General features: G+C 41.8%; 2 protein-coding genes across 3 annotated transcripts; both read right to left on the reverse strand.

Moving 5' to 3' along the window:
• Positions 1 to 5769: 5769 nt before the first annotated feature.
• ASMT (acetylserotonin O-methyltransferase) lies at positions 5770 to 14042 on the reverse strand. Its single transcript, XM_059466441.1, has 8 exons — positions 13969 to 14042; positions 12457 to 12631; positions 10404 to 10533; positions 9652 to 9720; positions 9012 to 9130; positions 8087 to 8227; positions 6764 to 6886; positions 5770 to 6354 (listed from the first exon to the last, which is right to left on the reverse strand). The coding sequence occupies exons 1-8, from the start codon at positions 14038 to 14040 to the stop codon at positions 6143 to 6145; spliced, it is 1041 nt and encodes a 346-aa protein (XP_059322424.1). The 5' UTR covers positions 14041 to 14042; the 3' UTR covers positions 5770 to 6142.
• A 6074-nt stretch (positions 14043 to 20116) lies between these two features.
• On the reverse strand, positions 20117 to 28007 carry AKAP17A (A-kinase anchoring protein 17A). Of its 2 annotated transcripts, XM_059466498.1 has the most exons (6): positions 27850 to 28007; positions 27600 to 27731; positions 26516 to 27258; positions 24324 to 24472; positions 23463 to 23703; positions 20117 to 22080 (listed from the first exon to the last, which is right to left on the reverse strand). In XM_059466498.1, the coding sequence occupies exons 3-6, from the start codon at positions 27188 to 27190 to the stop codon at positions 21184 to 21186; spliced, it is 1962 nt and encodes a 653-aa protein (XP_059322481.1). In that variant the 5' UTR covers positions 27191 to 27258; positions 27600 to 27731; positions 27850 to 28007; the 3' UTR covers positions 20117 to 21183. The 2 variants fall into 2 exon arrangements, with proteins under 2 accessions (XP_059322481.1, XP_059322480.1); XM_059466497.1 differs by having other exon boundaries at positions 26516 to 27731.
• Between the last annotated feature and the right edge of the window lie 23590 nt (positions 28008 to 51597).

Here is a 51597-nt window from a genome sequence, read left to right on the forward strand (position 1 = left end):
TCATACCCATCATATATTATAGGAGTTATTTTTTTCTTTTCATAGTTTGAGAAAGACAGTTCAGAGGCTTGTTAAGGAAGATCTATTGTCAGTCACATCCCAAGCCACAGACCTGCTTGAAAGGGAAAAGGTACAACGCAGCAAGAACATCTCTACCACATTTACTCCACAGAGTTCTGGCCAGTCATGAATTTCAGCATTTCCATTCAGCATTAGTTTAATTGGAAAACGGTTGTTTGAGTGTAGTGGGCCAACCACTTTTTTTCCACAGCTCAGTTACACTGTGCTTCATACACCCAATGAGGCAGTTATCCATTTTGGCCATCACTGCAAACTGGTGGTTCCTATTGAGTTTAAAATCAATCAAAACCCCCAGATCCCTTCCTGCAGAGCTACACTCAAGCCCCAGTACCCCAGGCAGGATGTACTGCATCCAGAATTACACCATCCCACGTGCAGAATTTGTCCTTCTAAAATGTCATATGGTTGGTGATTGTGCAGTGGTCTAATCTATCAAGATAACTCTGTATCTCCTCTCTGCCCTCAATGCTTCCTCCTAACTTAGCAACACAAGCTACCTAGGTTAGCATCATTGCCAAACAACTTGGTAACATCCATCAGAGGGAAGGCTCTTTTATCTTCAGTTAGAACATGGCTGAGAATACGTCTCAAAAACATGACAAGAATGTGGATTTTGAAATCACTATAGATTGTTAATGAGGAACATTCAAACCAAAATTGAATAGAGGAATTTTATGCAAATGCACATACACACAGGAAAACAGCATCAGCAAACAGTAAGGAAATTGAAACTGCTCCCGGTCTGCCTTAATGATATGCTGTCTGGGAGAGAGTCATTATAAGACACTCTGTATTCACAGCCCCTTCCATCTGAAGGGACATAATATACAAATGTTATCAAACTTAGCCATCTGCATGGCAAATGAGGAAAGGGAAGAAAATAGGCGAAAAATCTTGTTCTTTGCATGGTATAACAGAGGGGAGAAAAGGCAATTAAAGTTAGCCCTTTGTTTCTCAAACTTCAAAAACTAAAAGTGGGAAGAAATCCCACCATAGAAGAAACCTTCCACATTTAAAGCAGTCAGACAACAAGCCCTCATGTATGAACCAATATATTTTTAAACCTTCAGGCAGAAACAAGGTCTACTTAGCCAAGCCTCCAAAGGTGAGTGGGGTCTCAATAAATGTTAGGTCCATCCTGAGGGCCAGATCTGCCTTAGTTGTTTGCTGGGGGTTTTTTTTCTCTAGACTTCTATCATGCTTGTTCAAGTTCAAAGTCAGTTTACATTATGATGCTTTATTATGAACTATTTTATTCTCAGAGAAGAATGTCCCTGAGCATTTCAGTCTTAGACATCTATATAAGACTGAGTTATATTTCTTACCTTGGGGACTAAAAATCCACTGATGTATTGCACAATGATTTGAGAATAGTCAAGGTCTTCTGTCAAATTCATCTTTCTGGACTGAGACACAGATTTCCTGGCTCTCTTAATTTAAATAAGCTCCTTTCTACCAGACACAGAGTACAGCATCTGATCCACATAATCTTATTGCTTCTGAGAAACACACTGGTTACAAAACATGTTATTTGGCTTTGATGTGTTCTTCTATCAGGTTCAGCTTTTTCCTTCCATCATCAAGTATAAGGCTAAAGAAGCAGTGAGGATTAAAGCTTGTATAGTCAGTTCATCAGTCAGCAACACACTGGCACCTCAGAAGCACTTGAAAGCTTGTAACAAGCAAAACAGGAATCAGTACAGAAGAATAGCAAGAACCTGAACTCAGCATGATGAACCAGAGTTCATAAACCAAAGCAGAATATTACTTTAGGCTTTTTCAAAAGCATAGATCCTCCACTGAACTGGCTTTTGGTGTGGGAAGGCTTCACAAAAAGAAACAAAATATAGCAAGGGATAGAATGTAATATGAAGAAAACCTAATTGATCTGGCATGCAGCTCAGCCAGACAGGTGTGGGGAACAGCAGCTTGCAAAATATGATCAGTACATTTTCCCTCACCTTTTCTCTATTTCACTAGGCTGGTTCCTCCCCTGCCCACCTTGATTCCTCCATTTCCTGCCTTTGGCCCTTTCTCTAAACATTCCAAGTTTCCCTCAAGTTCCACAGTAATTAACCACAAGCCCACTTTAACTTCCCATGATGTTTTCACTCTGATAATCTCTTTGATAATTTTGTTTCTGCCCTTCTTCTCAGCTGAAAATATTTGGCTGAACTTCTTCATGGCTTTTAGGGCATCCTCCACTAAGGGGCCAGGGAATTCTAATATTTGTCCCTGTGCTTCTCATTGCCTGTTTGCTAGCTTTTGTACCTAGATGTGGTTGATTACTGCTTTTGTCTCTTGCCTTTGTGAGGCTGAAGAGCCCTTAACAATCTGTCTCAAAACTCAGGTACCCTCACATTATAGATTTCTTAATATTCTTAAATTCAAAATGTCATAATATATACAACTGAGAAACAGTATCTGTTTCCCAGCTTTTAATACAACAAGGTCTCCTGTGTTACCAAAATACTAGGCCTAAACATACAAAAGTCAGAGCAAATTCCAAACTCTAGAAAAATGTACAACTCCTCATTCTGGGCAACATAGGCCAGAATCTGTGAAGCTTGTATTTAACAAGACATCATTTTTAATTTTTGCATGTTTTTAATAAGAATTGAGAGGTGAACAGTTTTGTCAAGCCATAGCATCCTTAGTATTCCTATCAGAGCCTGGAACTGCAGTCTTCCTTTTGTACTATAAATGCTGAAAGAAGAAACCAGCAAGGCATAACACAGGCACTGCTTTATTCATCACACAGAAAGTTTATGGGTTTAAGACAGTATTCCATTTCAACAAAGCATTACCTATTTTAAAGGTACAAGACACAGCACTGAACAAAGACTTAATACATATCCTTCTAACAGCATGAGTTCTAAGTAATTCTCAAGCCCCATACTGAGCTGTTGGAAAAAAACCAACAAATTTTATGTGCTTTAAGTCAGCCCCTGACAGCCTGATTGCACCAATATGTAACATAAAGACCTATTTCCTATTTAAAGGGATCTGTTTAACCCTGTAACAATTAAATTACTTTTAGCAAGCCTGGACATGTATGCTGCACCCTTTCAGAAGCTGCATGTTGTGAGAACTCCCAGTTCTGAAAAGGCCACTCTACTGGCAGCCTTTCAGAAGACATTGTGCTCAGGGAGTCAGCGCCTTGGACAGGCCACGTCTGCTCTGAGGGCTTGAGAAGCTCATGTGTTATTAAGGTAATCTGTAATCCAAAAAATATTTGGGAAAGGTAAGCTGCAGGTGGACCAAGGAGTGGAAAGCACTGATCCTGAGCAGGAGCTTTTTGTACATGCAGGAGTCAGTGCTGCCCATGGCAGCTGCCATGCTGCATGCCCAGCATGGCCTCAGGCCTGTCCTGTGCCCCAAACACCCCTCAGCTCAGAGGGCCTCAGGCAGCTCCCACTCCCACACCACCATCACAGCCTTGCCTTTAACAATGCAGCAACAAGCTCTTGTGAGAACAGCCTCTTTCTTGTAAGAAAATTATCACCCAAACAACCCAAAATGAGACGTTTCCTTCCATGGACAGCATCTGTACAACTTACTGGGGGAAAATCCAACAGGGCTCCATGCTGTGCTGGATGGAGCATGGACAGATGTGCCTGGCATCTGAAGAAACATCAGGATTTACTTGCTATCTATCTGCCTCCTCTTTCTCATTAACACAGTTGTTATAAGAAGCCATTTGTTGTAGGCCTTGCTTACTTAGTTCCAGAAAGCAGCCTGCCTTCAGTGTAGAGCATTCTGCATAACCCTGAGAGAGCTTCACTCAAAATGTTGCATTCATTCAAAATGTTGAAGCGACACTAAGCTTAGCTACACTAAGCTAGTCTGCAATAAGGCTTTTTTGAACGGCTAAAGCATTAGAAGGGAGAACACTGTGGAGAATCTTGGGGGGAAACCCCACACATTTATAGAAGCACACAGAGCTCAGGAGAGCCTGTGGACAGGTCCCCAGTGCCTCAAGGGCTCTCTAGAGCAGGTGAGTGGAAGAAGGGAGAGCTGAACCTTGGAGCCAGCAGGGAACCTGGAGTGTGGGTCCCACCGTCCCACAGTGGTTCTACAGCCACAGATCCTGTGGGACAGTTTCCCACCCTTCTGCCCTCCATTTGAAGTCTCCTTTGGCAGGATGTTTCTAGGCAGCATTCAGCCCCCAGACTGTGCCTGATCCTGCTGCAGTGGGGCTGTTTGTCTTTCTAAGCAGGGGTCCCTTACTCTGCACCTCTCCTGCTTTTTTCTTGCTTAGTTACTGTTTCTTTTGTTATATTTGAAGCAGCATTTTCCTAGTGCTCAAGGCTGTGCTTCTTCAATGACCCACAACTATCAGCAAGTTCTGAAAAGCAGCAGCCACCAGCTTCCAGTTAGCACATTAAGATGGCAAATTTCCTGGCTTTTCCTGTCCTCTGCTGTTTCCTGTAACTCCCAAGCCATCAGGCCAAGGCCCTGCTGGAAGTTTCTGTCCTCTCACAGCAGCCTGGGGAGCAGCTGACTTCACTCAGCCAAGTCAAGCATAGCCAGTCTCAGTGTTTCCTGCTGTTCCCTGCCCTGGGCATTCTTCTGCTCTGGGCTGATTCCCTCCAGCTGTGGCCAGCTTTCATTCATTACTCCTAAGCCATACTGGAGCTAGAAAATGTATCTCAGTCAATATGGCAAAAAACTCTGTGAAATGGGGAAAGAACTCTATTGGCAGAGCCATCTGCTTCAAACAGAAAACCTCTCACTGCAGCACCATGAAAGGGCATGAACCTGAGAACAGCTTTCATTATCAAAAATGGGTAACTTGGAAACCTCCACCTTCCTTCCTTTCTTCTGGCATAAGCTTTTTGAAAGCTTTTTAACATATTCAAGAACAAGCAAAAAAAAAAAAAGGACAAGAGACTTTATATATAGCAAGGTGTCATCAGAAATGTCTGTTGGAACACAGAAACTGTAGAACAAACAGGGTTTTAATTTGCCTGCATGTAGCAAAGCACTTATTTCAGGCTCTCTTCACAGTATTTTTCATTTAGAAGAAAAAACAAAACCCTCCCCAAAATCCAACATTCCAATCATGCAAGCTGTCCCAGCATGTCTCTGTAACTGCAATATTAGAGCCTTATGTCTCCTGTGTGTACTGAGGCTACTTTCTCCCTGTCCTTCTCCTATAGTCACATGAGTGAGAGGCTCCTGCAGATGGCTACTGAGTCAACTATATCAAGCTCCTCTAGTATCCAGCTTAATGGGGAAATGCAATTGCTGTTCCAGAAAAAGCTGCAGAGTGATTTTTAGTGCCTTATCCAAATGTTTCTCACTTCAGTAATATATTATTCTGCTTCCAAGAACTGCATGGCTAATGGCAGACTGTGTTTGATCTAATGATTTAAAGAAATGGCAGGAGGCATGCAGTAAGGACAACCCAAGTATATAACAAAATTACTTCACAGCATCATCTTCCTACCTGTCTTGTAATAAGAATCCCTGGGTTTCAACCAGTCACTAAAGTACAATACTTTTTCATAATTTAAATCAAAATCTAAAGAAAATAAAAAATTAATATGTTTTTTCATGCAAAACTCCCCAAGGCTCAGACACGACTTCTCCTGGAACTCTGAAAAGACCATAAGGAGACATAATTTGGTCTGGTTTTATTATATCAATATTTCAGGAATAAAAATGCAGGCACAAAAGCTCAGTACAGGGATTAGTTTTGTTTTGCAGGAAATCAAGTACAAATTCAGCTCTGCTTTTGTCAGATACAGTGTCAAAAATCAGAAAGACTGATACAAGCTGAAGAAAACACACTACACTTTTCTTTTGTGGATTGTTTCTTGTGGAACATGTGCTGAGCTCTTTCTTTTTCTCACAGATCCAAAGGCAAGCCAAGCCAGGCTTCCAGATTTGTAACACATGCATGTTGAAGATCTGTTATTAGTGAGTCTTTTGACAATGTAGCAGCTTACAAAAAGTTGGCTGCCTTAACTAAAAGCTAGGCTGATCATTGCCCACTAAGAAGAATAGCATATTTCTCAACCTCTTCTGTTTTGTTACATACATAAAACACATACTACTATTTCCTTCCTAAAACAGCATCATAGAGTTTTCCAGTCCTCTTTACTTGAATCACTCCAAAGCCAGCTGCCTCCAGGAGCTTGCTGTACTCTGCTGCTGTTCTCTCTTTCCCTTCTGTCTGCACCAACATATTCATGGAATACAGCTGGGTTTCTATAGGCCCACTTTTATCTTCATTCAGAAGGGATTCAACCAGGAGCACTCCCCCACCTGGTGGAGAGTAGAGAAAGAAAACACAAGCTGAGCAATGAAAAGGTGAGCTATTTTTGAGCTGTTACAAGGACAGATCCTAACCTTACTTTCAGGAAGAGGCAGTCTCTACATTAAGTCACATTTCAGCATCACAGAAGACAATGAAAGAGCCAAAGCATCAGAGGATATCCTTGCTCAGCTATGTTGGTACTGACATCCTAGAGCTGAAGGAGGTGCTATGGCTGGGCTGGAAATTTCCCATTTTCCCCAGCTGAAATTAACAGGACCTTACTAATTTTGTTTTGTAGGCAGTGCTTTTGAAACTCTGAGGCTTCATTGTGATGCTTAATGGGATTTTTTGCTGTGCTGTATACACCTATCTAAACAATAGTAAGAGTCCCTCTGCTCTTCAAGAATTCACACCTACCAGGTTTGCAAGCTTTGTAGACTTTTGCCAGCAGTTGTTTGCATTTGTCATCATCCCAATCATGCAGTATCTTGGATAAAATATACAGTTCAGCTTCAGGTATTGAATCATTAAAGAAGTCTCCTGTGAAGCAAGAATACATGCATTATACAAATCCCCACAACACTGAGAGCTGAGTTATGCAAATATTTTCAGTTCTGTTCAATTCCAGGCTTGCAATGACCTTTAGACATATCAGATGGCAATGGAGGTACCAGGTCAAAGTCCTCTGCTGCACTGCATAGGGAATTTTGCTCTTGATCAGTCTCAAGAAGATCTGAAACATTTAAAGGCAATAACTCATCCTGAAACAGACTGATGTACAGGAAAGAATTTGAGTTTTGGCTTTCTCCAATGACAGAAATTCAAATTCATACTGCACTAAGGACATAGGTTCACACAGTTCCTGTCATGAGAAAGAAGGAAAGAATATTGCCTTCTCTAAGAAAGTTTTCAAAGATCTTCTGTAATCACAGAATTACTCCATAAATCCGTAGGTAAAAATACACATCTCTCACCTCCATCACTAGCTTGTTATTCCTTTTGTTCAGCACCTGCTGTACTGCATTCAGATTTTTTTCTCAGCACTTTACTTTGTCGTTTCTTCTCCCATTTTGTTGCATCTTTGTTTTTATACACTCCCTTCCCTCCTCAAGTCTCCTTTTCTCTCTCTCAGATCTGAGCAATTTTAAGCACTTCCAGCACTTTGAAGACTTTTGTAAACAATAAAAATGAGATCTCCCTATATTAATTTTCCTCATACATTGTACAAAGACTATGCAGGATCAGTGGTCTGGGCAAGAGGAATAAGAGCTAGCTCACCCACTTTTATGTTCCAAAATATCTTAGGACTTGAAGATCAATCAGCTGTGACCAGAGAAGGAAAAACCCATGTTCAGAGCAGACCTGGCGTCCCTCACATCTGCCAGGAGGTTTGCACAGGAGAAAAGGGGAGTGTTAGGAAAATTTATAGCAAAGCATAGCAGATTTCAAAATTGCATGATGCTTTTTCTTTTTTTTTTTTTTTTGCTAATGTACCATTGTTCTTAAGAAATGAAATAGCTCTCTTCAGGAATTACTGTTGCTGAATAACTGACTTGTGTCTCTGACAGCTGCTGGAGGACAGCTGGAACAGCTGCAGAGGTGGGTTGGGGAGGCTGCAGCCTGAGACCCTGTCCCCATAAGGGGCAGCTGGAGACCTGAGCCTCCAGTATGACACCTCTGAGCAGAGCCAGAGCTCTGGAGCCACAGCTGTGACAACTCCACACCGCTGTCCCCACCTACCTTCATGGAAAGTGATCTGATGCTCCTCAGGGGAAACAAACTGTTCTTTGGCCACCTGCACAACTTTGGGCAGGTCATAAATTGTGACAGTAGAATTTGGATACAAAGAAACACACTCTTGGGCCAAAGCTCCTCCACCTCCTTTGGGGACAGGAAAAGAAGGTCAGTACTGACACAAACCCAACCTGTTCAGTGACATCCCCATGAAAGTATACAGGCAATGGTACATTCAGCCTCATGGAAGCTGGCAATGTATATTTGACCCCTTGAGACACTTCTTCCCATGTGCTGCTGGGAGGGAAGAGGAGGGGCAGGAGAAGTCACTGTCTCCATGTGCTCTGCAGGAAGGCCTGGGGGCAGCGGCACCCAGGCATGTGGGGTCAGCCCCTGCCCTTACCACTCCTACACTCCCTCCTTGCCAGACCAGCTGCAGGTGTTGGAAGGTGAAAAGTGAAAAACAGTCACTAAGCCAGGCTCTGGGGAAGAAGTGAGGGAGGCCAGGAGGGAGCCTGCCTTGTCCTGTGAAACCTGGCAGCACTAAGCAGTGCTGGGACAGCAGGGTGCTGCAGGATAAGAGGCTGTAGGCAGTATCTCAACAACAGTGACTGTAAAGGAAGAAGGAGAGAGTCTGGCACTGGAAGAATGCATCAAACAAGGCATGAAAAATGCTAAAGCTGCCACATCCACGAGGGGATGAGTGACTGCTTACATAAATCAGACTGTAAAGAAAAACATTCAGCTTTCTAATGCTCTCATCACTTTCACGTTTCTGTTTTTAACCAACCAAAACAGTAAAATTCTCCTTATATTGTTATGTCCTACTTTCCACTGTTTTGCCCATCATATAACATAGGAGTTGTTTTCCTCTGCAGAGCTTATAAAAGACAGTTCAGATGCTTGTTAAAGAAGATCTCCTGACACTCACCTCCCAGGTCATAGATCTGCCTGAAAGGGGAAAGGTCAAATGCAGCAAGGACATCTCTGCCACATATACTCCATATTGAGTTCTGGCCAGCCATGAATTTTAGCATTTCTTCATCTGATCTAGCAAGGCAAACAGAGACAGCACAGAGAGAGGGTTCCTTACCACATCCTCAGAGATTCCTATCATATAACTGCTGCTACATGTTTTAGCTTAAACAAAAATCTCTGGCTTTATTGACACAGAATATGTCCTCTTTGCATATAAACCTACCTTGAATATACTGTATCAGGAGTGTACAGCTATGAATTCATGCATTTAAATAGGGAATTAAGACTCGTGAAATCCAACAGTGTATTATGCTGCTCATTCTCAGAATTTCCAAGGGACTTCTTTTTCCTTCAACTATCATTGCCTCTGTCAGAGATCTGTGATGTTTTTCAGGTTAGAAAATTACATACTTCTATTCAAAATATCAGACAGCATCGCAGTAATTGATATTGTTGAGAAGTAAAAACATTGCATGATGCTGATGAGAGGAATTCTCACCTTATCATATTTAATTGTCCTGAGTCATAGTTAAAAACATTAGTTTTATCCACAACAAGAAGAATAAAACTTCTGTAAATATTTTAATGGTTACCTGTACATTGCTCCAAAAGGGTCTTTAGATGAAACACCAAAAGCTCTTTCATATTGGTTTCTTCCTTCTCTAAAATAGTAATTGAAAAAGCCTATGAGAGTGCTGATATATTTCTCAACCTCTCACAAGAATGACTGGTTCTTTTCAAGATCAGGGTGGGATGGCACTTTGAGCAATCTGATGTAGTGAGTGGTAGGAAGGTTGGAACTAGATGATCTTTAGAGCCTCTTCCAACCCAAACCATTCCAGGATTCTGTCATTTACGGGAGCACATCTGAGGTAAAGGTACAAGACTGATACAATCATCACCGTCATCTACACCATGTTTGGTCATCATGTTTGACATGGACTGGAACAAGTGAGACTCCAGACCCATACTTAACTGCCCCTATAAACCTTTGCAACAGAAGGACCCTTAGCCACCACTACTCATTATTTACTTTGTTGATGCCACATCCAGTAAGATCCACTGTAATGATAAAGTGCTTTACTGAAGGTGACACATAAAGAAATCTGATTTCTAGATCATCTCTACAATGACAGGGAAAAGGAAAACAAGAACATACACAAATGGAAAACAAGGAGGGGGGGGAAAGCACACATATGGCCACGTTAACAGCTGAATTATCTGTTGCTTTTAATTTCTGAGAATGAGTCAGCATCTTTACTGAGCTCTTCCCCAGAAACACAACACTCAGAGCTTTGACACAGATGCTGCAAAGCACCAGACAGCACACAGCACTCCTCCTTACCTCACAGCATCAGCCAGGTACTGCCAGCACAAGTAGACTGTGTTGGAATAATACATCATAATGTGATACTGAGACTTTGGACTTGATTTTGTGAGGTAGACATTGGAAATTTCTGTGTTTCTGTAGAGGGCTAAAGCATAAAATAAATATATTTACTAACATATATGATATATCACCTTGCCAAGTCTGTTGTACAGCTTGGTGTTTATCACCAGAAGATGTCTATACAGCCAAAAACACAGCCACATTACTTCTACAACCAAAGCCTTCCACTGCAATGAGCAGTGGGTGAGAGCTGCTGAAATCTGTGTTGCCTCATTCCATCTAGGTAAACACCATCTCCCTATGCTTAACTCCAGCCCCAACTATTTCTTTCAAGAAAAGCAAAAAAAATGCCTTTTAAGAGATGTCATTTATGTTGGGGAGGATGAAACAAGAAAGCCTTATAAATATGACTGCCTGGCAAAAGATTTTGAGAATATAGAAACTATAAGTGAGATTGAAATGAAAGCAACCTTTGAGATCCCTTAGTTGCTGAACAATGGGAAAACAATGATGTGACCAGCTGAATGTAATCTCCCCTGGAGGAAACAATTCCCTCTGCAAGCAGGCAGGCCTAAGTGTCAGAGCAGACCCTGCAGCTTGGCAGATGGGGCCCAAAGAGTAAGATTTAGGGTTTAAAATGTAAACATAGTATGGTAATATAGTGATTCTTATAGGTTGTATGGAAATGTTATAGGATATGCATGCTGTAGTAGATTGGTTAATGAGAATCTGAATATTCAACACAGAAGATGATTTATTGTATTGTAACGGGAACTTCGCGCTCTTTTCACTCTCTGTCTCGCTCTATCTTTCTGCACTCTTCTTCACGCCCTTTTCTCTCTTTGTCTCTTTGTCTTCTCCTCTGCACTTCTTCACCCCCTCCTTTCTACATACTCTCCACTCTTAAACCTTTGTCTTTAACTCTCTTACACTTTGGGCCTCTCTTCTCTCGGGCCTGCTCCGAGCTGCGGCTGGCAGCTCCCAGCAGGGCCCTGCACCCACGCCCTTTGCAATAAACTGCAAGTTACACGACTTGGCTTCAAAGAGATCTCATCTCCGTCCGTCCCAACCGTGCGACCCCCCTGCAGCTCTTACAATTTACATACAGGCTTCTCCTCTCAGAGGAAGCTTTCAGTGTGCTCTAAGTGAGAACTCTTTGCAGACAAGTCTTCTTTCTGATCAACAAGGTCAGCAGGTGGGGAGAAAGTCCCCAAAACAGTAGGCCAGCCACACATACACTCCCTCAGTTCACTAGGACAGGACCTTCTGCAAACAGAAGAATGCCTAAAGGACTCCCAGAAATCTCCCCACTCCCTCCAATGCATCTGCTGTGGCATCACTCACCCACAGGACTTGCATACCAAAGGAATATAAAAGATAGATCCTGCTCTCCCCAAACCCTTTTGGCAACAACCATAATCCCTAAAGCAGAGTATACCAACACAAGGCAGGGCAAGGGACACAATTTGTGAGACTCTAGCTGGTCCTGACCAGCTGTCTGATGGCTACAGATCCTTTCTGTCCAAGTGCATTCCATGTTTCTGACATAAGGAAAAACTTTTATCACCTCTCAGTTCTGATCAACAAAATAGTTCACATAATGGTAAAAACCCTAAGAAGAACAAAACCTGTTTTAAATCATGCTGTTACCATCCACCCTGGCATTTTGTTTTAAGTTTAAAATCCTGTCCATACCACAGAGATTTCTTGAGACAAGCTCCACAGAGCTTTTGGAGTTATCCTAAATATCTTCTCCAAAGTCACATGTACAAAGACATTTAGGAATATAGAGCCCTGTGCCTGTGTTTCATTTTATACTTGTGATCATGCTGACATTTGCCTCCTCTTCCAGCTGAAGAGTAAATCCTAAGAGTGATTCTCTCCTTCTTCCAGCTACATTAACTGACTTAACATTTGGTATCACCTTTGCCCACACATCTTACCTCACTTTCAAAACCATCAGAGGTTTAAATCTTGCAATTTATTTCCATTCCTCTGCCTTTATTACCTCCTTCTTGTGTCATCTCTACTGCCAAGAGCTTCAATCCCACACAGGCATCCAGCAGTCTTCTCATCCCCATGGTGCTGGCACCCAGACCTGCAGCAATGGCATCTGAAGACAGAGGCTGTCCTGACTCCAGAAGAAGATCAAACACCCCCAGCTCACAGGCAGTGAACATAACCTGGGAGTAGGGAAAGATGGGAGTGAGGGATTAGGTGAAAGCACAAAGCCTACTGCATTTCACAAGCTGCTTAAGCAGGGAAAATATAAATTTAATAATATTTATTTCAGATAAACTTGTATTTCATATAAACAAGTCCAATTATTAAATTGTAATTTATCTGAGCACCGATATTAACATACTATGCATGTAATGCACTCATTAGTCTTATTCTTTTTTCTGTTCCAGTGAAGCCAGCCAATGCTTTTTGGCTTCCAAAAGTCCACATTTAGAGACCAGATTTTGTGTGTAAATGTCCTTGCCTCTTTCTTAGTTTAGAAACAGATTCTCACAATCTCCTAGAAAGAACAAAGGCAAGTCTGGGTGGGTGTCTGTTTATGTTTCTGTTCTTTAACTAGGATCTAGCACATGCTTCAGTGAACCCTGGAGACTCTCTCATGGCTTGCAATAGGGTGAATATCCCATTCTATGTACCTTGCTTTCAGGCACTGATGAGAAGGACTACAGTGATCTTCCAAAAGCAGGGAGGTTCCTCTCATCCAGAAGAACAGTTTCATTTAACTGCACAAAACTGTCCAGTCTTTCCCTAGAGTTGTTTAATTTCTCCAGCAACATTCATCAACCTTCGGACAAACACAGCTAACCATACATTAAAAAAAAAAGAACCAACCATCTTTCTTTAGCTATACACAGTCAATTTTACAAGTATGAGCCTATTACTCTGGTCACATAAACACTCCTGAAACAGTAACAAAGACATCAATTTAACAGACTGCCTGTATCTAAAATGATTTGAGCTACAGTTATTCCTGCACAATGAAGCTCCTTTTACCCTAAGAACATGGCTTAACATGGCCAAAGTTGAAATTGTTTCTCTAAAACATAGTACTAACAGTGTTAATTTGGAAAGCACTGGGCCCCTCTTTTTCTCACAACGGGATTTTTCATTATCTGTTTTTCCTCTCTTTATTGTCAGCTGTGCCTTTCAGGAGCTTAAGGTGCAGCGGTTTTTGCACAACCAAAGAGCATTCCTTCCGTTACCATGTTGGCCAGGGGATCAGCAAGGGACAATAGGAAAGTTAAGTAGTAAATGAGGAAAAAATCATCCACTGCACTGGATATTATAATTTTATGCCCATGTGCTTAAGCAAATAACATCAGGAAACAATAAGAAGAGTAGAATTACTTAATTTTGCCTTTGGGCCTTAAAAATATCTTTGGAAAAAACAGTCATTATAGCAGTGCTTTCACCTCTTCCAAAGACTTACATTCAGGATCTAAAGAGAAATCCCTAATATTTCTTTCTGCATACTCTTTCTAAGAGTTATATTTCTTACCTTTGAGATTAAAAATCCATTGCTGTATTGCACGATGATTTGAGGATAGTCAAGGTCTTCTGTGGAACCCATCTTCCTTCTGGACTGAGACAGAGATTTCCTGGCTCTCTTAATTTAAATAAGCTTCTTTTAACCAAACACAAAGCACACCAGCTGATCCACATAATCTTATTGCTTCTGAGAAATACACTGGTTACAAAACATGTTAGCTGAATTATTTGGCTTTGATGGGTCTTTCTACCTGGTTCAGCTGTTTCTTTGGATCTTCCATCACCAAGTATAAGGCACTGTGGATTAAAGCTTGTATTGTCAGCTCATCAGTCAGCAACACAGTGGTACCTCAGAAGCCTTGAAAGCTTGTAACAAGCAAAACAGGAATCAGTACAGAAGAATACCAAGAACCTGAACTCAGTGCAATGCACCAGCATTCATAAACCAAAGCAGAATCTTACTTGAGACTTGAAACTTGCTGTGGGGACAGTCTGGGGGACCCTGGGCTGGCAGTAGTGTATCCCTCATCCCTAAGTGCAGAAGCAGCAAGTCCAAAGAGAAGCTGTAAGAATCTGTTGCTGTTTTCTTACTGTGATCAGTTTGCTCTGAAGATGATCACTCAGATGAAGCCTACAAGGATGTAATCTACATTTTTTACTTTTCTGTATTTTGCAGGTCCTCCCAGTCAGCCTGATACCAGCTTAGAAAGGAATACTTGGAGCACTTCACTAGGAGTGTCCTACTTGCACTTTGCCAAGTTTTGACAGATCAGGGTGCTGAGGCGTGACAACATGTTTTCATTTTCCAGCTGGTTACTACAGTTTTCCTCCCCTTCTCTGCAAAAAAAATAATGGGCAGCAGAAGGCCCTTGGGAAGAAACAATGAAATGACTGCAAAGTGCAAGATGGGGCATGGATTTCAACTTCACACAGGACATACCTCATAGGTTTTCATCAGAAAATTAAACCCCTGGATTACTTTCCTGAAATCTTGTTGCCCCATTTCTCTGTCTCTGTCTGACATCTTGCCCATCTCACCTCCGGGAAGATGCGGCAACATTCAGGTGAGGAAGATCCTTTCCATCAAGGAAAAGACTCAGATTTTATATCACACATTTAGTGACCCTTCAGGAAACAATGTTAAATTAAACCTTATTTAGGTAGTACACTGAAGGCAAAATGTGACAAACCAACATTTTTTCAGTGGCAGCTTTCTCCATGCTTCAGATTCCACTGTATAATTCTCTGCATCTGTACTTTCTAACTAAATTGTACATAATTGCACATCACCAGCCAAAGGTAACTATTGTTATCCAAAAAAAAAAAAAAGTTGTATGAAAATAAAAAAAGAAATTCTCTTCTAAAGGCCAATTCTACGTGCTTCTGAGAAACTGGTGCAATTTCATGCAAGATTAAGGATTTCCCACTCCTGGGAACATAACAGCTATTCAGCCCCATAAATGCACTTCACTTAAGGCAAAGTTATATGGTACGTGAGTCTCCACTAATAAAATGACCACACATTGATTAAATACACTTGAAGTTCTTTTTCAATTATAACTAAATCTGTCTGTTGAGGATACCAGTTGTAATCATCTAATGGGATTACCACTAGTAGTGAGATGTAGCGGAGGAGGCTTGCAGATAACCCACACCAGATTGAAAAAAGCCACATGCAGAAGCTGTTTCCAAGTAAATTGTTAGTGAGGCTTAGAGTTTAAGCTCCTTTTAAGCTAGAAATGCATTCATGAAGATGAAATTGCAATGGCTTGCTTTCTATGAAAACCCTATCAAGATTTCTCTCATAGGGCTTAGACCACATGCAGGCTAAAGCCCTTATTTTACCACCACAGCTCTATTTCAGTGATGCATTTTTCTTTGCCTAAATGACTCACTAGAGTCAAATGCTACACAAAAACCAATTATGTCATTTTTGCATAACATTTGAAAGTAAGAAATTATCTATGAACAAAGGAGATTTAGTTAAATGAATGTGCCTGCCAGTGAGAAATCTTCTCACACAAAACCTTCCTTATAAGCAAAAACTAAAAATCCCAGGGATGTGACCACGATGAGTTTCGATAATTCCAGTAGGGAGCAACTCTGCCTTGCTATCATGACCAAGTCTCTAAGTATACCCAGTTTATAACACATGCCCTGGAAGGGCCCTGAGGTATTATTTTGTGGTCTTTTTTAAGCAATCCTAAAAAAACAAGATACTTAATATCATACTTTTTCTTTGAAATAGAATATCAAGTTTAAAATGCTCTTTTCTTCTTTGTAGCTTCTAATTATTCTCATATTTCACAACAGACGCATTTTCCTAGTAACATAACTATTATTTCCATCACTTTTGACACACACCAATTTTAGTTTTTTCCTATTTTCATCACATATACTAATAGCAAATATTTGGAGTGGGCACAAAAACCTGTATCTCCAGCTCATTTTCTAAGCAAACCCTCCCTTCTCTTTAAATTTACTTACAGTAAAATCTCTCAGAATATCTTTTAAAGTGCATCTCAGGCAATCCAAAGTTGTTCTTGGTTTAACTTGTGGACTGCAGATAATCTCTCAACATATAATTCAACTACGTAATACTTGAGATTTCTATCAGTGGAAAGTCCCAGCAGATTAGAGTCATAGTCTTTGTGAGGATAGCCAGCTACACCAGCCTCAAGGGGTGGATGCAGAAACTTTAGAGAGAGAGACAGATGCAAACGGAAAACCAAGATAGATAGCAGCTGAGGCAGGCTCAGAATTTGCTTGTGTTATGCCACAAAGAACACAAAGGAAAACCATGGGTACACAACTGCCTTAAACAGGCCATTTCAGAGGCTTGGCTTTGTTGGACACGGCAGGAACACCTTCCTGCCCAAGGGAGGTGGTGAATAAATTCCTCATTTTGCCTTGCTTGTGCATGCAGCTTTGGCTTTACCTTTATATTGTGTTTATCTCAATCCATGAGTTTTTTCACTTTTACCCTCACAATTCCCTATCCCATCCCTAGGGGTGTGTAAACACCTGCATGGAGCCAGCTGCTATAAATCACAGCAGCAAGACATGCAATGAACAGAAAAGATTTTTTTCCAACTCTTCCCTTTTACAGGGAAGGTAGAAAGTAACAGACACCACTAGGCAATTCCTCAGAGTGTTGACATGTCTGGGATCATGTGCAGAATTGCAGGGAAAATCTAAGTGAAGGTGATCAGTTCTTGTTCGGACACTTTGCTGGCAGTGCCTGGGAGTGACATCCCTTCATATTGTCCTACAAATAGTCCAATATCATGGACAGCACACCTGAACATCCCATGCAGAGCAGGTAGAGCTCACCTGGCAGGTGCCACAGTGCAAATGCAGTTAGATTAGTTATCAATTAGAGAGTAATTCCAATCAGCCTTAGCCCTTCAAAAATTTTATAATATATGCTATGGCAAAGCATTAGCCTGAGCTAATCAATGAATTTAATTTTTTTGTCAGGCAGCAGGAGATTCAGGAGTTGCAGCATGTGACAGGGTACCAGACCAAATTGATTTTCTGTGCTGCCACTAAAGAAGAAAGGATGGTGGTGCACATCCCTTCAAGAGCCCAGTATTAGATTAATATAGGACACTTGATTCATTCTGTGCATTCATTCGGTTCTGAAGAATCAACGGCAACTAGATTGCTGCTTTATACAAACACTAGAGACAACTGCAAATTTACTGCAAAGCAGCAGAAGATACTTTCTGCAAATAATATGCTCATTAGACTTGGGAAAGGCCAGATCAACAGCATGTAATGTAAGCTTACTAAAATGTGTGTTGTATTCAGAATAGCCAAACCTCAGAAGCAGGATATCAGAGCAAGACACTGGCAATGCATAATAAACACAAGTTTGATCTGTATTGTAATACAAGACATCAGTGGCCAAATTTTCCCACAAATTTATAAATTAAGATATTTGCCAAACTAGTTGGTTTAATTGCTGTCTTATATAGAATGTAAAATGTCTAGCTCTGCTATCAAACCTGAGTGGCCACAATAGTCTGTTATATATTCCTATACAAGAACTGACCTAAAGCTGACATTGGTGCCAAATTCAGGTAGTCCTGATCACCAGTTGACTCTCACTAGTTTGTCTTTATAGCTTGTGGCACTGATAGAATCTTGTGTTCACAATTTTGGGAGCAACTGCAAAAATTCCCCTTTTCTCTGTCAGCCTTAAAGACGATGCTTCCAGTTAACATATTTTTATACACATACCTAATTATGCCTATGTCTTTGTTTTAGGACACTGAATAGATTACTCTGCAAAGGTAGAGCCAATTAGAAACAGGATTTGGATATGGTTACAGCTTTGGTAATAATTTTTACTAATATAAATTACTGCTGCGAATTTGACTCACACATTATCAGAATTTCTTTACCACATCAGGTAGTAATCAGATGGAAAATATCACACTAATCATATTGAAGGGCTTTGGCCTTGCTGTTGTACCAAAGCTGTCGTTTGACTAAGCTGCTTCCCAAGCCACCTAGTGCAGGCTGAGGCTAGGAGATAAAAAGAAAATTGCAGGTCAAAGGGCTGGTATGTGCAGAGGCTCATCAGCCCTCAGACAGATACAAGAGGAGACATTTCTTAAGGATAAATCAGGACTATGCAGCAACACTGTTCATAGCAACAAGAACTTAGATTTCTTACCCCTTTGAGACTCCTGTTCTTCTTTGTTTCACAAGGGCCGCAGAAAAAACATTCCTGGTTGCCACTGCCAACAGCTGTGACAAGTCAGCAGCACATGCAGAGAACACATGCACCAGATCCTGCCCAGAAAAGAGAGCTCAAGAGCTTTGGCCCACGAACTTCCCACCCTCTTCAGCTCAGACCTTGCTGAAAGCAGTCTGTGATTAGCAGGGTTCACACCTCCAACAGGAAGAGGTCACATGCTCCTTGTATCACTAGATGATCAGTACACTTTAAAACTATGCATCCTCAAGAGCAAATAGGGTTCCCACTTGATCCTGTCCTTCTGGCAAGGACATAGAGGAGACATTGTGGTGTCAGATGTGAAATCTCTCCTGAAGCCATGTGCAACAATTGAGGTTCATTCTCATAACCAAGAAAACTCTCCTCCCACTTCATCATGTGAGTTAAGAATGATCAAGAACGACAGCAGAACACTGGAATGAACACTGGGCATTTCTTGGGACTCAGTACATGAAATAGGGCTCGGAGGTCTCTTTCCCTGATGCCTAGACTTTCCAGCAGGCATGAACACAGGGCTGTAGCATGAAGTTGCCCAAACCATGGTTCAACAGGATTTACACCCTGTATTTATACAACACCAATCATGCTAAATGTGGAAATTTTTTCACTAGTGAAGGAAATAACCTACCAGTTAAGAGTGAACCTGACCTTTCCTCAGCAACAAAGCATGCTGATTTTAAACTAAGCTTGAATTGACAGATATGGCTGCTTGACACAAGGCAAGAAGCTGGGTCAGCTCTTGGCAAGGGAAGATTTTGGAATGACACAGAAGAAACAATGCCCTCCCTTGACCAGATGGCAACACAGTAAGTGATGTGCCCCAGGACACAGCTGGCCCTCCTGGCTACACTGAAACCCATGTTCAATCTGCCATCCACCACAACCCCCAGTCCCTTTCTGCAGGGCTGCTCTCTGTTGTCTTGTTCCCCAGTGTGTGTGTATCCCCAGAGCTGCCCCATTCCAGGTGTGGATCCAGCATTTGCCCCTCATATGGCTGGTGACTGCCCAGCCCTCTGATGTGTCTATGCCTCTCTGCCTTTGAGGGACACAACAGCTCCTCACAATTTAGTGTTGTCAATGTCTTACCGTTTCTGTCCACAGCTAGTACCTACAAAGATTTCAGCAGCATGGTCTAGTAAGAAACAAACCCACATGGATTCTGAAAGCAAAGCAGACAAACTCATTCAGCCAAGGATCCAGCTGAGCTGAGCACTAAGGTGCTTCTGAGACACTCCAGGAAATGGATGCACTTTGATTTCATGCATCAGGGTGAAGATAATGGCATCTGAAGGCTGTAGTTAAAGAGCACACATCCTGCTGAATTAAGAATTGGGGCAGCTGTAACATAACAGGACCATCAAGAAGAGAAGCTTAGCTTCAAATATGCTGAGTGATGCTTTCAACAAACAAGTTCTTAACACAACACTTCTGCAGATTTTAATATACTGACACATGAAAACAGCAACTTCAGTTCACTGGAAACAGTTTTCTTTTTAATTTTACCATAAAAATGCAAAATAAACTCTTTCACTGTAACATTATAGCTTTTAATATTCCTGAGCTGCATTTTAAAAGCAAAAGTATTCTTAAACAGATTTAACAAGAGACACTGCAGCCTTACTTTTCAACAACACAAGTAAAAATAATTTAGCAAGAAGGCCCCTTTTTCAAGACAATGTTTAGCTCTTTATGTACCTGAAAAAATGTTTCAAGTAGCCCTATGCCACCTGAAATTACAAAGCCAAATATGTCAACAAAATACCAGAACAACTTTCAACCATTTTACCACTGCTTGTTACTTCCTACACCAGGTGTGCCTCTCTTACACAGAAAGTATTATACAAAGGCATTACACACCAGAATAATGTGGGCCACAAAGCTTGGCATCATACAGACATATGAAGGAATCAAAGCAGTTTAAAAGGTATCCTGCATAAATTCATCGTCAGTTTTAGGAAAAAATATGAAAGTCCTGCTATCCATCTCAATCAATAAAAACTCTACTTTGTTAAACGTGATTTCATTGAACGCATCAGGAAACACTTTAAATCAAATCTGTATGTAATAGCTTGTCACCTCTGAAGTTCCTATAGCTGGCACCCATGTATTTTTTAAGCCAAATTAGGTGATAAAAACTAAATACACTAAAATTAAGGTTTAGAAAACTGAAACTGAAGAAAACAGGTTGGCTTTTAGCACTTTAGGAACTTCAGTACAAGCACAAGTGATTATACCTACATTGTGGCAGAAACCTAGAAAGAGACAACAAAGGAAGGAAAGTCAAAATCAGGCATCTCTTTTCTTGATTTCAAGGACAAGATGCACGCTTAGAATTGGTTGAAACAATTGTGTTTCCTATAGCAGTCACACGGATGAGGTCTGGTGTCCAATTCTGTGGCCCTTTGGTCCTACCAGAGCCTTTCAAAGGAGCCAAGGCCTCCACTACCCACTCAAAGAACTCCTTTGCTTACTGAGTGATCACCTTCGGTGCCTTCGTCTCCTGCTGGCACTTCTGCGACTGCGGCTCCTTTCCCTCCTGTCCCGCCTGCGCTCCCTGCTGCGCGTTCTTCTGTAGCGGGAGCGTCTGGGGCTCGCGCTCCTTCGCCGAGGGCTGCGGCTGCGGCGAGGGCTGTAGCTCCTGCTGGAGCGTCTGTAATACCTCCTGTCCTTCCTATGCTTCTCATCCCGGGAGCTCACATCTCTTCTGTGCCTGCTGCTCTCCCGTCTACCCTTGCTCTCATCACTGTTTATGCTGCTACATGAATGGCTCTTTCTTCTCCTTGGCTCTGTTCCACGTTTGTCCTGCTCACGGGGCAAGTCCTTCTTGCAAGTGTTCTGGTCACAGTTAGAGAGGCTCTTCTGGTCCTGGTTATCGGCAGGCACACATGAAAGTACCCCCGAATCCTTTTTGTCAGAACACCTCTCAGAATTTGTAGTATGAAGATTCTGACCTTCTTTGACACGAACTTTGTCATGAATGTTGCCATTTAAGTACTTGCATTGAGTGTTTACACTTTCAGGGGATGCTACTTCTGTTTGAGAGCCATGAGCAAGTTTGGCTGTAACGGCCTGTCCTGAGGTAGAAGTGATGAAGCTGGATGACACAGTGTGGGGAACAGCACTAGGGCTTTTCAGCATGTCAGTCTGAGATGCTTCGGTTTCTTCTTTGTTTTGATTAACTGCATCCATTTTCTTGCTCAGAAGATTGTTCAGTAGTTTCTCCCTCAGCTCCTTTTCTTTCCTCTGCAACCCCAGTGCTCTCTCCTTTTCCTCTTCCACACGTTTAAGCTCAGCCTCCTGGAGCCTCCGTCTCTCCTCTAGCTGTTGAAGACAAATCTTTTCTTCATTCTGTTCTTGCTCCAAAAGCTTTACTGTCTGAAAAACAATCAAAGGGAAGAGTAAACAAAAAATACCTCCTCCTGTTTCCAAGTTACAACATAATACAAAGGCAGCAAAGTGGCAAGAAAATAAAATCTAACCAACAGAACTTAACCATCCCAAAATAAAATGGTGTTTCCTTTTTAAAGGGAAAAAAAATCAAAACCAATCAACCAACAAAACCCACTAATCCAGAACTGCTGTAAGTTGAAACATTATTTGTCCACAGTTCTTGAAGAGAAGTTTTGTCTTTGTGGCTCCTCAATATAAAAAAGTAATAACATGTGAAATCTGCACAATTGAAATACATTTATCAGGGTCAAAACTTGAAGGTTTCAGTCAAATTTAAAATTTCAAAATTCAGTCAAATTGAAAATACTTTAAATTTTATTGAAAATTACTTCTTTTAGATGATTGCCATCTATGGCTCATAAATGACTTTACAATAAGTCCACAAAACCAGCATGTAATTAAATGGACAATTATAATGTAGAAACTGATTGTCATGTTGTCAACCATTCTAAAAACTCACGATACTGGAAAAGGTTCAAACCTTTTTCTATTCTGATCTAGTCAAGGGCTTTAGTATAGACCTCAGAATTTTCTAAATGAAAGAAACACACTCTCTGCTTCATCAGATAACCCTCCTGTTCCACAGCTACAAAGTTAAAAGACCTGCAAAAGGCATTTCTCCCTTCTTCTAGTATGTAACTGATCTGTGAGTTCAAAAACACTCCTGAAATGCACTGGCATCAAGAAAAAAACCTGTGCTTTTCCATACAGATTTTCATTTCTACAGACAGTATTTCACATTCAGTACACCCTAATACGGTTTTATCCAAGTCTTAAGGTTCAGTGTTTCAGTGAAAAAAATAACAGTACTGTTAGAGACCTCTGCTGACAGTACTCTTCCTACAGAAGAAACACTCTGTGCATTTCCAACACTGACTAATGAAAGTTCAATTTCTGAAACTGCAAAGAACAGTGAACAGAATTGCTGCAAGGCAGATGGGAAACAGCATCTAAACCAGAATTAGAAAAGGAGTCTTGCATCTTATACTCTGTGTTTAGCTCACTTCATCATGCTCACATGTTCTTCTACTGGACTAAAGAAAACCTGACAATTAATTTACAGATAAAACATGCTATTCAGGACTATAGGATCAAGCTCACTTTCCATTTACCTACAAGCGCATATCTTACCAAGAGACAAATACTGTTCCACTGTGCTTTTCTGAAATTTTGCTCTAAGGAATAGCAGCTGCAGAGGTAGTAAACCTTGTGTTTAATGAACAGTGCTCCCCACATCCTCTCAAGCCAGCAAAGGGCTTTGTTCTGTTGGATTCTTCATTAGCTTCTGAAATAAGTATTTAAATTACCTTTGCTCTGCTTAGCAGTTCTGCAATTAGTCTAATGGACTGAAGATTTCTCTGAGCTAACAGGAGTTTCCTTTCTTCTAGCTTTATCTTCTCTTGAAGTTTTCTCTGTTCTTCAGCTTGAAGCTTTTCAAGTTGCTTTTTGTTCCGTCGAACTTCACGATCTTTCTGTTTCTGTTCTCTCTTGCGCAACTTCTCTTCTCTTTTTCTCTCTCTCTCATATTCTTCAAGCTCTCTCTGCTTCCTAAAAAGAAAAATATTTTTCCCTTATCTAGGCAAAGCACAATTTCAAACTCTACTGTATGTTCAATACGTTTTACACTTCAATAAATTTGTTTCTAAATAAGTCATGTTGATGAAGAACAAAATAGAAAACTGAACATTTTAACCCTTACTTGTGACAGCAAACAATCATATTCTAACTATTTTTAAGTTTGATTTCAAAGAAAAAAAATGATACAGCAAACAATTGTTTTTTAAACTTTGACCAGAGGTAATAACAATGCATGAGGCAGCTGGGCAGAGAATCATCACAGCCACAAGAAGAATACCAAGCAAATGAATGTCTGCAGTGGTGGTGGGTTTTATTTCTGTGATCAGGCAGCTTCTGCTAAAGGCCAATGGTATCTGAAACCAGGTGTCTAAAGGCAAGACTTTTAGGAAATTGAGTATTTTGCAGGTTTAATATTCTGAACTGAACATAAGCATAAGTGGTAAACTAAACCACACTCAGCTTTTAAGTGCTTCATTTTAGCTAGAGACAGCTTGTGTTTTTTTATTTTCTATCTTTTGATGGTGCTATGAAGGAGCAGTTTTCTTATGTCTGATTGTTAAAACTATAACTGAACAATAAGAGGGAAGTACCTTTCTTCTTCTTTTTGCTTTTCCTCAGCTTCTTTCTCTTTACGTTTTTGTTCTTCTCTCTGCTTTTCAAGCTCTTGAAGCTTTTGCCTTTCAAGTTGACGCTTCTTAATCGATGCATCACTGAGGTGTTTTGTTGAGTCAAAAGAAACCTGCACATGATACAATGGAAAGCAGTTTTAAGGAAACAAAAAATATCAAAAATTACAACCTGACAACTTTAACTTAGACCTTGGTGTAAGTACAATCAGATATGTAAAACATTCTTCAAAACAAAGGGAACTTCTCTCTGTGCCCAGTGAAAGCACCACTTATTCTAATCAGGTAATTGGGTACTAAATGTGTGCACACATGTAGTAAAATCAGATACCACTTCTATGTCTCACAACCAAAAATAAACCTCAGTGTGGCTGAGACTCTGTCTGTCCAAAGATTTCAATGTGTCAGAATGGGCACGCACAGAACTCCTAATTAATGCAAGCTGTTAGGGACTCTACAGCACTATGTAGAAAAAGGTTTAAATAAAGGCCTTCTTTTCTGTCTAAAACTGTTAAATTAAATTCAGCAGAAGATGTAGTTCTACAGCATTCAGCACCTGGTTTAAGCCTCTGCACCACTTCTAAAACCAAGATTCCCAAATTGAGTACACTGGGCAGAAGATCCCAAGTTGTGGGAACAGAAAGAAAAGAAAGACACACACATCTGAAAAATGAGACTTCAGAGGCGCTCAGCTTCCAGGATATATGAACACACCTTGGTCATGTCCTGCTGTGTGCTGGAACAGGACACCACCAGACATGACAGCCCTGGTGTCCTAATCTCCAATTCTGAGTGCAGGCAGGCAGGGATCTGTAACACATTTCCACAGACCCATGGTCATTGAACCACGGGGCAGAGAACAAGGAGCACTGCCTCTGCAGTTTAATCTACTCAGGCTTTAGGCATAAATGATGTTTCACTAACAGACTGAGGGGACAAATAGGTACAAACAGACAAGGTGTGGTGACCTTGTATGACAGTGAGCTGCTGTCCTGACAGGGCAGCTGCCAGGAAGGCATGACTCTTCTTGCACAGCCATACTAAACTTGGGAACCCTGATCCTCCTCTGCACGTAAATGACAGGTTGAGTTTCACCAGGTCAAGGCACAGTTTCTACCCCACAACTGACAAGCTTTGATAACAAGATAAAAGATTGCAGTATTTTACTTACACTGACTAAACTGCAATTTGAATAAATATCTGCATGTTCCCACATTGCACAAAGGAATGCTCAAGGTTTTTTTCTGTAATACACTCCCTGGTTTCATGAATGACTACTGAGCATACCAAAATACATCCACAAACATTTCACTCAACCAATATGTAAATGCACAGACCACCCCCAAACAGAGTAAGTTTTCTTGAGGCTGTGCTATCAGAGACACTACATCTGAACAGACTGCCTTGTTCCCTCCTGTCACAGCTGTAATTTCTAAGACAATGAGGTTACAGAAGATCACTTCTGGAAAACTCTGTATGTAAATATTATGAAATAAGCATAGGAAATTCACAGGAAGCTGTGCTCCAAATGAAAATTATCATTTAAATTTTTGTGGGGCCTTGCTGTATATCAGGTACACAGATGATTAACTGTATATTTCCCAGACCAGACAGGCCACATGCTACTACTAAGCCTTTTAGTTCTGACCTTCAACTGGTAGACCCAGCTATCAATGCAGGGACCAGACACAGAATGTGAAATTCTCCCCCAAAACATCTCTCTGCACTGAACACATGAAAGTATAATGCACTTTACAGCCATTCTTATGGTGAAATTTGTCTGAACTTGTTCTGAACTGGAATTTTAAGTGAAATTGCAATTTATAAACACATATTCTTTTCTAAAGCAATTTAGAAAATTGTATTCATAAACTTGATCCTTCCATCAGCATTTTTCATTTCTAGAACAGTCTTGTTAAGGAAAAAAGCAAAACCCCGCTCACTTTAGTTACATAATCTAACAGCACATTTTTCTACCAACATTTTCCTTTGAAAACTGTATTATGCCTGTCCCATAAAGCCACATTAATGCTGTCAGTGTCACCTGTTGCCATCACTGTGGTGTACAGATAAAGGCTTCAAGCACTATGGAAATAACATTTCGCCATACTCAGACCTTCATGTGGGCTCCCACACAAAAGGCTGCAGTCTCTCACCTTTATATTGCAAGCCACAGCTTTGCCATCATCGCCCTTGTACATGAGCTTCATCCCTCGCAGGGCATTCATGGCCTCGATGAACCCTGCGTACTCCCGGTACTGGACATAGGCTTCAAAGTTTAAATGGCCTCCAAAGCTGAAAGTGTGAAAATTCCTGCCAGTCATCTCTTCTCTGTAAGGATCCAGCATGGGTATGTCCACATTACGGATTTCTCCAAATTTCTGGAAAACTTTTATAAGGACTTCTTCACTTGGCTTTTCTGAGCCAGTCTCCTTGGCTGCAAACCACTTACAAGGCAAACCCTCCAGGTGAATGGTGTCCGGCCTTTCCCCAGGCAACGTTTCGTTCATATCTTTTGCATCTCGGAAAAACGAGTCCCAGTCATGTCTGGTAGGAAAGTCAATCTTGTACTCCGCAGCACGCACTTTCAAAATGTCAGAGAAGCCGCTCAGCTTTATTGTTTTGCCATCAAGGCACGCCAGAAAAGATTTAACCAAACTTTTGTTCTCGACCTCTCCTTCAAACCTAATGAAATCCATTGTGCTTTTAGAAATCCGCAGAGTGGAAAACTGATGAGTTTGCACCATCCCCTTCAATCTTTCCATCACTTCCCAGTTCGAAATGGATTTTCCCGGTTGCTTCAGCTGAGGAAGTGCCACACTGATGGTCATTTTTGTAATGGGTTTAAGGTATAACCCACAGGGAGCACAGAGCTCTACAGCTTCTGATGTATCATGAACTATTGTTGCAGCAGCCATAACAAAGAAAAAGCATAGGATAAAAAAAATAAAAGATGCAAGTTTAAGTTGCAGGCCAACAGTAGTCAAATAAAATAGCCCTTATCCATAAATAATTTAATTCTTTGGCGATTTAACCATTCCCAAGTTAAAACGATGTCTCTTAACACAAGAGTGAATTAGATAATTACAACCGAGTAGTACAAACATCTTAAATTACTTTACAACCACTAGAGCCTATAAGTAATTAAATCTCTGTAAGGCCTCTGAATAGAAAACTAGAAGCTGATGACAGTCTTAGGAATACATGAGGTTGGTATGTGATTGCTCAGAAAGCAGCTACCCTTTCTCAGGAGGGAAGGGACTGGCGGCGCGATGTCACACCGCTCCCAAATCTACTTAACAACCAGTGCACCCCAGCAGGCTGGCGCCGAGGCGGATCTCACGTTCTCCGGAAGGAAGACTTGGAAAGTGTCTGCAACGAGAGAAAAGCGCCCCTTTTATTTAACAGACCGAAGCCCCACCGCCCCTCCCTGCCGGCAGCGCCGAGCAGGCTCGGCGGGACAAGGCTGGGTAACAACACCGCGACTCACAGCGGAGCTAGCGGCCACCGCCGGCAGCTGCCCCCGGCGGGCGGAGCCCGGGCGGCGGGGGTACACCCCGGGAAGATGCCAACGGGAAAAGCGTCCCTCGCCGACGCCAGGGTCCACCCGCACCCCCCGCCGCCGGCTCCTGCGCGTCCCCCAGCAGGCGGAGCCCGGCCCGCGTCCCTCGCTCCCGCGGCCCGGACGGGACCCCCCGCCCGCCTCACCCGCAGCCGCCGGGACGCACCACCCCGCGTGCGCCGCCGCCGCTTCCGCTTCCGCGTGGCGCGAGGCCGCGGCCTGCGGGAGCGCCTCGCTGTGGCGGGACGGCGCCGCCTGGCGGCGGGGCGGGGCGGGACGCGCGGCCCAGGGACACGGGACCTGCGCTCTCCGGGGAAGCACGGCCGCGTTCCCGCACTGCGCAGGGACCCTGCGTGCGCTGAGCTGTACCGTGCTGTGCTCTGCTGTGCTGTGCTGAGCTGAGCTGTGCTGTGCTGTGCTCTGCTGTGCTGAGCTGTTCTCTGCTGAGCTGAGCTGTGCTGTGCTCTGCTGTGCTGTGCTAAGCGCACACCCGGCGTCTGCGGACAGCTGGGGCTCGCTGCATGGCGATGATCCCCCTTGCACAGAATCCGTTTGGTGGGAAAAGCACCTCTGAGTCATGGAGTCGTGGAGTCCAGCCTCTGACTGAACACCACTGTGTCCATAGGCCATGGCACTGAGCACTGCGTCCAGCCTTTCCTTAAACACCTCCAGGTGACTGCACCGCCTCCCTGAGCAGCCCATCCCAATATCTAATCATCCTTTATGTGAAGAAATTCCTCCTAATGTCCGACCTAAACGTTTCCTGGCACAGCTTTAGGCCATTTCCTCTTGTCCTGTTGCTGGTTGCCCGGGAGAAGAGGCCGACCCGCCTGGCTACAGCCTCCTTTCAGGGGGTTCCAGGGAGTGATAAAGTCCCCCCTGAGCCTCCTTTTCTCCAGGCTGAACAATCCCAGCTCCCTCAGCTGCTCCTCACAGGACATGCACTCCATGGGACACACACTCTATAGGACATGTGTTCCCTCTGTCAGCCCAGGACATGAGGGCACAGCCAAGGCCACCCTGACCCTGGAAGGCAGAGCAGGGCTGACTGTGCTCACCTGCCCCTGCTCCACCATTTTAAAACAGGCTCCAGGTCCAGCCTTGGACAGAATTCCACCATTTGAGAAACTGTGACTGCAGAAACCTTCAGCAGCAGGCTGGGTGTAAATAGTGCCTTTGAAGCACCACTGACCTCAGTGCAGGAGGTCACCCTCAATCCAGCAGCTGCAGCAAAAACGCAGTTGTTTTGCAGAGGTGCTACTTCACACCGCAGGTGTTGGTAACTGCTGGCCCTACTCTGCTCCTGTTATGGTTAAGTAGCAGTATTAACAAAGAATAAAGAACTACCAACAACATTTGAAACAGTGTGTGCTTTGTAGTCTGAGAGCCCCTGCATTGTATGTCACACCTTCTCCTACAAACCTGCCCTTGGGAGCACACAAAGCTAGGCCAGATTTGTTCCAGGGACTTTCAGCAGCAGCACAGGGAGACCCTGCATATGGCAATGATTTTGAATCCTGTGCATAATGATAGCCCCACTGCTCAAGACTGTGCGAGAAATCAATATTCTGTATTTTAAACTCAAAGACTAGAACAATGCTCTGAAAAGTTACAAAATACCAGTGTTGAGGTTACTCATGACAGGACATCAGCCACAACTTTAGAAGCTATCACAGTTTATTTTTCTGATATACTCAAAAGAACTATTACAAAAATTATATTTAAATGGACAAGAGGAAGTATTGATAATGTACACACCTTTTAAAAGATGTAATCAAGATGTAATCACAAGATGCATCAGTACTACAGTATAGAAAGGGTAAAGTGTCTCTGCTGAAATGCAGTCTGTTATGTTGGGCAGATATGTTAATCTCATTTTTATTTTTTCAATGAGATACTTAATTGAGTAAATGAAATGTCTCTCTTTGGCTTTCAGAGTCTGAAGTGAAGGTCAGTAAAGGATATGACACCAACGAGGCAGAAGGATGAACCAGCAAAGGAAACATCTGTAAGGGGCAGTGTCTGAATGCAACTATGCATGTAAATCTGGTTTTTGCTGTAAGACATTGATTTTCTCCAACTCTGTCAAATACGTTGTGCTGTTGACCTTACAAACTGTCTATCATGTCTGAAAGCTTTTACCGTTTTTCTGACTTCAACAAAGAGTCTTATGGGAGGTGTCACTTCTGCCTATTCACTCTGTTCTGTACCTTCCGTAGTTAAAACACCAAGTCCCACAGAAGTTCACTAGGGGGAGTGCTTGTTATTACATATAAGAGATCTATTCATAAGCACAATTAAAATATGCTATAAACAGCAGATACTAGATTTTGTGTTCATGCCAGAATACAGATCATTCTTCCTTTCTTAGAAGAGGATATAATCCTCCCAACTACACACGGTACTATCTGGGTACTTCTCCTGCTCTTCCTGAAATGCGCCTTTTTCTTGACCTTAGTGGTCATTTGCAGAATTGCACGCAAGGTGTTACATGGGTGTTTACATAAAATAAAACAACATTCCCAGCATAATTCCATTTCTTTTCCTTCCATCTTCCTTTCTTTCTGAAACAAATCAGAGAAAAAACCCTTTTTTTTAGTTTAAAACTTAGCTGTATCTCTTGGAGAATGATTCATCTAAGTGTGTTCATCTAAATCTTTGCTACTACTCCAGAAATGCTCCTGGTGCATATCCTTTTAGAATCAGAGTATGTTGCACCATGTAGTTCCTTTGGATATTATTTTGGTTTTCTGTTGTCACTGATCAGGGGACATCTCTTTATTCTCTCCCACAGAGGGAAAACTGAATGATTCACTGTGCAGTTGAACAGTTTATGAATGGAAATTGGAAGGGGAAGCAGGAGCACAGAAGAATCTCTCAGATGAAATGATTGCATAACTGTTGAACAGACATTACAATGTTGGTTTTAGGCTCTAAAGAGCCTCTCCCCACAAAGCAAAATTAATCCCTTAAGTGGGTAGGAATGGAGGAATGAACCTGAAATATATTGGTTTATTTCCCATGGTAAGAAACAGCTCCACAAATAATTCCATTTCCTTTCATTAGCTCTACTCTTTCTTGTTTGGATTGTTCTGTGTGTCACTGAAGTTTGTGGGTGTGACAGATCATCTGTCTTGGAAACGACACATAGCATTAGATGTAATACATATGCTAATTAGTAGGGCAGCTTCAATTAACTAGAATTAATAATCACTTCCCAGACCTAGTTCTATACAAGTCTAACTATTGCATTCTGCTTAAAGCAATAGAATATGACAATATAAATATCCACTTTCACTCTCTCTAACACAGCCTTATGGCAGAGAATCAGCCTTGAAGCGCTGTGTAGGATGCAAAGCAGATAATTTTCTACTAATTGATCTCTCTGCCTGTGCCCACTGCCATCTATCTCACACTAAATAGAAATGGCAACATTTCTGCTTTTTGCTTTCACTGAGGCAGTATTGGCATCTGTTGTGGTATTGGTTTATGAACTGTCTGGTCAAACTATAGTGTGCTGTAGCCTATAAAACATAAAAATTAGATTTAATTGCCAAGACACATTGTACTATACTTGTTAGCACAATGTGTTTTTTAAAAATTTTAGTGCTGTGTTGTCAGATGCATTGCTGGTTATTTCAGTTTTTATACATACATCCATGAAATGTTTTCACATAATGACAGATTTCAAGAACTGTCACTTAAAATAAATGAAAATGTAAAAGACTTAAAATTTTTTCCTACATTTTTTCCAATGTCTGTGTAGGGGAAAATATTTTAATTGGATTCAAATTAATGCTTGAAAATTAAGTATTTCCTCCATAGTATTGCATGTTACAGATTGACACCAATCATGAAAGCATCTCATGCTTTTATGTACACTTTTTATATACAAACATTTTCTTAGTAACTTATGGAGTGAAAGGCAAGAGCTGTTGACCTTTCTGAAGCAAAAAGAACATCAAGTTAATAACACTAACCTTCCTCAGCAGGATATTTCTTTTGACAGCTTCCACAAGAGTAATTTCAAATGCAACTGTTGACACCATAAAGAGTTTATTTGAGTTTTTTAAAGCCATAAAACTGTATTATTAAAATTGAAGAATTACAGTTCTGAAGAAGACAAGACCTTTTAAGCAGACAATATCCCCTCTGTAGGTTCAGCCTGCCCTGCCCACTAAAAGTCTCACTAATCCAAAAAGACCAGAGATACTTAGTAGATCTGGCATAAGTATAAATGACTGGCATCAATTCCATGTTTAGCAGCAATGTCTGAGCCTATTCCAGTGCCCCATTAAAAAGTAATGAAATGCAGGCAAAACACAAGGAATGCATAGATAACTATACTATAACATTTAGCTTATGTAGATAATGGACAAGAAAGAAGAAAAATACTAATATTCAGAACTGAAATTTCACCTTGAAGATCACTAACAGGAGAACAGACTAATACAGGAAAAATGGAATGTAACTTGAATTGAGTGACTAAGCCCCAAGAGGGATGAGGAGTGCAAGGCAAGGAGTGAAGCATAGACTCTGGCCCAGAGAAAGAGAGAGGGACATATCTGCAAGTAAAACATTACTAAGTATTACTAATTCAGAACTGCATTAATTATGGGAAATTATTATTAGCATCACTATTTTTACCAGATACTTCTAATTTATGTCAAGAGTAATGCAGATAAAACTAACATTGAGCTCTTGACTCTATATTAAGAACTCTGAATATGTACTGGTTTTAATCATCAAGCCTTTCTGACTCCTACTTCTTGGAAAGCCCCAGCTTACTTCTCACTTCTGAATCTTTTCACCTCTGATGCTTTCAGGTTTTTGTATTTCTTGTTTGTGTGAACAAAGCCATGCTGGACATACAGAATTTGTTTTCATTTTACTAATTTTATGGAAGCTGCAGTGTATATTACTACTCCAATCTATTTTGCTTCTATCTTCTACTGCTTAATATATGATGTTTCCTTAGAGGAGCTCATGTTAAATGATGACTCTAAATGACTGGGTTGGAAGAGACCTTAAAGATCAATCTGCTGAATATGAATGAAATAGCTGAGGTAATAATTTCTTTCAACATCCCATCTAGACCTCAAAGAGGACAGCCTTTTCCCGGTTTCAGACATTTGCACCAGTCAGGAAGGATTCTCACCTGATCTGCTTAGCATGGGCCACTACTACCAGTGCAGAGAAGTTTTCTGGTTTAATAAATTAGGAAAACAAATGCAAACACCTTAACATTAGGAAGAAACTTTAGCATAGAAATGGATTTGACAGGAACAACAGAGGTCTAAGGAGCCTGTAAACATTGCTGGCATTACCTAATGTGATGTCTTTGTTAGTTGTCTCCAAAACAGGGTGTCTGTACCCCAAGGAGTGTGAAAGACAATACAGGGGAATGCAGGAAGAATATGTTTTTGTATCATTAACAAATGAAATAAAAATATGAATTTCAAAAATATTGATTCTTTCATATTTACCTCATCCTTTTAAATTCCTATTTCTTTTAGGTTTTATAATGTACATAATATGTTATTACAGTAGTACATCTATATAACTTGTTTACAAATAAACATGCATATATTGAGAGATTATGCTTAATTTTTATTTTTTTTTACTTGAGTTTCATGATCAAAGAAGTTTGGACATCTGTGTCATATTGGAATCATCCTGCACTGGATATTTGTCTGATCAGCTGCAAAGCATGAGCCTTGGTACAGATTAGGACTCCTCATGTGGCCAGCTTTAAGTAGCACTGTTGAAACAGGTTACCTGTTTTTTCCACTATGGAAAATTAATCTAATGGGTGAGTAACAGGGACAGATCAGGCTGCTAATACAGATACAACATATTGCTTCACTCATACACATCTCCATCTTCTTCTTGGATAGTACTTTATATTTTAAGAAATTCTTTGCAGTTTTCCTTTCTTTAAAGGGAAGTTACATATACATTGGAATTTCAGTGTTGCAAACCATATGTCAGTTCTGGAAAAATGCCTCTGATGGTGACTCCAGCATTTGTGATGCAAGGTGAGTGAAACAGCTGCACAGTGCTCCATGAGTAACAAAAAAGGTTTTTGAACTGGAAAATTTTAGCAAATATTCTAAAATAGCTTTGTCAGTGATTAAAAGAAAAGAAAATAAGAAGTAAGCATAATAGTATAACAGATTTATGTATTGACATCCTACAGCAGAAATGCATTCAGTAAGAAGAGACTGAAGAAATTCAATGTACATTAAAAAATCAGGTAGGACAATAATTTATTTATTTATAATATACAAAGTCATTAAGAGCAAAATTAACTCTTTCCACAGTTTGTTTGACTGACAGGAGTATTTGATTTGTGGTAGCATTTGTTCAGTAGTAGTAGTTTGAAGAGATTGAGTTTGTCTAGACTAGAGAAGAAGAACCTTTAGGGGGCTTAGTGGGAAGGAGCTCATTATCTCTGTTTAGGGTGAGTTAAGCAGGAGTTCAAGGCTTCAGAGTGAATAAAGAGCCACATCTGGAAGATTTTTTTTTCTTTTTTCTCAATTAAAGGTGAACAAATTGCCTGAAAAAATTTATACTCCCCATTATTCTGTCTAAGAAAATGTTAGTTAAACATTTAATGTCAGACATTGAACTGATTCTGCCACAGGGAGAGGATATGAAGCAATAAGACTTCGTCCAGCCCTATTTGTTTTGTAAAACTGTATTGTTTTGTAAAATTGTTTTGAGTTATACAGGGCTAAATCTGGGTTTTGGTCTACCTTTGCTTTATCTCTCAGTGAAACAAATTCCAGAAGGAGAAACCCCTGTACCCAAAAATACCAAAAAATATTTTACCCAAAGTCCCATGGATTGTAAGAGATGTGGTTTTATTTTTCTATATTGATTGTGTAATTTTGTAAAGCTTTACTGTAATAAGTCACATTTTCTTAAAAATATCTGTATGGAATTCAGCCTTGACCATGGTTAAATAAAGCTGTGAAAGAATCCCTGTCTAAGGCAATAGCTCTTTCCTGAAAACAGGGTTTCATTGTTATATCTGTTGATCTAGGTAATTTATTTAGCTAACTATGTATTTTGCTCTTGCTCGGTTGTTTAATTCCACTGTGTTTTATGTACTTTACATATATAAATCCATCTCAGAAAAAGGCTGAGGTTTTTAGAACTGCTTTTGTAATTTAACAGGAGCATGAGTCAGATTTTGCCTTCTGAAATAACTTAGGCTTCATAAAGAAATATTTTCCTCCGTGTCTCTTTCCAAAGACCTGCTAGTGTTAAATATGGACGAAGTTCCCACAACAGCAGAAGTGAGCAGGATGAGGACTGTGTGACAGCAAAACCCAAAACTCAGAGAGCTACTCAGTTTGTTCTGCTTGTTCTTCATGAGTTTGCTGCAGGGAAAGAGGCTGTTCTTGTTCTCCTGCCTGCATATGAATTCAGCAGACTGCTGAGAGGGAAAGTCAAATTGGGGTGATGAGAACAAGGGAAGATGGGTGAGATGTGGATGCTGTAGGGACAGTGGAGGACAGGGAGATGACCTGTACTGGTGGTGATGCACCATGGTCAGCTGGTTAATGTGGGGAGTGAATTGACTTTTCTGCGGAAAGCTTTCACTGTCCTGGAAAGAGATATGTGACTTTATGAAGACATTATTGAATTAATAGTCACTGCATGTAGAGCTTATGAATACTCAGGTTGACAATATACAGAGCTTCTCAAGGATTTCCCATAAAGAAATTAATTATAACTAGGCAAAAGGTTCTTTCCAAATAGAAAGGCTAGTACAGAAGTGGGTTTGTGGTAGCTGTTTTTCTTGTGAAAGAGTTAATGTGAAAAAGTCTGGTTTCTGTCTTCACTCCACTGTTTTCCTCACAGGACTGTTACTTGACAATTTAGAATAAACCCCAGGGAGCCAGTGAAGAAGTCCAATGGTTTTCGCTGGTTTTTATATGACTTTTCAAAGAAGGATAACATGTTACATAAGGAAATTGACACCTTCTGTAAAAACTCCCAATAAAGGACTAAAGCAGATCCTGGAGTCTTGCAGATTTTGCCCTCCACTTCTGTTTGATATGATGCCAGAGCTAGTGAGGTCATATCATAGCCTATACCTATACCTCTCTGGTGAAAAGGTAAATCTTAATGAGAAATGTCCAAAATACTTCCTTTTCTGTTCATCTGTGCTCTTTTGACCATGTGCTTGCATCTCTGTGTGCACACAGAGAAGCTGTATTCTGGTATTCTGGGGCTTTTTTTCCCCTCAGTTTTGTGCCCTGATTTTTATTTAGGAAATTACTGGAACCTGTAAAACCAGGTATCTTCACAAATGACAGTAGCTAAAAAATGAGCAAAAGAGTACCCTTTCTGCTTCCACTGTTCTATAAGAATGTCACAGCCACTGTGGGGTGGGCTGCTCCACAGGAGGGAGCCAGGAGTGGCCATGAGGTTGGCAGGGCCAGGTCAATCCATCAGCAAGGGAGCAGGGATAAGACAGGGATGGTGCTCATGGCCAGCCCAGAGCCCTGCAGCCACCTGGCAAGGCCCCAGGGATGGGAGCAGTAGGTGGTGGCCAGCAGGTACAGGCTGGGCACAGACTGTGGGGTAGCTCAGGAAAGGGCCACGGCTGAGATCTGGGCATGGATGGAGTTCCCAAGAAAATGGGAGCTGTAAAGTTACTTCAGTGATACTCTTTCTGCCCTGATTCTTTTCCAGCAGTGTGAACCCAGCCAGGCTGCAGAAACAGGGGCAGCATCCTAAGCCTGGGAGAATGGGGGCTCAGCAGCAAAGCTGGACTGAATTTTTCTTGCATCACTGAGAAATGCTGTTGTATTACCTGGAGAGTCTTCTTGGAAGCATATTGCATTATCAGCAAAGCCTCTGGGTTCCAAACAGGGCTCTCTGGGTCCTGGAGCATGAGGCCAGCAGTGTGAAAAGCTTTAGGGTCCAGTGGGGCCAGTGTGGCCATGGTCAGAGGAGCCTGTACTGGGGGCAGAGGCTGCAAGGTGTTTGTGCAGCAGACAGGGAGCATACTCAGTAAAATCCTTGGGGGTTTGAAGCTTTCAGAAGCATCAAGCTCCTGGAGGAAGGGCACCACCCAAGGTGTGTTTCCGCAGAGGAAATGTAATTTCTTAGAATCTTTGGTTTGTGAGAAATCAAGGGAAGAAGGAGTATCATTGTGTGTGTAGTTCTGACTCAGACCAAACTCAAAGTTTAAGAGTGCCTGAACTTCCCAGAAACTCAGAACCCTTTCTGATCATCTCTGGAAGAAGGCTTGCTCCACTCACCATTTTGTTCTTTAGAACAAAAAGAATTGATTTCTGCACAAGTCCTTTTCAGGAAGCACATTGTTCTCTTGTGGTTGTAACTGAAATTTACAGCACAGAATATATATATTAACAAAAAAGATTTTCATGGTAAAGAGAGGACTCTAAAGCTATAATGAGGCAGAAAAAATTGGAACAGGTAAAAGCCTTGAATGCTGAGATACCCTCTATTTACATTTACTTCATACAGCCACAAAGATAACGACTTTTTTTGTATTGTGGTATGGACTTACTGGTATCAGGAAGGGATAAAAGCAGACAGTTTTAAAATCTTTCTCTTCAGACAGCAGTTAGACCCTAACAGAAATGTAATTTGATAGTAGTGTGGCTCATATATATTTCAATACAAAGTTTCAATGTGCTACCTGATACTTCAATGTGAGAAAATATTGCTATGAATATAACAGTCATGAGCATGCAAATGAACTTCATATCACTTGTTTTAGATGTTAAAGCTCTTTCCAGGCAGTGATGTAGCTCATGTTACACTCCAGTAACAGATCTAATAGGAACAATGCAAGGCTTTTTGTTTTTTTATAGATTTATCCCTACCTCACCATACAAGTGTAGGGTGTTATTTGGATGAAATCTTTCATGGAGAAGCAGCTGCATTGCCAAAACCACATCAATATAAAAGTCTTAATGGATTCCAGGAACTGGTCTGTATAGTCTGTCTGACCCCTCCTAAGTGGCTTCTACTTCAGGCAGTTTGCCACAGTGATGAGGTTCTAGCCTCACCTGGATACAACAAAGTAAAAATTAACATCTTCTTGTTCCTCGTGATATGCTACAGGGAGCAAACAGAACTTTGTTGACAGTGTAAGTGCAGTTTTATCATTTTATCTATGGATTGAGACTGTGGCCATGCCATAACATGAAAGCAAATAGATTTGGCCTCACGTTCAAATGTACAGGAGAAACTACCATAAAATCTGCATGAGGCCACAGTATTGACATGAAAAGGCTTTAGGCACCTGCTCTGAGTCAGAGTAAAAATGTCCTTTTCTTAGAGGTGTTTCAGGTGTTTTATTACTGTTATTAGAACAGTAATATGGGAATGAACTTTCAATTACAACCCTTCACTTGGAGCTCAGAAACCTGACAATTCAGTCATACAACAAAGCCATGGCATTAAACATGTTCTTCCTGCCCTGCTTTGGCAGCAATTCCCTGGAAGTGAACAACAGGGGTTTTCAGCAGGTGCCACTGCCCCAGCCTCAGGAATCCAAAACTGAGTCAGCAGCACCTCTGGCTATGACCCTGCTCAACCCAAGGCAGATCTCCAACTTGCTGAGATGGGCACGTTGCCTCTTTGTGCTTCAGTCTCAGGCACCTTCATCCAGGGATCTCCTCTGATGTGGAGCCAAGCCAGCTACTCCTGACCCAGTAGTGTCCCAGGAGCTCTGAGGTAGGTGCACGGGTTTTGTTGTCAGCATCTGAAAAATCTTGTCACTCCTCAGCTGAGCATTCAGGGTCCTGCTTCAAAATGGCTGTGTTATGTTAGTGCTTTGTGTGAGTGCTGATCCCTTGCAGCACTTGTGAATTGGACTGGCTCCCTTTGAAGTTGTTCTTTGGACAGTACTGAACTTTGAGAACTGCATCATGGGCCATTACTTCTTGGACTTTAACAATCTTTGTATAATTTTTCTAAAGCTTTTTAAATTATACTTCAGGGCTGTCTGGGTGAAACTATCAGGACTGGTTAGTTTTTTCTCACTTCCTCTCATTTGTATCAAATCTCCAAATAAAGCAAAGAACCCGCCTAAACTGAGATGCATTGAGAATCCCTTCCCGCCTTCTGCCTGTACTTCAGTACTTATCTCTTGCCTTCAAAATGACCAGATTTTCCTATAGCTTGTAGCTCCTCAGCCCTGAGGATCAGCTGCATCCAGAAAGGGATAATAGACACCTGGGAGGAATGAGTCAAATGGAAAGGAAGTCAAATGCTTGGTATAGATGAGTAAACAGTCCTATTGGGGAGTTCAGGAAGGAGATGGAAGGCCAAGGATTGAAGATAACTTTTTTGGTTTCTGAAAAAATATTGTTCAGATGGGTGAGGGGGAAGGAGAGGAAGAGGAGAAGGGCATGCTAGTAACAACAATTGTGTATACAAGTGGAATAAAGAGAGAGTTTTACTGGATGTCAGAGCTCACCTCCTACTCTGGGACTGCAGATATGTGTATTTCCATCCCAAGCTGTATTCTGTCAATCTTGATATTTGCTGTCCAAAACCCAAAACTTTTCCATTATTGTAACACCAATGTTCCTGCTCATGGCTGATAAGTCCAAGCTTTTCAACTCTGAATCATCAACCGAATCTTTTGTCTCAGGACTGAATACGTGCTCATGTATTCAGGGAATAGGAGAAAGAAAGTACATGGACATAGGGTCAGAAAGCTATTAATTATACAAGTAGTTTCTTTCTTGTTCTTTCCTTCATGATTACTTTATATTGCTTGTTGAAAAGTAGAGTACAGCTCCAAAGAGCAGAAACAGATTTGCAAGAATTATTTGTTAGAGTTGATTTCTGCTGAAAAAAAACCCAGAAAACAAACAAACAAACACGCCAAAACAAAAAAACTCTACACCCCAAACAAAATAAAAAAGCAATAACAAAACCAAACCAAACAACCCCTCCAATTTCCAGTTTGAAGGAGCCAAGGTCCTGCTGGAGGTACTGCTATAAACCAGGGATGGAAACTCCTGTTGTCATGGCACCACCTGGTGGGATCTGCTCGTCCCTGCAGCTCCCAAATCCCTCACGTCTGATGGAAATTCCCCGGCGAGTATTTTGTATTTTGCCCATGGGCTGGTCTTTCAATGGAGCCCAGATGCATCGGCAGCCCAGTCCATGATGGGGCACAGGCATAGCCAGGTCTTCAAAAAATCTGTCCCATCATCCTGCTGTTTTCCAAGTTTCAAAAGTCAAGCCAAGTGCACTCCAGGCTCGTCTTCTTGTAAATTGAGTCTGATTATCTGTAGTTACGGAGCCAAAACTGCACGTAGGCTTGTGTGCAGACACAAAAGAAATGGAACTGTGGAGCTTGGAGCGCAATAATGAAGCTCCTCTAATGAGCACTATCAAGAATACCTGGTTTTGTAGCATGTATGATTGACATTAGTAGTCCTTTGTATCCATAGAGGCAAGTAGAGCAAGGTGACCTAGAATAGGCATCCTCTGACTGAGGCCAAAGGAAGAGGAGGAATATGGGTATGTACTTAAAGAGTAAGCTTTCTCACGGCATTTGTGCAGGGGGAGAGTGGTTTTCATGCTATACAATTTGGCATTCCAAGCTAATTCTAAAAGTGTCATTTAATGAGTGCTCACTTTCTTTTTGGTTTTTCCTGTTGTTCTGGAAACATTTAGCTTGCAGTCTATATCTCTGTGCTGCAGCTGCCACAATACCCTTCAGAGAAGGATTATCCTACATCTTGCAACAGCAGAATGATGTGTCAGTGCAGCTGCCTGGGATTCTTCCACCAGGTCATATTCCAAACTGTTGATGATGCTGGATTTTTTCTTTTCACTGGGGGGAAGTCTTTTGTGGATAAATGAAACTGGTTTAGATTCAACTCCATATCACCTCAGATAGTTTTTTTAATAGCATTAATTGGTTAGTTTTTAATTGTGACTTGAACTTTCTTCTTCACCTATTTTTGGCTCTTAAGAGAAAGTTTTCCATCCCCGTAGTTGCAGGAAAAGGTTTCAAGATATGGATCTCAGTGAATGACATCTTATAAAGTAATTATTTAAGAAATAAATTATAAATAAATAAATTATAAAATAATTTGAAACCATTTCTTACTACTTTTCACATCTAGGATTTCTAGATGCATGAGACTGGCAGTAGGACTTCCAAGTAAAAGTGTGAAGGAATAAAAAAGCATTACTTTCTGGTCCCATTCTCTAATTCTGCCACATTTAATTTGAAAGATCTCTACACATAGCTAGCAATATTACAGACTAAATCTGCTAGACCATCAGCTGCAGCAACTGGTACTAACTCAGACTCTTTTTCTAATGTGTACACCCACAGAAATGTCATAGTTATACCACTTTTATCGTTACATCACTGAGAAATGGGGATGGGAGAGAGAAAATCATTTTTATACTTGTCTGTTATCAGATTTTATCTAAGCTTCAGTCTGAAGTAGTTTTGTTACTATAGATTGAGTATACCAAAGCTTATTTTGGGAGCCTACATCCTGAAAATATGCTCAGCAATGGCTTTAATGAGTTCAACTCATTAAAAAACCTATGAGCTAAAACTTGCCTTTCTGGCGTAAGTCACGGAGGATGGGATTCAGCTCATGTGAATTAAACAGTCTAAAATGGGAGAGTCTGGATAAATCCTGGGGAGTGATAGACACTCCTATCTAGAAAAGAGATTTAATTTCTTGCCAAGGAGGAAGTGAGGGAGAGGAGGGAGGCAGGTCCCTGCTGGTGATCAAAATTTTCTGGTTTCTGTTGCATCTCTCAGTCAGAGCAGAGCCCAGACAGGTTCCTGAAGACATCCCAGGCTCTCCAAGCCACAGTCTCAACTACCCTGAGAGAGGCACACTTCAGTTTGGCATTGGGTTCATGGGGCAGCAGTTTGAAAATATAATCTCTGGGACAAAGCCCCACATTGCATCCAGTCCAGGGCCTGCTGAAGGGATAAAAGCTGGGGAGAGTGTGGGTAGAAAGCAATGACTTGGGAGTCAACTAATTTGATTTTCCTGAAGCTGCCCTACAACAGAGGAACATTGCAGACACTTGGAGTAGCATCTGGCTTTGCCGTCCCTCCTGCTGTGTCCCTTCCCTTCCATGGACAGCAGCTGTTTGCTCCTGCCTTGTTCTGGCAGGAACAGCAGGATGTTTGTGGTGCCAGCTGTTGCTGTAGGGAAAGGGGAGCGCAGCTCATCTCAAAAGTGGGGAGCCAGGAAGTTCTGCACAGCAGGAGGATCTTGCAGGAGGTGGGAGCAAAGTTTCAGGATTTGATGCTCATGAAGGTCAATGCTCCTGTACAGGGTGTTTGTTAAGGCTTCTACATGTGTGATTAGCCTACCAAATAATTAAATTTAAATGTATTCAGTGTAGATCAATGAGCTGCAATTAGTGATGCACTAGCCCTATTTTTTATCCTGTTGCTCATATTTCTTCTCTCTCCTTTATAAATTGATATTCCCTAATGCTTAATCAGTAGGAAATGCAAACTAAATGTGTCATAAAATTGCTGATTTCAAAAACACATTTCATTTTTCTCCATTGTTACAAAAAACAATAGATGGAGCTGAAACCTGCAGGAAGTATGCCTTATCATCCATGGCCATGGGCTCGTTAAAGACTCAGCCTCTCACATTTGAGGTATGTTTCCAAGAACAGAGGTTGCAAACAGATCACTGCATGTGTTAATAAAAGCTAAGGCAGCCACTCATATCTGTGTGTGGAAGGTCAATAATGTCCCCACATCTGAGGTGAAGCAGAAGAAATCTGCAAGATAGAAAATCCAGGACAAATTAGTTCACACTTTGGGAACTGGAGCAACACAAAATATTTATTTCTTGGAGAAGCTTACGTGTGCTCAGAGATTTGAAAATCTAGCTGCCACTGCAAGTTCAAAAATCAAAATCTTTAAATTTCCATCAAGGCCTTAAATTAAGATTAAAGATACTTCAACATTGGAAGTGGAAAAAGAAATCAAACCTGAGAAAAGTTTATTTTAGATCTTAGCCTTTTCACAAGGTCATAGTGCCCAACTACATAGGAAACCAAGAATTTCTTGATTATTTTCTTTTTTGCTTATCTCATTTGGCTTCTATGTGCTTCTTAGGAGTTTGTTCAGTGCTGAACTGGTCAATGACAACCAAAGAAAATGCTGCTGCAGATATTTTTGGACTGAATTTTTGTTCCCAGTGAGCAAACAGGCTTGTTTTTCTGCCACTGGATCCAGCATCCCAAAGGTGTCCAGGTCATGTAAGAGAAGAATGGCTCATAGTGGGCCAGCAAGTTGGCCACCTTAACTGGCATAGCTATTGCTGCATCCCACGCCTCCATTAGAGCTACAAAAATATGTTAAACAAGCCAAGTGACCTCAGCATCTCCCCTCAAGACCCTTCACCATTTCCATTGCCCTTCCTTGGACACTTTCTTTCTTATATTGTGGTGCCCAACAATTAGCTGAGGACTTATCATTTGTAGCTTCAGGAGCTCAGCATCATGGCAGAGGCCACCAGGAAGTCACCATCACCTGTCTTCTCTTATGCCTGCCCAAGACTCCCTCTACACCTCACTAACCTTGCAGCAGCAGGAGCTGTTGCAAGTGAAAATTGGAATTTCTGAGGTGATAAGTGGGTCCTTTTCAGAGGATGGATGGAAAAAGTGAAAATCCACATAATGCTCAGGGAGGAAACCCAGGGAGGGATAGAGGGACTTTCTCTGAATTCACATGGGGATGGTGCTTTTCAATCTCCAAATTCCTCTCCCCTCTGTCCTCCAGTTTCTGTTGTGGCAAACTGTGGGGTGAGAAGGAGCAAGCAGTGAGCCCTGCCTACCTTCACAGGGGTGGTGGGAATCACAGGCAAATGAGCAGCTGGGTGGTGTAAGAGCAGAGCTTGCCTTTAGGCTGACTGCCCATCTCTGTTCTCTAGAATGACATCTCAAGCACAGAGCAAGGCAGGTGCCACAAAGCTATTCCCAGCACAGGTTTAGCATGTGTTTCCCCACCAGAGAAAGAAGGAATACCTTGACTGGGGCTAAAAACATACATTAAAGGAAATATTCAACTGGTGGAACAGCTACTCAGAATGCCTAAGAGAACACACTTTTGTGATATATTATGTACCAATACCTAAATTGCTATTACAACCGGGAGACATCTTAAATACTGCAGAAAATAACTATTAAAAATATTTATGGATGAAAATGTATATTCTTTTCTGAGATGAAAATGAAGAAGTGAAAAGGTTTCTGTAGGGCACTTGTAAGGGCACTTGTTCCTTAAAAATATATATAATATATATATTTTTAAAAAATAATGGGTTTATTATTTTCTCATTTGGCTTTCTTCCATTTAAAAAAAAAGAGGCCTTATTTTTTTCACTTTGTAAAGCAATTTGAGTAGAGATCACCAAATCCACCCTACAACTGTGGCAGCATTAGGTGCCAAAACAGAGGAGATGCCCAAGACCAAAAGTTGCACACTGCCCTGTCAGTCCTCTGCCTGCTCATTCCCCTGCCAGCCCAGGCTTCTGGCAGGAATCCTGTGGCTCCCTTGATGCCTTGGGCTCCCTTTGTGAAACTCCCCCATAAACTGAGCAGCAGCCCTTTGTTTTACAGCACAAGTGCCTGCATTGCCTGCTGTTCTCAGCAAAGAGTCAGCTCCCCAGCCCTGCTCTGTCACCCTGCAGGTGCTGCTTTCTGCAGAAGGAGGTGATGCTACAGCTCAGGCTGCAGGCACTGCAGGCTGCCTCAGGCACTGTCTGAGTGCCTTGACATTGCAAACATTTGACGTGTTCAAATCTGCTCCTTTTGGTGTGCACCTTTTCCAACTCTTTAATTTAGGAAGACACATCACACGTTTCAGTGCAGGAATGACAGACAACAGCTAACTGATCTGTTTGTTTCCCTGACCTACATTTTCCTGAAGAAACACTGCTTACATTAGAGATTTTGCTTTTGCTCACGTGTCTCTTCCTGCTCAGTAGCAATGGCATCACAGTTATTCAAAAACTTCTTACTAAAAACTTTTCACTTCCTCTTGTACACAGTTCAGGGAAACCAAAAAGGACACTGCTGCTTTCAACTTTGTATTGTGTAGGATTTTTATGATGTTCTATATGCCTGAAACAGTGATAACAATAATCCAGTTAGCCTATATTGCCAAACTGAAGAGTTTGTTTGGGGTCATATAAGCTTTTGTTGGCATTAAACAGTCACCACTTTGATCCTGTTGTTGTTATTGTGCTGCAAAGAGTTTCAAGGAAAGGCACAAATGAAGATCTGCAGATACATTGCTGAGACATGCATTGGAAATGAAGATATGCTGAGAACTCCCTGAGAAAAGGATTGCAGAACTGAAAATGCATTTAATCTAGAATAGATGCCCATTTCATGATTTTTTGTGAACCTGAAAAGACTGCTATTTTAGACAGCAAACTGCTCTCTGCCAGAACAACTGCAACTTCTTTGGGAGACAATTACCATCACAAAATAGCTCAGTATGAATAGCTGAGTATGATCTTTCTTGGTATCAGCACACTCCAGCATATGAATGTCTCTGAATTAGATATGCAAGGTGTACATTAATGCAGGGGCCCTGCACCCTGTTGAACTACATTTCCTGGGCTTAAAAGAATTTTTCCAAAGCTTCTTTCCCATTTGCATTCCTAAAGGAAATGATGCAAGACAATACAATAAACATTCAGTAATGGAGCAAAGAAATATCTGAACTGAGAGAAAAATACATTGTTGCCTGGGTCAAGGGTAAGTGCAGATGAGTTGACAGACCCTGCAGTTAAAAACTGAATGGCAGAAGGATCCACAGTTTATCTTCAATCTAAGTAAATTTAGTTTCCTCTTTGCCATCAGTGTTTGCGCTGTTGATCACTGAGTGTTAACACATTGCACACACATTTCCTAATGGTGTTTGTGCTTTATCTGCCATTTCCGGGCATGGCCCAGCATGTTACATACCCGCAAACGTCTGAAGGGTATGGCAAAGCACAGCAGAAAATCAGCCTGGTGCTCTGCACCTCTCATCCCTCCAGGCACTGGCCTGGCAGCCTCACCTGCTGCCCAAGGTTTGCTCCCAGGTCCACATCTGCTGCCAGGGAGCCTCAGCCACAGGAGCAGCTCCATAGGGCTGTGGCTGTGTCGCAAGGGAGCCCGAGCTGAGCCACAGCCAGAGCACTGTGGCTGTCCAAGCCAGCAGGCTGCCACTCCTCTGGAAACCTGCAGCTAAAAGGACACCTGCCACAGCAACATCTGTGACAGCAACACAGGTCACAGCAACATATGTCACAGCAACATCTGCCACAGCAATACCTGTAACAGCAACATCTGTCACAGCAACACGGGACACAGCAAGACCTGTCACAGCAGCACCTGTCACAGAAACACTTGTCACAGAAACGCCTGTCACAGCACTACCTGTGCCAGCAACAAGGGTCACAGAAGCACCTGTCACAGCAGCACCTCTCCCAGCAACACCTCTCCCAGCAACACCTCTCCCAGCAACACCTGTCTCAGCACCACCTGTCACAGCAGCACCTGTCACAGCAGCACCTGTTGCAGCAACACCTGTCACAGAAACACCTGTCACAGCAACATGGGTCACAGCAAGCGCCCCAGACAGCTCCTGCCCAGCTGCCTGGGCACTCCTATAAAACTCCTGTAGGGACAGCTGGATTCACAGGAGCGCTGTGAGGTGGCAGCTACAGACTTTCCTGACCCATGCTGCTTACTTCCTCCCTTCTTTCCCCTCCCCAGTGCCCTTCCAACACAAGAGCCATAAGCAAGCAGGCTTGTGCCTGAGTCACCTCCAAGTGCGTGCCCTGCCCTGAATGGGAGAATTCTGAATTCACAGCTTTGCAAGCAAAGGCAATGAGGATGTCAGGAGCAAGGCTATTGCCCCATAAGGATGTCAGGAATACTGGAATCATTCCAGGAGCTGCCATGGTTTACTTGCACCTTGGCAGAGCCAGGAACATAATTTGACCCTTGCTTTTTTTGTGTGATGGTCTCAGGAGTAAATTACAAGAGTAAAAGTACAAGACCGATGCATTTGTCATAGGAAATGGAATCCAGGTTTCTGATTTAAACTGCAAGCCCTTTGGAAATATGCACAACCTGACCTCCCCCTCTCACACACCCCATTCCCTTTTTGCAAGAAATAAAAAATTTTTTTTGTATCTTGTTGAAACGATTTCTTAGCAAATGTGTGTCTGGAAAAATCAAGAGCTTTTCTGAATGTAATAGCTGTACAATAAATAATTAATGAGCAGTAAGATCATCTGGGTTTTTTATTTTCCTCTTTTTCTTAAAAAGAAAGGGTAAAAACAGACTTCTCTTGAGACACCTTTAAGCAATGGTGCATGATAATTTAAGAAATTGGGTGGAGTACTTCCTTCCTGTAATCTGTTTGTAATGAGTGAGAAGTTAGAGATAAATAGGATGTCTTATGTAATGTCTGAAAAACAACATTTTAACAGTTAAAAAAAAAAAAAAATAGTTTTTCCATCCTCCCTGTTGGGCCTAATCCTGAGTCTTCTTAAAGACCCAGATGACAACCTGATTCTTGGTGGATGGAATTGCTGGTGCTATCCAGCTGGTAACTCTTTCACTTGTTGTTTTCTCTTCCTGCTCAGTAGGCAGGCTTGCTTCTTGCACACCTTGTCTTGGGAGTAAAAGTAGATTTGACTTCAAAGTATTTCTGATGGCAGACAAGACATGACAGTGTCTGCTTACCCAAACATGGATGAATGCAATTTCCCAGCAGCTGTGTGATGCAAGATGGGGACAAAGGAGAAAAAAACACAACCAAAACCTGCAGGGATCTCACCATCCTGTATGCAACAGCCACAGCCTCCTTTTTCAACACCCTCTGCTTGAGAGCAGATGGCTGCTCTGAAGCATCTACTGGCCATATTTCAGTTTGTCACTCTTACATCTGGGCAACAAATCAAAAAAACACCTTCACTTTTCAAATAGCTTAAAAAAAAACCCCCAAAAAACAAAAAAAACCCCAAACCCTGAAACACTCTAGTTGATAAAACAAAAAGCAAAATAACCCCCAAAGCATTATAATTTTTTTTTCAACTACATATGATATTTTGCTTCCCTAGGTATTGACTTTTGCCAGAGCTGACCATTCTCCTGCTGGTTTTGTCCAGTGGTTACAAGGATCTAGGAGCATGGTCAGCCTGAGGAAAGGCTTTCCCACTTGCACGTCCTTCCTTTTGGGTTGGACTAGGTGATCTTTAAAGGTTCCTTCCAACCCAAACCTTGTATTATATCCATGACCTTGGTCAATCAGGGAACAGGCAGACAGGAAGCATTGGTTTCCTGCCCACTAGCCACCAAAGTGTCTGGTCTGGCTACTGAGGTCTGACAGGAAACAAGTCTGGTGGGCAAGGGACCAAAGAGCCTTGATAGCTGGGGAGGCAGAGTGCATCCCATTGTAAGAGATCAGGTTTGTGGCCACTTGAGGAACCTGGTCGTGCATAAGACTATGGGACCTGATGAGATGCATCCCAGAGTCCTGAGGGAACTGGCCATTGTAGTTGCCAAGCCACTCTATGATATTCCAAAATTCATGACAATCAGGTGAATTTCCTGGTAACTGGAAAAAGGGAAAATATTTTACCCATCTTTAAAAAAGATAGAAAGGACTGTGGGAAATAGATGCCTATGAGCGTTACCTCTGTGCCTGGGAAGATCATGGAACCTCCCACAATCTATGGTAAGACACATGGAGGATGGAGATGTGACTCAGGACCATCTGCACAGCTTCACCAAAGGCAAGCTCTGCCTGAAGAACCAGGTGGCCTTTGTCAGTGGAGTGACTACAGCAGGGGACTAGGGGAGAGATGTTGTCTGTCTGGACTTTTGTAAGGCCTTTGACATGGTCCTTTCCTACATCCTTTCTCTCTAAGCTGAAGAGAGAGGGACTCAAAGGGTGGATTGTCCAGAGGAGTAGGAACCGGTTGGATGAATTTGCCCAAAGCTCTGTCCCTAGTAACACAGCTTTGACCAAAGCCTTGCCCATACTGATTTCAGTTGGTCCGTCCCTAGGAGTTTCAAGGCATGATCCCTGAAACTGAGACCCAAGGATATGTCTGCTTTGGTTGGTGTGGTTTTACCAGCATCTCCTGAGAACTATGGGGCAGAGACCCAAGACAGAGTTCAGTTCTGAGGTAACTCTCAATTCCTTCTATCATAAGAATGTAGAGGGACCCCTGCTTTCTGCAGGATCACAGAAATTTGTCTCTTGAGCTGACCCCCACTTTGGAGGGCTTCAGAGCAGTGTGGGATGTGGCCATGTCCGCCTGATCTTGGGGGCTCAGCTCAAACAGTGCCTGGAAAATGGTGACCACTGACTACATTTTCTCCCAACCCAAGTTACCTTGGGTAATTTTCTTATCACTCTGCTTGTCTCTGTCTGAGGGAAAGTCGCCTCTGTGAAATGCAGCAACCTGATAGACCAAGGTCATGGATCCTGCCTCCTTCCAACACTTCTCTCACAGAATTAACACTCTCAGTCCTGAGTCTTAGCCTTAGGCTGAAATTGAGATGCTTTTTTTTTTTTCTAATGACAAACAGAATTGGACTTTATACACCTGGAGGAAAAATACTTCCAATAAGGTAAGAAGTTCTGATCCCTGCACTTTTTTTCCCTCCTCCTTTACAATGACTGGAAAATTAAGAGAAACTAATTTATATAGGGATAACACTCTGAAATAAAAATAAGAGCAAGGGGAAGTCACTTTTAAAGACTGGCTGACTGACTATTAGGATTATCAAACTGAAATCTGCCTTGTATGGGTTAGTCAGACCAGCAGTCTGTCAGCAAACGTGCAATTTTCTGAGCTATTTCAAAGGCAGTTAAATGTTTTCTCAAAGCTGAGTCAATTCAAGCTAAGGCTCTAGCTGCTTCATGCTGTGCAGTTGGATTTATTCACACAGGGGTTTTGAACCATCACAATGGAGGCAGAGATCAAAACAGCAATGACAGAGTGATTAGAACCTTAAAAACAACACCATGGTGAGGATCAGAGATAAAAATCTCATTAATGTCTACTAGATCAAGAAACTTGTACTTTATTTTGTGCTGATTAAATTTTTAATTTCAATCCAGAGACATTTTTTCATTTGGGATTTTTTTTTCCTAAAAATGCTTTTAGGGGGTCTAGGGACAGCTAGATTCACAGGAGTGCTGTGAGGTGGCAACTACAGACCTGGAAACAGAGCTCTGGCGTTTCACAAAGTGAGGTTTCGTTTCAGCTGCAGGAAACAGAGACACATCTTGGTTCTCAATTCAAGCATCACTTCCCTCCCAGGAGCAGTCACCAGTCACTGGACCACAGATTTATTTTGTACAACATTGAATAGCAAAGACAAATGCTGCATCTTAACTTGCACTCTGATGCACGACACAATGCATCTGATGACCCTGGTTATTCCTGATTTGGTGACTGTGCCCCCTGCTCCATCCTACCTAAGGGCTTTTCCCCCCTTTTCTCTGTTCCCTTGCACATAACAGAGTATTAACTCTCCTCTGCCATCTGTCATCACTCTCCCTCTATTCCTTCACAGACATTTACTCACCCCTTGCTTGTCTTCATTCACCCCTTCATTCACCTGAACCTTTGCTGCAAGAAAAACATATGCCAGGAGTCTGCTTTGGCAAATCCCTCCAGTTTTGCATAGAAACCAAGAGGAAAGTGTGAGTGTGTTTGGAGGAGGAGGAGATGTTGAGACTCTGGAAGTCTTGAGACAGGTTGGTTCAGAGGTGGGACCAGGACACTCACATCAGTGTAAAAAGTAGGAAGTTTCCCTGGCCGTGGCAGAACAGATCTGGCTGGAGAGATCCTGGCCCCCAAAGGCTCTGCAGTCCAATGACTGAAATGCTCCCCCAGAGGATGGAAGGTCCATCTCAAACAAAGCAAAGACCCATATCATGTACTACTACCATTGCCACTCAATTAGGCAGCAGCTGTCATTTCCTATGACAGAAATTTCCTATGCTGAAATGAAAAGATGTCATTTTGAAAACACTGACGTGAATTTTTCACTTTGAGTTTTTTCCCTATTCATTTGCTCTTGGTCAACATTACACAAACCTGCAGTTTGGGGGTTGAATAACTGACAGACAAAATGTTTTGACCCTTGAAGGCTGTGACATTGGGCAAGGAGCCAGGTCACATCTCATATGCAAGAAAGAACTGTTGGGTACATTTTCTTTCTCACCATACCACCCCTCCATGGGCCTAGAACATCTGTAATGAATCTACCTAGAAGTACTTGGTCGAGATATCTGCTTATTCCTAAAGAACTCATAGGAATGTCTCCTTTCCTCAAAGCTCCACAGGTGATTTCATGTTAGCACTAAAATGAACAATCAGTCATAACTGATGACTGGAATTTCTTCAGATATGTAATGGCATTATAGCACACAGGTCAACAGCATTGGGCAAAAAAGAGTTGCCTTTGGACAATGAGCACCAAAGTCATGTATTCTGCCTGCCATGTATTCTCTTTCCTATCACTGTTGGCATCACAACTCAGTTCTGAGAGTGGGTGGGTGTTCCACAGATTGGAGATAATCAGATTGGTTCTGATTCACGGGTCTCCTCATTCTTTTCACTGGTTGCCTGC

The sequence above is a fragment of the Ammospiza nelsoni genome, chromosome 2 (assembly GCF_027579445.1).
Source record: "Ammospiza nelsoni isolate bAmmNel1 chromosome 2, bAmmNel1.pri, whole genome shotgun sequence".
Classification (NCBI taxonomy): domain Eukaryota; kingdom Metazoa; phylum Chordata; class Aves; order Passeriformes; family Passerellidae; genus Ammospiza; species Ammospiza nelsoni.

Excerpts from the sequence above, each read along its gene's own strand:
- ASMT (XM_059466441.1), bottom strand. The coding sequence starts at position 14,040 with ATGGGTTCCACAGAAGACCTTGACTATCCTCAAATCATCGTGCAATAC. Across the intron at positions 12,632-13,968 it reads ATGGATTTTTAATCTCAAAG|GTTATGTTCACTGCCTGTGA; the intron begins GTAAGAAATATA and ends CCCTACTCCCAG. Across the intron at positions 8,228-9,011 it reads GCAGATCTATGACCTGGGAG|GAGGTGGAGGAGCTTTGGCC; the intron begins GTGAGTGTCAGG and ends CTGTCCCCAAAG.
- AKAP17A (XM_059466497.1), bottom strand. The coding sequence starts at position 27,277 with ATGGCTGCTGCAACAATAGTTCATGATACATCAGAAGCTGTAGAGCTC. Across the intron at positions 24,473-26,515 it reads CTGTGGCTTGCAATATAAAG|GTTTCTTTTGACTCAACAAA; the intron begins GTGAGAGACTGC and ends TATCATGTGCAG. Across the intron at positions 22,081-23,462 it reads AACTGCTAAGCAGAGCAAAG|ACAGTAAAGCTTTTGGAGCA; the intron begins GTAATTTAAATA and ends ATTGTTTTTCAG.